The sequence below is a fragment of the Thalassophryne amazonica genome, chromosome 1 (genome assembly GCF_902500255.1).
Source record: "Thalassophryne amazonica chromosome 1, fThaAma1.1, whole genome shotgun sequence".
In the NCBI taxonomy this organism is placed as follows: domain Eukaryota; kingdom Metazoa; phylum Chordata; class Actinopteri; order Batrachoidiformes; family Batrachoididae; genus Thalassophryne; species Thalassophryne amazonica.
The window spans coordinates 144,634,620-144,706,708 of record NC_047103.1 but is presented as its reverse complement, the minus strand read 5'-3'; the positions used below and the strand labels follow the sequence as shown (position 1 = coordinate 144,706,708).

The 72,089-nt window shown below is 43.3% G+C and overlaps 1 long non-coding RNA gene across 1 annotated transcript; it reads left to right on the top strand.

Annotated features, from left to right (window-relative positions):
* Positions 1-24,769: 24,769 nt before the first annotated feature.
* LOC117520537 lies at positions 24,770-38,904 on the top strand. Its single transcript, XR_004563677.1, has 3 exons — positions 24,770-24,780; positions 30,951-30,955; positions 38,820-38,904. It is a non-coding gene; the product is annotated as an uncharacterized LOC117520537 (long non-coding RNA).
* The last annotated feature ends 33,185 nt before the right edge of the window (positions 38,905-72,089 follow it).

Genomic DNA, 72,089 nt, shown 5'->3' with positions numbered 1-72,089 from the left:
AAAAGCAGTCTTCATAATCATCTCTCTGGGTGCTCAGCCTGTGAGATTAAGAGTTGGGTGGGAAGAGATTACGGAGTCATGGGGTCTCTCAACAGAGACGTTTCATAGTGCTGATATCTTTTGCTGGAGAATGAAGGGCCAAGTCTTTTAGGGGCCTGAAAATTCTTGTCTTGCTGTATCGCTCTGAGGCTTGGAAGCTAACCAGTGGTGATCATGTAAATGTTGTTGGAAATAGGTGGCTTCAGAGAATACTTGTGTACCACTGGAATGAATGTCTATTAAATGAATGATTACTTGGCAAAAGTGAGATGAAGAGAATTCCTTACATGGTGAAGCAGAGTCAGATGCAGCAGCAAGGACATGCCCATTCTTCAACTGGCTGTGGCAGATGGATATGTTTGACAGATTTGGATTGGCTGGTTGTGTGCCTGGGTAGCTGCTATCCGCATGGTGGTGTTCTGCTGGATGCACCACAGACCCAGCTCATGCTCACAGGCCTTACTTTATAACTGTATACCCAAAACAAAAGTTTCTTTGCCACTAAAAGGAGGGATTTGATCATTTAAACTTGCAAAGGAATTTCATATAGTGCTTTTAGGGTGATATTAGAGATGTCTGTGACAAATACACTATATCATTTTAAATCGGCATCACCCAAGGTTGCAGATGATTTGCTGAAAATTTTATTTCCTTGGTACTACAGAGATAACAAACCATTTCTGCAAAATTGGGAGAAAATAAGTTCCTTCCTGGTATGAGGATGACAATAATCCTTTAAGGGTAATTGAAGCACTTTTCTGTTTTCCTGTAGCTGGCGAGTAACCACGAACAGGTGGAAACAAAAATAATTAATCTGCTTTTTGAAACTGAGCAACAGCTCAGGTAAAATTCCTTCCTGATGCATGTTCAGTGACAAGCAATTTATAATCAGGCAACTGTATCTTTAATTGCCTGTCATGAAGATGAGAGGGAAAATGTCTAATTTGTCATGTAAAATTGCTCCCTTTCTCTGATGGGCTATGCAGAGATGACTTATGGCTAAAGCTTCCACACTATTTGTTTTCTGGCAGACATGGTGAGAAAAAAAATAAAAATAAGAACTCAGCTGCTGCCTGTCAACTGTTTGAGAGCCACATTAATTTTTGCTCATAACATACTGGCAGGGTGGTCAGTAATTACACTTTTTACAGTAGAGTCCATGCATCCATAATTTGTATAATTACATCCTGATTCCCGGGTACATAGCACCTGCCAATGACAGTTTTGCTGCATTACGTTGGTTCTGACACCTTGGTTGAATGAGTACAAGTCAGTGGAAATGAAATGCAAATGTTGAATAATTTAGGAACATACAGGATAACTCAAGTCTTGTGGAATTGTAGGAGCAACAACAAAGGTATCTCAAAACATTCTGTATAAAAGACTGGATGACAATTTGATAATTCTTGTTTTGTCTCAGTTCTTGGCATGGATTCACTGAATGTTGCCAGTCACTTCACGATGATAGAAGTAATTTGGCATGCACTGGGACCAACTTCAGCTGTTGACATATTACAGTAAAACAGCAGTTCCAGCAGCTTCAATCCTTTTCTGATAAAGCCGGTACCGTATTTCCATCAGACAGAGGCAAAGCAAGGACTTGCCATTAATTTTCAGTAATGAAAATCTTCCGCGGATCGACGGATTTCTGACTTTTTCTGGATTCCTGGGCTATTTCTCAGATCACTGTAAATCCCTTGAGAAAAATTTGGTGTAGGTGTGGAGGTGCAGCGGAGCCAGCTGTGCTTGTTAAACCTTTCCTTGCATGCACGGAACCGCATTGCAGAAACTACAAGCTAAAACGCTAAATGTCATTGGTTAATTTTTCTACAACAGCAAACTTTCAGCCAGTCAGAATCTCTGTAAATCTAAAGTCACTAAAAGTACCCGGGTGTGGACATTTTGATTTTCTACAAGTTTTGGTCTGTCGAGTTGCATCTATAACATGGCCAAATTACAGAGAGAGAGGACGAAGACCGCGATAAAGACATCGATAGTCATGTAAAGAATATTCTTAAGTGGACATGTTTGGACAAAAGCAAGACTCTGTGAATTCATCCGCAAGGTTGAACTCCATGGTAAGGCTCTCTGCATGTTATGTTCGGATTTCATTAAAAAAAACCATGGAAGAATACTACAAGATGAAGAAATGTCATCAAATTACACAGACTAATCTGCCCGGGTCCTGAAGAGCACAGAAGAAGCCCAGCAAGCCCCAAAGCCAACAGCACTCCTGCCAAGTGCTGAGCTCCTGACACCGGTCAGCGACCAAACATCCAGTGCTCAGGTCCAATAATTCTGCTCATGCAATTAAAATGTATTTACAATCACTGAAATCTTTAAGTGTGGTGCAGTTATTTATACTGTGCCTTTGCACACTGAAGTGAAATTTAGCGCTGCTAAACCTCTGTTTGTATTCAGACTTTCGTCAAAATTTGTTTGCACGTTCCATTTATTTTGTCAAATAAAGCCGCTAACTTAAAAAAAATTAAATAAATATATATATATATATATATATATATATATATATATATATATATATATATATATATATATATATATATATATAGTTTTGACGCTTTATTTTGACACAAAATGCACTTTTTTTGAAACTGTAAATCTGTGGTGTGGAGAACAATAAAAGAAACAAACTCTTCTTCTTTTGTGGCCTTTTATTTTGCATACGGCATGATTACTGTTGCATTGCTGCCAGCTGCTGAACCAGTCCATTGTAGCAGGACTAAATCCTCTCGATGAGTCCAGTGTCTTTCAAGTATTTAAAAAGTTAACACTCCCCCCTCTCACTTGACCTTATGGCTAAATAGTTACAGAAACTTCTTTCAGGTCTTACAATTGATTTCCATCAGTTTTTACTCTTTAATAGATAATCATTCAAAAATTACTTTTTTGCCTTAATGCTGAATTCGGCCTGCATCAATTGTAGTTTCACTTTACATTTTGGTGAATTTCATAGACTGTGGTACAGTTGGTGGCACAGGATGTGTGCTTTTAAAATGTTACGATTGCAGCATGTGCCTGTGGGGTTTTCCTGCTGACTGGCATAAGTAGTAGGGGTGCAAACTCACATGGTGTGATTTAGGAATTTATTATGTCTCACAATAAACAGCAATCATGTTGAAACCATTAGCTTCCATGTGTTTGATCAAATGACTCACTCTGTGATCTTAGGGCATCCCTGGCTGCAACAACACAGCCCCAATTTTGATTGGTCTAAGGGCATGATTAAGGAATGGGATTCCTCCTGTTCTGAGAAAGGTTAATTAAATGTGAATCTCAGTGACAACCTGTTTTTTCAGACCTCCAGGAGGTTCCTATCTGCTATCATGATCTAGCACCCGTGTTTAGCAAAGCGAGAGCTAAATCTCTCCCGCCTCACTGTCCTTATGATTGTGCTATAGACTTATTGCCCGGAACCAGTCCACCTCGTGGTAAATTGTATTCACTGTCCGTCCCAGAATGCACCGCCATGCGGGAGTATATCCAGGAATCACTCAACGCCGGCCTGATACGACCGTCTTCCTCACCAGCTGGGGCAGGATTCTTCTTTGTTGAAAAGAAGGACAAGACCCTACTTCCGTGTATCGATTATCGGGGTTTGAATGAAATAACAGTTAAGAACCGCTACCCACTGCCACTGATGTCATCTGCCTGTGAATCGTTAGAGGGGTCCAAAATTTTTACCAAGATAGATTTATGAAACACCTACCATTTACTCAGGATTAAACAAGGGGATGAGTGGAAGACTGCCTTCAATACCCCCACTGGCCACTATGAGTATCTCGTGATGCCTTTTGGGCTTACAAATGCGCCAGCAGTGTTCCAGACCCTTGTTAATGATGTATTGCGCAAATACCTTAACAGGTTTGTTTTTGTTTATTTGGACGATATTCTGATTTTCTCGCCAGACCTTGAAACCCACACTTGACACGTGCGAACCGTATTACAGACCCTCCTACAAAATGATCTTTATGTCAAGGCGGAGAAATGCAAATTTCATAAATCAACAATTTCCTTCCTTGGCTTTGTTATTTCCGAGGGAAGGATCCAGATGAACCCCGACAAGGTGGCAGCAGTGCAGGATTGGGAGGTGCCCAGCAGCCGGAAAGAGGTTCAGAGGTTTTTAGGATTTGCGGACTTCTGCTGTAAATTCATTCGTAACTTTAGCTCGGTTGCCGCACCCCTTTACAATGTGACCTCCTCTCTCTGGGCATTTAAATGGACCCCGGAGTGCGATGAGGCCTTCAGGGTTCTAAGGCAGCGGTTCACAGCCGCCCCATATTACTCCTTCCTGACCCCGCGCGGCAGTTTGTGGTGGAGGTCGATGCTTCTGATATTGGTGTGGGTGCCATCTTGTCACAAATGAGTGCCACAGACAGTCAGCTGCATCTGTGCGCCTATCTGTCCCGTAAGTTGTCTCCGGCAGAGTGTCGGCGGCGACAGTGGCTCGAGGGGGCACAAGTACCATTTCTCTTGTATACCGACCACAAGAACCTGGCCTATTTACACACGGCAAAACGCCTGAATGCTCGTCAAGCTCGGTGGGCAATTTTCTTTAGTAGGTTCAATTGCGTCCTTACTTATCGACCTGGGACTAAGAATGGCAAACCGGATGCATTATTCAGACAATTTGATTGCCCTGACCTTCCTGCAGAACCTGGTTGTATCCTCCCGGCTTCTTGTTTTGTTTCAGCCCTCACATGGGACATCGAGTCACGGGTTAGAAACGCTCATGGTAATGATGTTACTCCAGCGGGTTGTCCAGCAGGGAAGCTTTTCGTTCCGGTCGCAGTAAGAGGGGAAGTTATTGAATGGGGTCACAGTAGCCGGTTTTCCTGCCACCCTGGTATAAAGAAGACCTTGTATGTAGTGCAGCAGCGATTTTGGTGGCCACGGATGGTTGCAGACATTATCGAGTTTGTTAACGCCTGTCACATATGTGCCATGTATAAGACCTCCACTCATCCTCCCGCTGGTTCATTATATCCAGTGTCTATTCCTCGGCAACCCTGGACTCATATCTCACTTGATTTTGTCACCAGTCTTCCGCCCTCAAAGGGTCATACTGTGATTTTAACTGTTGTAGACCGCCTCTTGAAGATGTGTCATTTTGTGCCTTTGTTGAAACTGCCCACAGCTAAAGAACTTGCCGAAATAATGCTTACACATGTCTTTCGTCTCCATGGCTTTCCGCAGGATATTGTCTCTGACCGGGGTCCGCAGTTTATTTCTGGATTTTGGAGGGAGTTCTGCCATCTCCTCTGGGCCGCCTCCAGCCTTACGTCCGGGTACCATCCCCAGGCAAACAGTCAGTCTGAACGGTTTTAATCAAGAGTTGGAAAAGGGTCTCAGAATTCTATGTTCTCAGCATCCGTCTACCTGGTCCTCACAGATATCTTGGATAGAACTAGCCCACAACAGTTTACCGTCGGCATCTTCAGGGTTTTCTCCTTTTCATGTGGTTTACGGTCATCAACCTTCTCTCTTCTCTTCCTCTATCCTTCGTTCCTCTGTTCCGTCTGCCCTTAGTCTAATTGTCAGGTACCGACAGACCTGGGAGCGGGCTCGTTGGGCCCTGGGTCGCTCTTCGGCCCTTTACAAGGTGGCTGCTGACCGTAAACGGTCGGTTGCCCCGACTTACTCGGTGGGACAGAAGGTTTGGTTGTCCACACATCACTTGCCACTCCGTGGGGTCACGCGCAAGCTGGCTCCCAGGTTCGTTGGTCCCTTTCCCATTTCGAAGATCATAAATCCTGTTTCTGTCCATCTTTGGTTGCCTCCGTCTATGCGTGTTCATCCCACATTTCATGTTAGTCACGTCAAGCCGGTGAAGTCTAGTCCTCGGTCTCTCCGGCCATTCCGCCCGGTTTGTGGATGAGGGGCCGGTGTTTTCTGTGCGGCGGCTTCTGGCTTCGCGTCGTCGGGGTCGGGGTTTTCAGTATCTGGTTGATTGGTAGGGGTATGGTCCTGGGCAGTGGTCGTGGATCCCTTCCCGTTTTAATCCTGGACCCCCGGTCTCATCCGGATTTTCACGTTGCCCATCCTGCTGCTCCAGGGCCGTCTGGGGCCGGCCTTTGTTGGGGGGGTACTGTCAGGATGTGAGGTTCTGTCTGGTTGTGTTTCATGCTTTTGCTATGTTTGCTTCGCTGTAGTCCTTATTCTGTTGTCTGGGTTTTTCCTTGCTTGGGTTTTACTGTCCCTGTCTCTCTTGTGACGTCGGTTGGCCCCTAGCGGTCAAACCCCCAATGAGACAGAAGCAGAGACAGAGGCCGAGGCAACTTGATGTGGTCCACAACTTTAATTTTCTTACTTTATCACTACCCTTCCAAAAAGAACAAAGAAAATCGTGCATAAAGTACAAATACCCAGAGAGGTGGTGGGAATAGTCTCTCCCCAACTGCCACTCCAGAATGATCTCTCAGGCGCCTTTTATCTGATTTGACTAATCGGGTTAAACCATTAAAATCTAAAAAGGTAAGAGCTAACCAACTAGCTCCTAACACCTATCAAAACCCTCCATACCTTTAACCAACCCAAAACCCATTTAAAATCCCACCATCTCTAAACCTAAACCCCCCAAAACCACCTATTTACTAAAATTCATACACCAATAAACCCCCTTAAACACATCTCCCCCCATGACTCCCCTGCCTTGGTCTATCCCAGAACCTTTATCATAGCAACAGTTTCCAGTGGGACCTCTTTGCCGCCTGGACACAAGACATGAGGTAAGGAAGACAAATTACAACTACACACCTCAATACTCAATCCTACATACATCAAGGTGCTTCCTAACTAACTAACTGTACAGCTATAAAATCACTAAGTAACAAATTAGCTATTTGTTACACTTCCCCCCTCCTCTCAAAGGCCATTATCACTCTTCTACCAGTCTTGAAAGGCAATCCGCCACAATGTTAGTCTTCCCTGGTTTGTATTGAACCGTAAAGTCATAAGGTTGCAAGGCAAGATACCACCCGGCAATACGAGCATTTGCCTCCCTCATCCTATGCAGCCATTGCAGCGCCCGATGATCCGTCTCCAAGACAAAGTGATGCCCCAACAGATAACGCAAAGAATCAATGGCCCACTTCATTGCCAAACACTCTTTCTCCACCGCCGAGTACCTCGTTTCCCGGTCCAACAACCGCCGACTCAGGAACACGACCGGTCGTCTTTCAACCATCCTTTGCCTGCAGGAGCACTGCCCCCAATCCCACCCCTGACGCATCAGTCTGGAGGATAAAGGGCCGGCCAAAATCTGGGGTTTGAAGCACAGGTCGAGTACCTATGGCCTCCTTCAAAGCCTTAAACGCTTGATCACAGTCCTCTGTCCAACAAACTTTATTTGGGGCAGAGTTCTTAGTCAAATCATTGAGGACCTTCGTTCGCTCAGCAAACTGGGGGATAAACTGTCTGTACCATCCCACAGTCCGATAAACCCCCTCACTTTCTTCTTTGTAGTAGCCACCGGAAAGGAGTAAATAGCCTCCATCTTCTGGACCTGTGGTCTAATTTCCCAAAGCCAATAGTGTACCCCAGGTACTCCACTTCCTTATGTGCCAACCGCACACTTACAGGGTTAATAGTCAATCCGGCAGCCCGAATTCTCTGACACAACCGTCCCAGGAGATGTTGAAGATGTTCCTCCCAAGACTGACTATACACTACAACATCATCCAGGTACGCTGCCGCAAAATCAGTCACATCCCGAAGTACATGATCCATGAGCCTCTGAAACGTGGCTGGCGCCCCTTGTAAACCCAAAGGGCATCACCCGAAACTGATACAAGCCAACAGGTTGTTTTAAAAGCTGTTAATTCTCGCGCTTCAGGCGCCAACACAAGCTGCCAGTAGCCCTTTGACAAATCCAAAGTTGTAATAAAGGATGCACTCCCCACTCGTTCCAGCAGATCATCAATGCGTGGGCATTGGGTAAGGGTCAAAGTTCGAAATTGAATTCAAATATCTGAAATCAATACAAAATCGAAGAGAACCATCCTTCTTTGGCACAAGCACCACAGGACTACACCATTCACTGTTAGAAACCTCAATAATTCCAAGCTCCAACATCAATTGAATTTTCTTTTTAATTCCATAACCAACCGCTCAGGAATTCGATAGCTCCTCTGTCTCACTGGAGCATCCTTCTTGAGCCGGATATGATGTTGCACTAGAGAGGTAAAACCAGGAGTCTCCTTAAAGAGCTCTGGATCCAGAAGAGAGCACATATCACCCTGCTGAGAGGGAGAAAGATGCGCCAAGTCAATGGAAACCGGCTCAGTGGCTGGAACTGGAAAAAACTTCTCCGTCACCTCATCATCCTTCACCCCACGAACCAACAGCTGCTGGGAAGGTTCCTGACGCACCATGAACTGTTTCAGTAGATTAACATGAAAAAGTTGATACTTTTTAAGTCTCTCTGGCATATAAAGTTCATAAGTCACCTCCCCAACATGCCGTATAACCTCATACGGCCCCTGCCACTTTGCCAATAATTTATTGTCACTAGTCGGTAAAAGCAACAGTACCTTTTGGCCTGGTGTAAAGGTCCGATCCCTCGCCTTCTTATCATACCAGGTCTTCTGTGCCCTTTGTGCCTCCTTAAGATTCTCCTGTGCCAAAGTTGCCATTGCCTCGATCCTCTTCCTCATCTTCAACACATACGCCACAATGTTCTCTCCATCTGCTTCCTTCCGCTCCCAGTGCTCCTTCAACAGATCTAAAGGTCCTCTCACCTGGCGTCCATACAGCAATTCAAACGGTGAGAAACCAGTAGATGCCTGGGGGACCTCCCGGTAAGCAAAGAGCAGATATGGCAACCACTGGTCCCAATCCTTGCCTGTAGAGGAGACAAACCTGCGCAACATATTTTTAAGCGTCTGGTTATACCGCTCCACTAAACCGTCCGTTTGAGGGTGATATGGAGTGGTCCTAATACCCCTGACCCCTAACAATTGATATACATGTCGAAGAAGTTTCGACAAAAAATTAGTGCCACAGTCAGTAAGTATCTCCTTAACCACCCCCACCCTAGAAAACAGCTGCACCAAACAATTGGCAACCTGTTTAGCCTTAATAGATCTAAGAGGAAAGGCCTCTGGGTAGCGTGTAGCATAATCCGACATGACCAAAATGTACCGGTTGCCCGCTGCACTCCTCTCCAACGGGCCTACAATGTCCATGCCAATTCTCTCAAAAGGCGTACCTATAATCGGTAAAGGGTGCAGAGGGGCCTGAGCTACCCTCTTTCCTGCTGTTAACTGGCACACCTCACAGGAACTACAAAATTTGGAGACCTGTGAGTACATTCCTGGCCAAGCGAACCGACTCCCAATCCGCCGAAGTGTTTTCTGAAATGCCATATGGCCTGCCCAAGGAATTGAGTGCCCGAGCTCCATAACTCGTTCTCTAAACTCTTGTGGCAAAGCTAAGACATCCACTTTACCTCTCACTTGATAGAGAAGACCGTTTTTAATTACATAACGTTCCTCATCTAAACAAATACTTTTTCCCACTTCAGCACCTTCCTGCTCTTTAACTTTATCAAACCAGGGCTTAAGGGTAAGGTCCTGTTTCTGCAAAGTCCCTATGTCTAAAGGGATATCCCATTCCCCTAGACTAAGGGGTTTAACCAGTGCCTCCCTCTGAGACCCAGCAAACTTCTCCCTCCTCCTTTGAGACTTAGACTTCCTTGTCTTTCCTGGTTGAACCTCCAATTCCTCATCACAAAACGGTAACTCCTCAAATCTCCCCTTACTAACTGAGCTCTGGTAAAAACATTACACCGCTCAGCTGATTCAAAGGTACCCTGTCCCCCCAGCTCCAAAACAAGTTCTTCCCCCGCTTCCGGCTTACCCTGATTAGCCTGAACTAGCAAATCAGGAAGAGTTGGAATATCATTGCCCAGAATGACAGGAAAAGGTAGGTTTTTTGCTAAAGCAACAGAAACCAAATAAGTCTGTCCCCCTACGGTTAAATAAACCTCTGACATAGGGTACCTATGCTCATCTCCATGTATACAAACTAAAGGGGCTTCCTCGGTACACTGACCTTCAAACGGAACCAAACCAGCCAAAACCACAGTCTGAAAACACCCGGAGTCTAACAATGCACATGCTGGCCATTTACCAACACTGGCGTCGTATGCCCCTTCCTACACTCAGTCTGGACCGATGCCGGCCTCGGCACAGAACAAAGCAAAGAATACTTAGATTTCAAAGTTGGGCAATAGCGCTGTATATGACCAAGCTTATCACAATTATAACATCTGACCTCCTGCGGTGCCATTCTAGAAGATTTTTTACCAGAATGAGACTGTGGGTTTACCTGGAAAGGCTTATTACCCTGACCTAAACCAAAACCCCTATCACCCCAAAGGACTTACTTGGCAAGGTCCGGCCAAAGAAGGTAGCTCTGGGCTCTTTACGAGCAGCTGTAAAGACCTCTGCTAGCCGCGCCGCTTCTTCAGCAGTGGTAGGGTCATGCTCCCGAATCCACACCTCCAACTCCGGATTGACCATACGAAGGAACTGTTCCATGATGAGGGTTTCGGATATGGCATAAACAGTAGATTTTTCTGGCTGAATCCATCTGTAAACAGTTCCTTAAGCCTCACATACAGTTCTCGCGGCGTCTCCTCTGTCTCCATCTTCAAGGAACGGAAGCGACGTCGGTACGTCTCTGCTGTAATCTCATATTTTGCTAAGATAGCTTTCTTCACCTTATCATAGTCTTCCGTATCTGCAAAATCCATTAACACAGGCATTACAGGCTTTGCCTGTAAGGAGCGGAACCAATCGAAAAGCCCACTCCTTCACTGGCCACCTGCACACCTGAGCCATTCTCTCAAAAGTAGTGAGAAAATGCTCCACATTGTCTTCAGGGGCTAACGGTAACAACTTCGGTTCCTGCTGCGGCCTGTGGTAGCTACCATTATCTACCCCATCAACCCCTACAGCCCCTGCTGGCACTCCCACTAATTCCTCTTCTTGATATGCAGATTGCTCTGACTGCATTGTTAACAGCTGCTGCTGAACTTGTTGGACCTGCTGCTGCATGGACGACCAACGCTGCTCCTGCAAAGACCAGTCTTTGTCCCTCTCCCGGTCTCTTGCTGTCTGGGACTCGGCCAGTATCTTAACCAGGTCCATCAGTTCCTCCAGTCTATCTCGACCCCTCGACGTTGCCCCCTCATTATAGGCTTCGGCCGATTCACTGTCATCTTCTGAGCCTCGCTTTCCCCCTTTTCTCCTTCCCATCCTGTCTCACCAAGGCACAAATCACTTCTGACACCAAATGTGACGTCGGTTGGCCCCTAGCGGTCAAACCCCCAATGAGACAGAAGCAGAGACAGAGGCCGAGGCAACTTGATGTGGTCCACAACTTTAATTTTCTTACTTTATCACTACCCTTCCAAAAAGAACAAAGAAAATCATGCATAAAGTACAAATACCCAGAGAGGTGGTGGGAATAGTCTCTCCCCAACTACCACTCCAGAATGATCTCTCAGGCGCCTTTTATCTGATTTGACTAATCGGGTTAACCATTAAAATCTAAAAAGGTAAGAGCTAACCAACTAGCTCCTAACACCTATCAAAACCCTCCATACCTTTAACCAACCCAAAACCCATTTAAAATCCCACCATCTCTAAACCTAAACTTAAACCCCCCAAAACCACCTATTTACTAAAATTCATACACCAATAAACCCCCTTAAACACATCTCCCCCCATGACCCCCCTGCCTTGGTCTATATCCCAGAACCTTTATCATAGCAACAGTTTCCAGTGGGACCTCTTTGCCGCCTGGACACAAGACATGAGGTAAGGAAGACAATTACAACTACACACCTCAATACTCAATCCTACATACATCAAGGTGCTTCCTAACTAAAGTAACTGTACAGCTATAAATCACTAAGTAACAATTAGCTATTTGTTACACTCCTGTCTCTTGTTGGTGGGTGTTTCCCTCTCCCTGGCAACACCCTCATTCTGGTGAGTTCCATGCACACTTGCTCCCAATCTACACTTCATCACTTGGTGTATTTAAGATCCTCTTTTTGTTCTGTTACCCCTCGCCAGACTGATGCGCTCTATGCCTTCTCTCCAGCCTTCTTTGTCTTGTTCTCGACCTGCTTGCTTCCCGTGTGCTTTGACCTCTCGCTTGTATTTTCGACCACGCACCTGCCTGATGTTTTTGCTCTTGTTCGCTTTGTTGGATTGCCTACCCGTGTACCAGACCCTTCTTTTGCCCAAGTAAACTGTTTTTGTCTACCAAGCCTTGAGGTTCGAGTCCAGAAGTTGCATACTGTCACATCCGTTTCCAGTCTTGATACAGTGTATTTCAGAGCTCATTGCAGATTAAGGAAAGACACTTGAAGAATGTCTTTAGTGAGTTCAGTGAGATCTGTCCAATGCTATGGCATTTATATTAAGTACATGTGCTATAGCACTCCGCAGGTATCACTGAAAGAAGGTCTACATAGACAGATGCTTTTATTACAGTAAGGCTTCCACCTTCCCCAACATACAAAAATATGAAATGGAAATTTTAGGCCTCTCCAGTGGCCCAGAAATGCCGAAAGCCTGTGTGCCCCTGGACCCTGCTGGGGGCCTACAGCGGCCCCCAGGGCCCCCACCTATTTTCAGAGTTTTTTTCTTGCCCATTCTCATCCCTGCATTTTCAATCAGAGTGGGGTATTTTCAATGACAAGAGACAATGGTCAACAAAATAGATGACAAATTTGTTTTATGCAAATTCTGAGTGACATGACACTGCACCTACCAATCAGAGTAAATTGGCAGTGTGATGTCAGCAGGTTGCTCATACAAACAACATGAGACAAGATGACAGAAAAGACTCCAAAACAGCTAATTTCTGTATAAATCTACATGTTTGGCATTTCTTCATATATTCTGTAAAAGGCTTGGGAGAAACACTTACAAAACCCAACAACTCTATTTTGTTATACAATAATACCTCTAAAGTGATTACAAAACATCTTCGGGACATATATATATAGTATAGTATTAGCTTCCTAACTAGCGATTCAGGCACATCACAGTGAAAGATGGACCATTAAACATTGTGGACATTCCCACCATGAAACCACAAGTTGGCCATGCACCGGGAATGCCTATTAAGCAAAAAACTCCAACTGCTTGTCATCCTCATTTGTAGCTAATGTGACCACAGGGTCACATATATGTTATTAGTCAAGAGACATAAACACTTCAAAGCTGCCCACATGATGTCCCATGATTGTTTGTGAGCCATCCAAGAGATGACAACGATAGAGTTGAAAAAGAAATAGAATGTCTCATGAAATTTGTTCCTTCAGATTGACAACTTTGGAAATACTTGAATAATTTTGGCAGTTTCATATGACCATTGGAAAATATGCCATGTTGGCTTTCATAGTGGAGAAGCTTGAATCTTCGACTGGACTGGGTTGCTTGATGCAAGGACGTTTCGCTTTTTCAAATCGCAGAAGCTTCCTCAGCTAAAATTCTTGCTCTGGTAGTCCTGACTTCTGTCTTGACTCTTGTAGAGAGGAATAAACAGAAGTTTTAAACCTAACCAGACCCCTCCTACCGAGAGGCAGACTGCTATAGGCTAGTGACTAAACAATAGCTCTAATTAGCACCTATTGTGCACTAGTTAGCACCCTCCTAATGACAGGGTAGCTGTCCCTCCTAATGATGGGATGGCCGCCTCCCCTGACGCTCCCCTGAGCCCTCCCCTGAGCATCTCCTGATGACGTGATGAGACATTACCATGAACAAAAGACTGAAACTGCTTTGGACCTGAGTACCCCATTGTAAACAGGTGACAAACCGTGTCTCAGACCCCCTCCCCAGTTAAGGCTGGGTTTCAACTGTTTCACATAAAATGCCTCCTTCACTCCTCTCTCAAACCATTTCCTTTCTCTGGCTAAGATTTTAACTTCCTTGTCCTCAAACGTGTGTCTTTAAGGTGGAGATGAACTGCAGACTGAGGTCCACCGGCACCCTCTCTGTGGTGCTGATATAGCCTTTTGTGTAACGGCTGCTTAGTCTCACCTATGTAGTGTTCGTTACAGTTTTCCTGACATCTGATGGAATACACTAACATTGCTCTGTTAAAATCTTAGCCTTCACAGAAACATGTTGGCTTTCATGCATATTTGTCTCTGAGCAAGCAAACATTATTCTGTCATCTAAATATGTATTTAGTGCTTGTTATTATTTACATGAACACCTGATAATAATGTCTGTTAGATAAATGAAACTGGATAAATGAAACTGGAGAATGTAAGGTGGTTGCAGGGGAGAGTGTAGTTACACAGCATTGGCATCAGTTTTTTGCTCCAAAATCATTCCAACAGTTACCAACAAACTCCTCTCTGTGGCATCACTGTGGTTTGCTTCTTAAAACCGCTCACTGTATCTACAGCTTTAGCAGGGCAAATTTTGAACATGTTCAAAATATGCTGTATGACTGAATTTTAGAGGTAACCATTTTTTTTTTTTCTGGAACAAGTGTTCCAGAAAGAAAAAGAAAAGAAAAAAATGTTACTTGCAATGCCCTGATGAAGGTTGTGACCGAAAGCTTGGTTAAGGACAAAATAAAAAAAAATGCATTGATGTAAGTCTGCCTAAAATCCTTTAAACTTGGCTTGAACACATGATGTGGTAGTAATAACCACTGGAACCTTTGAACTTGGCTGCTGTATATTTTATAGCCATACGTCAAATCAATTTATGTTAATGTCACTCACATGATAATTTATTCCAGCCAGATACAATCTGAATAGCCTGTGACAAGAAAAAACAAAACCTATTACACAAATAAAAGTCACTTTCCACGAAGATGGTAGTCATAATTTAAGTAAAAGATCCCTGTGTCAAGTCTCGAGTTATATGCATTTATTAATTTTTAATACCCACTTACAGCAATCAAGGGCCATTGGTGGGCTATCGCAGCAGTCAGGTTAAGGGGCAATGACTGGAGTTATGGTTAGGGGAGGGTAGACACTAATGCTATGGTTATGATTAGAGTTAGGAGAAGGGTAAGATTATAATAGCAAAATGAAAAACACATTTCATGAAATCGGATTCTTTTTGTAGCGGGGGCATGAAAAAAAACGTGAGACTGGGCTATGTCTTACAGAGTACTGGTGCCTTGCTATTGTCAGGCAACAGAAAGCGATTGTGCCATGGACCACCAAAAGCATAAATTCAGATATTCAGATATACCTAACATAGCATGTCCACTTTGATTATACACACAAATGTGTATTGGCATTCACCAAACAATGAAAACTAATATTTACAACCCAAACTCAAAAAATGCTAAATCCTAATTATCTCTTGTTGCTCGACTCCGCAATGCATGCACAATGAAGACAGAGAGGGTGACAGATGAGTAGTGGGATTTGGCCAAAATAGAACAGCATACATTTCCATAAACCTACATTTAGACATTTTGACTTCAGGTGTCCCCAATTCAGATTACCTGTTGGTGTCCTTGGACCACCCAGTTCATTTATTTTGACCGTCCCATTCTGTCCATTTACATTTGGGGAGCCGTATTGGCTGGGAAGTCACTTCTGACAGATAGGACTACATCAGTGTGAGTCAAGGACTCATATGCTTCACCCCATGGTCTCCAGGGATGTCATTCCGTGGCAGGTCAGCTTGTGCAAAGTCGGACCGAGACTAATGCGTAGTTTCCAACCCTTCATACATGTTTTGGACACGCATGATTCACAGGGTTTGGTAGCTCCCAGCCATGCCGCAGGATTCTGGTACAGGCTGCACACCTGACATTCACGAGGTGTGATGCTTCTCAGCTTCTATCATCTGCCTATAGATGTTCAACACCCTCAGTCATTGTGGCGTTATGGGGTCAGCCATCATTTCCCCTTTTACAATGCTACACATTACACAGTCTCCCCAGTATATATACTCAAAGTCTTGCCACTTGTGTCACATGCGGGTTATATCTGCTGCATGCACACCACACATAGGGGTAGAAAGTGATATGTACTTCTGTCTTGCAGACCACACAAATAGCAATTGTGGAGTACTTTGTAGTACCTCTGAGGCACGTCCCCTGTGCAATGACCAAGCAACTTACTGTTATCACAAAGCACCTAGAAGCTGTGCTCCTGATGTGGTTCAGGCATACAAATTGAGTTTGGGTACCGTATGTACTGTATACATTCTTAATTTTTCATGACTCATATAATTTGCATGTGCATGGCCAAAAGTCTCCAAAGCCAGTCTTCTATGGCACTGAAAACATGCAAGTAATGGGCAAGTCTCAAGCACAACTTTGTCAAAATTTTCCATATACACGGCCCATAGTAGCACGTACGGTGGGTTGTACGTTACGCTTAACATCACCTCAAAACTTCTTTTAATCACTTAATTCCTGATAAAGTATATGACAACAGATAAACGCCATTAACAAGTATTTCTCTCCTTAGTGCATGTTAACAAGATTTATTTATTTATTTATTATTTTTTAATATGGGATACTATGTCCAATAATTGAGCAACGTGTTTGCGTGGGTTCCCTCCGGGTGCTCCATCATCCTCCCACGTCCAAAGACATACAGGTTAGGTGAACTGGTAACTTTAAATTGTCCATAGGTGTGCATGCAGGTATTAATGTGTTTGTCAATATCTGGCTCTGCAGCAGACTGGCATCCTGCCCAGGGTGTACCCCCCTCATGCCCTATGACTACTGGGATAGGCTCCAGCTCCCCCTGTGACCCTTAATTGGAGTAGGCGGCTAAAATGATGAGTGAGTGAGTGATGTCCGATTCTTTTTCAAATTCTGATGCAAACTTGGTCAAGCTCAAGTCCCATTTTTCTGTCATGTCTTATGACATAGAAGGATCATCTCAAAGTAGAGCAAATACACTTTTAAAAAGGCACTATTGAACTATGGCTCAGGCAGCTAAGTCCAACCAAGTACAGCTGGCTTTTCTTTCCTTCCATATGTTAAGCCCCTTTTCTTTAATAGAAGGTCTTTAATCCGCGGGCATGTTGTGCAAAGCTGTATGAAAAATCATGTTTAGGAGATTAGCACTGGAATCCTCGGTCTTCTCGCCTCAGCTTATCTCTTGAGGGGGCTTCTTTTTTAATGCAGACTGTGGGCAGCGCTGACTCAAATGTTTGTGTGAATGAATCCGAGTGTCTGCAGGGACCCACAAGTGGTGCAATACTCAGCAGTTTGGTTGAGGCCGTTTTCCTAAAGATGAGCAAGTTCATAGACACATCCTTTGAATTTTCTCCCTTGACACACCATCACAATTTCCCCTTAAGCACAAAATGTTACTTCTTGAAGTAAACCTTCAGCATTTTCTTCAAGTTGAGAGCCTGAATCTCACTGTGAGATGACTGTTAAATGAATGAATTTGAGTTTGACCATAGCCAAAAAAAAGAGGGATAAAGCAGAGTGAGTAGCTAATTGAGATTCATATGAATTACATATGTAGACCTGAGAAGGATTCCTTTTGCCATTCTTCTTCTGTGTCTTTGGGCAAGGCATTTCATCTGCATTATTCCTGTCCATTCAGCTGCAAATGGGTACCAACGTTTTTGTAGAAAGTAACTTGTGATGGTGTCACATCTTGTGATGGTGGGTAGAGGTGGGCGAATCAATCCTAATATCAATAATATTGATACCAACGCTGGTATTGATATTGAACGATCCTCGTGTAAAAAGATCGATACTCAAGCTTTTTTCTCTCCTGCATGCACTGACTGCTGTGGGAGAGTAGAGAGTAGACTTTGAGGTGTGCGCAGATTCATCAAAGTCTACTCTCTGTCTGTAAGAGCAGCGCTGCACTGTGTCACACAACATGGAGCAGTGCACCCTTGTATTGTGGTTTGTCAGCCCTCTACCTCAGGAGATTTTGTTTTAAGTTGTGTTGAGTGATTTTTTTTTTTAAACAAAAATGTTGATTGTGATAAAATATTTTGTTGTCACGTACAATGTTTGGCGAAATTCTTTTTGGATCCTTTGGATCTATGAAGCTTAAATATATAAAAAATATTGTATCGGTATCGATATCGGCGATACTGGGCCTGTATTTACTTGGTATTGGATCAATACCAAAATTCCTGGTATCGCCCACCTCTAGTGGTGGGTGTTGGGGGGGGGGGGGGGGGGCATAGATTGTCCACTTGACACTCCTATATCTGAAAAATACACCAGTCAGGTTCAGGGCTAATTTTGGGAGGTTGACTATGAAGGTGTTTTATGCAAGTTGAGTGAAACATAAGGGCCCTGTCCCACTGGGGAGAGGATTAATTGTGCATGAATTGAGTATACAAAGTACGGGCATTCGTTGTCATCCGCAACAAAAATGGCCAAAAATGACAAATGTCCCAGTATGAATTACGGATATATTAATATATAGATAATATATGATGAACAATCACGGTTGTATAACGCAAGTAATGAGGAAATGGATCATGGCAGTATTACGGGTGTATTATGATGCAACGCGCACGTGTTGCGCATGCATGGCATCTGCATTGTGGTCATAAATGAAGCACACTCGGGCCTTCGGCATCACTATTCACACCAACAATACAGGTTCTGGAGCATTTGCTGGACTTGGACACGTTGATTGGAGTAAAGAAGCAGTGAACAGGGTGAGTGGTGATGTCAGCGTATCGCATCAGAGCACAGCTCGACTGAACGATTATAACAAGAAGTTAAATCTGTTATAAACATAGGAATGAATAGTGTAACAGCTGCAGACAAGAAGGAAAAAACATGCAACTATTTTATCAAGCCTTGACAATGTATACAAGTCAAATAATTACCTTTTTAGACGGCTCAAAATGCTTTCTGCAGCTGGGCCGCGAACGGCTCTGGCTTCCTCTGTGATTTAGGAGGTGATTAGAGCCGTTTTCAACAGGCAATTTGATGAATAAAATGATTAATCCACCACGAAATAATTATTTTATATACACAGCGTCCAGTGCAGAGCGCATGGCAGCCAGTAGAACAAAGAACGGCATCCAGCTGTGAACACAGTGCATCTGATTTGCATCTGCCGCAAATCAGATGTAAAGCAGACGTAATAAGAACGCTTTATTCGTGGCCAATCTGTGTGCAGTCGCTACAACTTATTTTGGTTCGTGATGTGGACATGATGGGCACGCAAAATATCCATTTTACACACTGTCCCAGTCCGCTGCCAAGCCACAAATCCCTGTCATTTGTGGATATCAGCTGATGACAGCGAATATACAGTGCATAGATTATGTATTGTGTATGTATTGAGTATGTATGGAGTGTGTAAGGCGGATGTCATCTACAGCCAAAATTTTGTGCAGCTCAAAAATCCTGGTAATGGAAAAACGTGCCTCTGCGGGTGTCGGCCGACTCATACGAGCATGTTTCACGCATATTGCGGATGTTATGCGAATATGAGCCAATTTTGTGCGCAATCCATACACAAATCCTCCTAAACGCCAGTGGGACAGGGCCCTAACTAGCATTTAAAGAAGACAATGGCTGTTGAAGAGAACAGTTTATATATAAAAATATATATATAAAAAATATTGCCACCATGGGGCATCATTGGAAGACACTGCAGAAATGTTACTTTTTTTTTCTGCTCACTCAAACACTAACAGTGATGCTTACCCTCAGACAATACACCCCAGCTGTCAAAACTCCGACAACATGAGTGTTTCCTACACAATGGAGGGATTAAATGGTAAATAGATTGCTTTTATATAGTGCTTTTCCATCTGCATCAGATGCTCAAAGACCTTTACAGGAATGCCTCACATTCACCCCGATGACAGGGTGCTGCCACACAAGGAGCTCACTGCACACCAGGAGGAACTAGGGGATTAAGGACCTCGCCCAAGGGCCCATAGTGATTTTCCTGTTAGGCTGGGATTTGAACCAAGGATCCACTGGTCTCAAGCCCAACGCTTAACCACTAGACTTTCACCTCCCCCCACCATCAAGAAACAAAACCAATGTTAGTAATAATAACAAAAAAAAAAACATATTTGAATATGCACATGCCCAAATGTGCCTGCACTGTTTTCATTCCAGAATTACACAAATAACTACTCATCAAGCTGCCACCCATCACGCACCCTGCCAGATGCATTTGCACATCACATATGATTTGAACATTCATAGAATGAAAATGTTTCCTATTAACAAAAACAAAGTCATCATATGATGGCACTTTTATAGCAATATATGTGCAGTCAATAACTCATTTTACATTAGGGGAACTGACTGTCGCTGCAAATTGCACTTTGATGCTGGAATGTGATGTACCTGGATGACATTCATGATTGTGTTCCACACAGCTGGCATGGCTCAGCTCAAGGTTCACTGGCACATGCCTGACCAATCAGCCAGCTCCCAGTGGAATGCTCCTGTTGCTAGGAACCTCACCTGTGTGGGCACAGACAACCCCTGGCTCCTCGCCGTTGCGCTCTAGGGCTGGCCACAGTTCTCTGCACAACTCCAGTAACACTGGCCTTGGTAATCGAAATTGGCTTATGAGTCAGTATCGTCATTTGCAAGTAAATCCTGCATTCCCTGAATAGATGTTTCATGCCGATTGCACCATGTGGAAGATCCTCGAATAATGCAAACACAGCCGTTAACTCACTCGCTGCCAAAGACGTATATATACGTCAATTGGCCACCAACCGCTCACTGCCAAAGACGTATATACGTCAATTACATGTTTTCGTGGTAACTGCCGGCAAACATCCTGGCGCAGCTTGTCTGTGGAGATCAAGCTTATGTGTTGCAATTGTGAAGTTAATCCAGTATGAGGCGGTAGTGTGCTCTGAAGGATCGTCAGTGAGAGAGAAGAGGAGGGCCAGGAGGCTGAGTAGAGGCAAGATGGCGAAAATGAATGGCTAAGGAAAGCTAATGCAGCTCACGCTGAGCAAGCTCTTTCCCGGAGTACGGAGCGAGAGAGAGTTGGGATCGCCGGTGGTTTGGGCAGGGATCTCGGAGAGGAGTGGAGGAGGTGTCCCAAGAAATGAACGAAGTTCAACCTGGGCCAAGCGGCATGCGGCGCACGCAAACGGTGGCCAGCTCAGAGGATGAATCATGTTATGTTCGGATTCATTAAAAAAAACCATGGAAGAATACTACAAGATGAAGAAATGTCATCAAATTACACAGACTCTGCCCGGGTCCTGAAGAGCACAGAAGAAGCCCAGCAAGCCCCAACCAACAGCACTCCTGCCAAGTGCTGAGCTCCTGACACCGTCAGCGACCAAACATCCAGTGCTCAGGTCCAATAATTCTGCTCATGCAATTAAAATGTATTTACAATCACTGAAATCTTTAAGTGTGGTGCAGTTATTTATACTGTGCCTTTGCACACTGAAGTGAAATTTAGCGCTGCTAAACCTCTGTTTGTATTCAGACTTTCGTCAAAATTTGTTTGCACGTTCCATTTATTTTGTCAAATAAAGCCGCTAACTTAAAAAATTAAATAATATATATATATATATATATATATATTATATATATATATATATATATATATATATATATAGTTTTGACGCTTTATTTGACACAAAATGCACTTTTTTTGAAACTGTAAATCTGTGGTGTGGAGAACAATAAAAGAAACAAACTCTTCTTCTTTTGTGGCCTTTTATTTTGCATACGGCATGATTACTGTTGCATTGCTGCCAGCTGCTGAACCAGTCCATTGTAGCAGGACTAAATCCTCTCGATGAGTCCAGTGTCTTTCAAGTATTTAAAAAGTTAACACTCCCCCCTCTCACTTGACCTTATGGCTAAAATAGTTACAGAAACTTCTTTCAGGTCTTACAATTGATTTCCATCAGTTTTTACTCTTTAATAGATAATCATTCAAAATTACTTTTTTGCCTTAATGCTGAATTCGGCCTGCATCAATTGTAGTTTCACTTTACATTTTGGTGAATTTCATAGACTGTGGTACAGTTGGTGCACAGGATGTGTGCTTTTAAATGTTACGATGCTGCATGTGCCTGTGGGGTTTTCCTGCTGACTGGCATAAGTAGTAGGGGTGCAAACTCACATGGTGTGATTTAGGAATTTATTATGTCTCACAATAAACAGCAATCATGTTGAAACCATTAGCTTCCATGTGTTTGATCAAATGACTCACTCTGTGATCTTAGGGCATCCCTGGCTGCAACAACACAGCCCCAATTTTGATTGGTCTAAGGGCATGATTAAGGAATGGGATTCCTCCTGTTCTGAGAAAGGTTTAATTAAATGTGAATCTCAGTGACAACCTGTTTTTTCAGACCTCCAGGAGGTTCCTATCTGCTATCATGATCTAGCACCCGTGTTTAGCAAAGCGAGAGCTAAATCTCTCCCGCCTCACTGTCCTTATGATTGTGCTATAGACTTATTGCCCGGAACCAGTCCACCTCATGGTAAATTGTATTCACTGTCCGTCCCAGAATGCACCGCCATGCGGGAGTATATCCAGGAATCACTCAACGCCGGCCTGATACGACCGTCTTCCTCACCAGCTGGGGCAGGATTCTTCTTTGTTGAAAAGAAGGACAAGACCCTACTTCCGTGTATCGATTATCGGGGTTTGAATGAAATAACAGTTAAGAACCGCTACCCACTGCCACTGATGTCATCTGCCTGTGAATCGTTAGAGGGGTCCAAAATTTTTACCAAGATAGATTTATGAAACACCTACCATTTACTCAGGATTAAACAAGGGGATGAGTGGAAGACTGCCTTCAATACCCCCACTGGCCACTATGAGTATCTCGTGATGCCTTTTGGGCTTACAAATGCGCCAGCAGTGTTCCAGACCCTTGTTAATGATGTATTGCGCAAATACCTTAACAGGTTTGTTTTTGTTTATTTGGACGATATTCTGATTTTCTCGCCAGACCTTGAAACCCACACTTGACACGTGCGAACCGTATTACAGACCCTCCTACAAAATGATCTTTGTCAAGGCGGAGAAATGCAAATTTCATAAATCAACAATTTCCTTCCTTGGCTTTGTTATTTCCGAGGGAAGGATCCAGATGAACCCCGACAAGGTGGCAGCAGTGCAGGATTGGGAGGTGCCCAGCAGCCGGAAAGAGGTTCAGAGGTTTTTAGGATTTGCGGACTTCTGCTGTAAATTCATTCGTAACTTTAGCTCGGTTGCCGCACCCCTTTACAATGTGACCTCCTCTCTCTGGGCATTTAAATGGACCCCGGAGTGCGATGAGGCCTTCAGGGTTCTAAGGCAGCGGTTCACAGCCGCCCCCATATTACTCCTTCCTGACCCCGCGCGGCAGTTTGTGGTGGAGGTCGATGCTTCTGATATTGGTGTGGGTGCCATCTTGTCACAAATGAGTGCCACAGACAGTCAGCTGCATCTGTGCGCCTATCTGTCCCGTAAGTTGTCTCCGGCAGAGTGTCGGCGGCGACAGTGGCTCGAGGGGGCACAAGTACCATTTCTCTTGTATACCGACCACAAGAACCTGGCCTATTTACACACGGCAAAACGCCTGAATGCTCGTCAAGCTCGGTGGGCAATTTTCTTTAGTAGGTTCAATTGCGTCCTTACTTATCGACCTGGGACTAAGAATGGCAAACCGGATGCATTATTCAGACAATTTGATTGCCCTGACCTTCCTGCAGAACCTGGTTGTATCCTCCCGGCTTCTTGTTTTGTTTCAGCCCTCACATGGGACATCGAGTCACGGGTTAGAAACGCTCATGGTAATGATGTTACTCCAGCGGGTTTGTCCAGCAGGGAAGCTTTTCGTTCCGGTCGCAGTAAAAGGGGAAGTTATTGAATGGTGTCACAGTAGCCGTTTTCCTGCCACCCTGTATAAAGAAGACCTTGGATGTAGTGCAGCAGCGATTTTGGTGGCCACGGATGGTTGCAGACATTATCGAGTTTGTTACGCCTGTCACATATGTGCCATGTAATAGACCTCCACTCACCTCCCGCTGGTTCATTATATCCAGTGTCTATTCCTCGGCAACCCTGGACTCATATGCTCACTTGATTGTTGTCACCAGTCTTCCGCCCTCAAAGGGTCATACTGTGATTTTAACTGTTGTAGACCGCCTCTTGAAGATGTGTCATTTTGTGCCTTTGTTGAAACTGGCCCACAGCTAAAGAACTTGCCGAAATATGCTTACACATGTCTTTCGTCTCCATGGCTTCCGCAGGATATTGTCTCTGACCGGGGTCCGCAGTTTATTTCTGGATTTTGGAGGGAGTTCTGCCATCTCCTCTGGGCCGCCTCCAGCCTTACGTCCGGGTACCATCCCCAGGCAAACAGTCAGTCTGAAACGGTTTAATCAGAGTTGGAAAAGGGTCTCAGAATTCTATGTTCTCAGCATCCGTCTACCTGGTCCTCAACAGATATCTGGATAGAACTAGCCCACAACAGTTTACCGTACGGCATCTTCAGGGTTTTCCTCCTTTTCATGTGGTTTACGGTCATCAACCTTCTCTCTTCTCTCCTCTATCCTTCGTTCCTCTGTTCCGTCTGCCCTTAGTCTAATTGTCAGGTACCGACAGACCTGGGAGCGGGCTCGTTGGGCCCTGGGTCGCTCTTCGGCCCTTTACAAGGTGGCTGCTGACCGTAAACGGTCGGTTGCCCCGACTTACTCGGTGGGACAGAAGGTTTGGTTGTCCACACATCACTTGCCACTCCGTGGGGTCACGCGCAAGCTGGCTCCCAGGTTCGTTGGTCCCTTTCCCATTTCGAAGATCATAAATCCTGTTTCTGTCCATCTTTGGTTGCCTCCGTCTATGCGTGTTCATCCCACATTTCATGTTAGTCACGTCAAGCCGGTGAAGTCTAGTCCTCGGTCTCTCCGGCCATTCCGCCCGGTTTGTGGATGAGGGGCCGGTGTTTTCTGTGCGGCGGCTTCTGGCTTCGCGTCGTCGGGGTCGGGGTTTTCAGTATCTGGTTGATTGGTAGGGGTATGGTCCTGGGCAGTGGTCGTGGATCCCTTCCCGTTTTATCCTGGACCCCGGTCTCATCCGGGATTTTCACGTTGCCCATCCTGCTGCTCCAGGGCCGTCTGGGGCCGGCCTTTGTGGGGGGGGTACTGTCAGGATGTGAGGTTCTGTCTGGTTGTGTTTTCATGCTTTTGCTATGTTTGCTTCGCTGTAGTCTTATTCTGTTGTCTGGGTTTTTCCTTGCTTGGGTTTTACTGTCCCTGTCTCTCTTGTGACGTCGGTTGGCCCCTAGCGGTCAAACCCCCAATGAGACAGAAGCAGAGACAGAGGCCGAGGCAACTTGATGTGGTCCACAACTTTAATTTTCTTACTTTATCACTACCCTTCCAAAAAGAACAAAGAAAATCGTGCATAAAGTACAAATACCCAGAGAGGTTGGTGGGAATAGTCTCTCCCCACTGCCACTCCAGAATGATCTCTCAGGCGCCTTTTATCTGATTTGACTAATCGGGTTAAACCATTAAAATCTAAAAAGGTAAGAGCTAACCAACTAGCTCCTAACACCTATCAAAACCCTCCATACCTTTAACCAACCCAAAACCCATTTAAATCCCACCATCTCTAAACCTAAACCCCCCAAAACCACCTATTTACTAAAATTCATACACCAATAAACCCCTTAAACACATCTCCCCCATGACTCTCCCCTGCCTTGGTCTATCCCAGAACCTTTATCATAGCAACAGTTTCCAGTGGACCTCTTTGCCGCCTGGACACAAGACATGAGGTAAGGAAGACAAATTACAACTACACACCTCAATACTCAATCCTACATACATCAAGGTGCTTCCTAACTAACTAACTGTACAGCTATAAAATCACTAAGTAACAAATTAGCTATTTGTTACACTTCCCCCCTCCTCTCAAAGGCCATTATCACTCTTCTACCAGTCTTGAAAGGCAATCCGCCACAATGTTAGTCTTCCCTGGTTTGTATTGAACCGTAAAGTCATAAGGTTGCAAGGCAAGATACCACCCGGCAATACGAGCATTTGCCTCCCTCATCCTATGCAGCCATTGCAGCGCCCGATGATCCGTCTCCAAGACAAAGTGATGCCCCAACAGATAACGCAAAGAATCAATGGCCCACTTCATTGCCAAACACTCTTTCTCCACCGCCGAGTACCTCGTTTCCCGGTCCAACAACCGCCGACTCAGGAACACGACCGGTCGTCTTTCACCATCCTTTTCCTGCAGGAGCACTGCCCCCAATCCCACCCCTGACGCATCAGTCTGGAGGATAAAGGGCCGGCCAAAATCTGGGGTTTGAAGCACAGGTCGAGTACCTATGGCCTCCTTCAAAGCCTTAAACGCTTGATCACAGTCCTCTGTCCAACAAACTTTATTTGGGGCAGAGTTCTTAGTCAAATCATTGAGGACCTTCGTTCGCTCAGCAAACTGGGGGATAAACTTTCTGTACCATCCCACCAGTCCGATAAACCCCCTCACTTTCTTCTTTGTAGTAGCCACCGGAAAGGAGTAAATAGCCTCCATCTTCTGGACCTGTGGTCTAATTTTCCCAAAGCCAATAGTGTACCCCAGGTACTCCACTTCCTTATGTGCCACCGCACACTTACGAGGGTTAATAGTCAATCCGGCAGCCCGAATTCTCTGACACACCGCCCGGAGATGTTGAAGATGTTCCTCCCAAGACTGACTATACACTACAACATCATCCAGGTACGCTGCCGCAAAATCAGTCACATCCCGAAGTACATGATCCATGAGCCTCTGAAACGTGGCTGGCGCCCCTTGTAACCCAAAGGGCATCACCCGAAACTGATACAAGCCAACAGGTGTTTTAAAAGCTGTTAATTCTCGCGCTTCAGGCGCCAACACAAGCTGCCAGTAGCCCTTTGACAAATCCAAAGTTGTAATAAAGGAGGCACTCCCCACTCGTTCCAGCAGATCATCAATGCGTGGCATTGGGTAAGGGTCAAAGTTCGAAATTGAATTCAAATATCTGAAATCAATACAAAATCGAAGAGAACCATCCTTCTTTGGCACAAGCACCACAGGACTACACCATTCACTGTTAGAAACCTCAATAATTCCAAGCTCCAACATCAATTGAATTTTCTTTTTTAATTCCATAACCAACCGCTCAGGAATTCGATAGCTCCTCTGTCTCACTGGAGCATCCTTCTTGAGCCGGATATGATGTTGCACTAGAGAGGTAAAACCAGGAGTCTCCTTAAAGAGCTCTGGATCCAGAAGAGAGCACATATCACCCTGCTGAGAGGGAGAAAGATGCGCCAAGTCAATGGAAACCGGCTCAGTGGCTGGAACTGGAAAAAACTTCTCCGTCACCTCATCATCCTTCACCCCACGAACCAACAGCTGCTGGGAAGGTTCCTGACGCACCATGAACTGTTTCAGTAGATTAACATGAAAAAGTTGATACTTTTAAGTCTCTCTGGCATATAAAGTTCATAAGTCACCTCCCCAACCTGCCGTATAACCTCATACGGCCCCTGCCACTTTGCCAATAATTTATTGTCACTAGTCGGTAAAAGCAACAGTACCTTTTGGCCTGGTGTAAAGGTCCGATCCCTCGCCTTCTTATCATACCAGGTCTTCTGTGCCCTTTGTGCCTCCTTAAGATTCTCCTGTGCCAAAGTTGCCATTGCCTCGATCCTCTTCCTCATCTTCAACACATACGCCACAATGTTCTCTCCATCTGCTTCCTTCCGCTCCCAGTGCTCCTTCAACAGATCTAAAGGTCCTCTCACCTGGCGTCCATACAGCAATTCAACGGTGAGAAACCAGTAGATGCCTGGGGGACCTCCCGGTAAGCAAAGAGCAGATATGGCAACCACTGGTCCCAATCCTTGCCTGTAGAGGAGACAAACCTGCGCAACATATTTTTAAGCGTCTGGTTATACCGCTCCACTAAAACCGTCCGTTTGAGGGTGATATGGAGTGGTCCTAATACCCCTGACCCCTAACAATTGATATACATGTCGAAGAAGTTTCGACAAAAATTAGTGCCACAGTCAGTAAGTATCTCCTTAACCACCCCCACCCTAGAAAACAGCTGCACCAAACAATTGGCAACCTGTTTAGCCTTATAGATCTAAGAGGAAAGGCCTCTGGGTAGCGTGTAGCATAATCCGACATGACCAAAATGTACCGGTTGCCCGCTGCACTCCTCTCCAACGGGCCTACAATGTCCATGCCAATTCTCTCAAAAGGCGTACCTATAATCGGTAAAGGGTGCAGAGGGGCCTGAGCTACCCTCTTTCCTGCTGTTAACTGGCACACCTCACAGGAACTACAAAATTTGGAGACCTGTGAGTACATTCCTGGCCAAGCGAACCGACTCCCAATCCGCCGAAGTGTTTTCTGAAATGCCATATGGCCTGCCCAAGGAATTGAGTGCCCGAGCTCCATAACTCGTTCTCTAAACTCTTGTGGCAAAGCTAAGACATCCACTTTACCTCTCACTTGATAGAGAAGACCGTTTTTAATTACATAACGTTCCTCATCTAAACAAATACTTTTTCCCACTTCAGCACCTTCCTGCTCTTTAACTTTATCAAACCAGGGCTTAAGGGTAAGGTCCTGTTTCTGCAAAGTCCCTATGTCTAAGGGATATCCCATTCCCCTAGACTAAGGGGTTTAACCAGTGCCTCCCTCTGAGACCCAGCAAACTTCTCCCTCCTCCTTTGAGACTTAGACTTCCTTGTCTTTCCTGGTTGAACCTCCAATTCCTCATCACAAAACGGTAACTCCTCAAAATCTCCCCTTACTAACTGAGCTCTGGTAAAAACATTACACCGCTCAGCTGATTCAAAGGTACCCTGTCCCCCCAGCTCCAAACAAGTTCTTCCCCCCGCTTCCGGCTTACCCTGATTAGCCTGAACTAGCAAATCAGGAAGAGGTTGGAATATCATTGCCCAGAATGACAGGAAAAGGTAGGTTTTTTGCTAAAGCACAGAACCAAATAAGTCTGTCCCCCTACGGTTAAATAAACCTCTGACATAGGGTACCTATGCTCATCTCCATGTATACAAACTAAAGGGCTTCCTCGGTACACTGACCTTCAAACGGAACCAAACCAGCCAAAACCACAGTCTGAAAACACCCGGAGTCTAACAATGCACATGCTGGCCATTTACCAACACTGGCGTCGTATGCCCCTTCCTACACTCAGTCTGGACCGATGCCGGCCTCGGCACAGAACAAAGCAAAGAATACTTAGATTTCAAAGTTGGGCAATAGCGCTGTATATGACCAAGCTTATCACAATTATAACATCTGACCTCCTGCGGTGCCATTCTAGAAGATTTTTTACCAGAATGAGACTGTGGGTTTACCTGGAAAGGCTTATTACCCTGACCTAAACCAAAACCCCTATCACCCCCAAAGGACTTACTTGGCAAGGTCCGGCCAAAGAAGGTAGCTCTGGGCTCTTTACGAGCAGCTGTAAAGACCTCTGCTAGCCGCGCCGCTTCTTCAGCAGTGGTAGGGTCATGCTCCCGAATCCACACCTCCAACTCCGGATTGACCATACGAAGGAACTGTTCCATGATGAGGGTTTCGGATATGGCATAAACAGTAGATTTTTCTGGCTGAATCCATCTGTAAAACAGTTCCTTAAGCCTCACATACAGTTCTCGCGGCGTCTCCTCTGTCTCCATCTTCAAGGAACGGAAGCGACGTCGGTACGTCTCTGCTGTAATCTCATATTTTGCTAAGATAGCTTTCTTCACCTTATCATAGTCTTCCGTATCTGCAAAATCCATTAACACAGGCATTACAGGCTTTGCCTGTAAGGAGCGGAACCAATCGAAAAGCCCACTCCTTCACTGGCCACCTGCACACCTGAGCCATTCTCTCAAAAGTAGTGAGAAAATGCTCCACATTGTCTTCAGGGGCTAACGGTAACAACTTCGGTTCCTGCTGCGGCCTGTGGTAGCTACCATTATCTACCCCATCAACCCCTACAGCCCCTGCTGGCACTCCCACTAATTCCTCTTCTTGATATGCAGATTGCTCTGACTGCATTGTTAACAGCTGCTGCTGAACTTGTGGGACCTGCTGCTGCATGGACGACCAACGCTGCTCCTGCAAAGACCAGTCTTTGTCCCTCTCCCGGTCTCTTGCTGTCTGGGACTCGGCCAGTATCTTAACCAGGTCCATCAGTTCCTCCAGTCTATCTCGACCCCTCGACGTTGCCCCCTCATTATAGGCTTCGGCCGATTCACTGTCATCTTCTGAGCCTCGCTTTCCCCCTTTTCTCCTTCCCATCCTGTCTCACCAAGGCACAAATCACTTCTGACACCAATGTGACGTCGGTTGGCCCCTAGCGGTCAAACCCCCATGAGACAGAAGCAGAGACAGAGGCCGAGGCAACTTGATGTGGTCCACAACTTTAATTTTCTTACTTTATCACTACCCTTCCAAAAAGAACAAAGAAAATCATGCATAAAGTACAAATACCCAGAGAGGTGGTGGGAATAGTCTCTCCCCAACTACCACTCCAGAATGATCTCTCAGGCGCCTTTTATCTGATTTGACTAATCGGGTTAAACCATTAAAATCTAAAAAGGTAAGAGCTAACCAACTAGCTCCTAACACCTATCAAAACCCTCCATACCTTTAACCAACCCAAAACCCATTTAAAATCCCACCATCTCTAAACCTAAACTTAAACCCCCCAAAACCACCTATTTACTAAAATTCATACACCAATAAACCCCCTTAAACACATCTCCCCCCATGACTCCCCTGCCTTGGTCTATCCCAGAACCTTTATCATAGCAACAGTTTCCAGTGGGACCTCTTTGCCGCCTGGACACAAGACATGAGGTAAGGAAGACAAATTACAACTACACACCTCAATACTCAATCCTACATACATCAAGGTGCTTCCTAACTAAAGTAACTGTACAGCTATAAAATCACTAAGTAACAAATTAGCTATTTGTTACACTCCTGTCTCTTGTTGGTGGGTGTTTCCCTCTCCCTGGCAACACCCTCATTCTGGTGAGTTCCATGCACACTTGCTCCCAATCTACACTTCATCACTTGGGTGTATTTAAGATCCTCTTTTTGTTCTGTTACCTCGCCAGACTGATGCGCTCTATGCCTTCTCTCCAGCCTTCTTTGTCTTGTTCTCGACCTGCTTGCTTCCCGTGTGCTTTGACCTCTCGCTTGTATTTTCGACCACGCACCTGCCTGATGTTTTTGCTCTTGTTCGCTTTGTTGGATTGCCTACCCGTGTACCAGACCCTTCTTTTTGCCCAAGTAAACTGTTTTTGTCTACCAAGCCTTGAGTTCGAGTCCAGAAGTTGCATACTGTCACATCCGTTTTCCAGTCTTGATACAGTGTATTTCAGAGCTCATTGCAGATTAAGGAAAGACACTTGAAGAATGTCTTTAGTGAGTTCAGTGATATCTGTCCAATGCTATGGCATTTATATTAAGTACATGTGCTATAGCACTCCGCAGGTATCACTGAAAGAAGGTCTACATAGACAGATGCTTTTATTACAGTAAGGCTTCCACCTTCCCCAACATACAAAAATATGAAATGGAAATTTTAGGCCTCTCCAGTGGCCCAGAAATGCCGAAAGCCTGTGTGCCCCTGGACCCTGCTGGGGGCCTACAGCGGCCCCCAGGCCCCCACCTATTTTCAGAGTTTTTTTTCTTGCCCATTCTCATCCCTGCATTTTCAATCAGAGTGGGTATTTTTCAATGACAAGAGACAATGGTCAACAAAATAGATGACAAATTTGTTTTATGCAAATTCTGAGTGACATGACACTGCACCTACCAATCAGAGTAAATTGGCAGTGTGATGTCAGCAGGTTGCTCATACAAACAACATGAGACAAGATGACAGAAAAGACTCCAAAACAGCTAATTTCTGTATAAATCTAACATGTTTGGCATTTCTTCATATATTCTGTAAAGGCTTGGGAGAAACACTTACAAAACCCAACAACTCTATTTTTGTTATACAATAATACCTCTAAAGTGATTTACAAAACATCTTCGGGACATATATATATAGTATAGTATTAGCTTCCTAACTAGCGATTCAGGCACATCACAGTGAAAGATGGACCATTAAACATTGTGGACATTCCCACCATGAAACCACAAGTTGGCCATGCACCGGGAATGCCTATTAAGCAAAAAACTCCAACTGCTTGTCATCCTCATTTGTAGCTAATGTGACCACAGGGTCACATATATGTTATTAGTCAAGAGACATAAACACTTCAAAGCTGCCCACATGATGTCCCATGATTGTTTGTGAGCCATCCAAGAGATGACAACGATAGAGTTGAAAAAGAAATAGAATGTCTCATGAAATTTGTTCCTTCAGATTGACAACTTTGTAAATACTTGAATAATTTTGGCAGTTCATATGACCATTGGAAAATATGCCATGTTGGCTTTCATAGTGGAGAAGCTTGAATCTTCGACTGGACTGGGTTGCTTGATGCAAGGACGTTTCGCTTTTTCAAATCGCAGAAGCTTCCTCAGCTAAAATTCTTGCTCTGGTAGTCTGACTTCTGTCTTGACTCTTGTAGAGAGGAATAAACAGAAGTTTTAAACCTAACCAGACCCCTCCTACCGAGAGGCAGACTGCTATAGGCTAGTGACTAAACAATAGCTCTAATTAGCACCTATTGTGCACTAGTTAGCACCCTCCTAATGACAGGGTAGCTGTCCCTCCTAATGATGGGATGGCCGCCTCCCCTGACGCCTCCCCTGACGCCTCCCCTGACGACTCTCCTGATGACGTGAATGAGACATTACCATGAACAAAAGACTGAAACTGCTTTGACCTGAGTACCCCATTGTAAACAGGTGACAAACCGTGTCTCAGACCCCCTCCCCAGTTAAGGCTGGGTTTCAACTGTTTCACATAAAATGCCTCCTTCACTCCTCTCTCAAACCATTTCCTTTCTCTGGCTAAGATTTTAACTTCCTTGTCCTCAAACGTGTGTCTTTAAGGTGGAGATGAACTGCAGACTGAGGTCCACCGGCACCCTCTCTGTGGTGCTGATATAGCCTTTTGTGTAACGGCTGCTTAGTCTCACCTATGTAGTGTTCGTTACAGTTTTCCTGACATCTGATGGAATACACTAACATTGCTCTGTTAAAATCTTAGCCTTCACAGAAACATGTTGGCTTTCATGCATATTTGTCTCTGAGCAAGCAAACATTATTCTGTCATCTAAATATGTATTTAGTGCTTGTTATTATTTACATGAACACCTGATAATAATGTCTGTTAGATAAATGAAACTGGATAAATGAAACTGGAGAATGTAAGGTGGTTGCAGGGGAGAGTGTAGTTACACAGCATTGGCATCAGTTTTTTTGCTCCAAAATCATTCCAACAGTTACCAACAAACTCCTCTCTGTGGCATCACTGTGGTTTGCTTCTTAAAACCACTCACTGTATCTACAGCTTTAGCAGGGCAAATTTTGAACATGTTCAAAATATGCTGTATGACTGAATTTTAGAGGTAACCATTTTTTTTTTTCTGGAACAAGTGTTCCAGAAAGAAAAAGAAAAGAAAAAAATGTTACTTGCAATGCCCTGATGAAGGTTGTGACCGAAAGCTTGGTTAAGGACAAAATAAAAAAAAATGCATTGATGTAAGTCTGCCTAAAATCCTTTAAACTTGGCTTGAACACATGATGTGGTAGTAATAACCACTGGAACCTTTGAACTTGGCTGCTGTATATTTTATAGCCATACGTCAAATCAATTTATGTTAATGTCACTCACATGATAATTTATTCCAGCCAGATACAATCTGAATAGCCTGTGACAAGAAAAAACAAAACCTATTACACAAATAAAAGTCACTTTCCACGAAGATGGTAGTCATAATTTAAGTAAAAATGATCCCTGTGTCAAGTCTCGAGTTATATGCATTTATTAATTTTTAATACCCACTTACAGCAATCAAGGGCCATTGGTGGGCTATCGCAGCAGTCAGGTTAAGGGGCAATGACTGGAGTTATGGTTAGGGGAGGGTAGACACTAATGCTATGGTTATGATTAGAGTTAGGAGAAGGGTAAGATTATAAATAGCAAAATGAAAAACACATTTCATGAAATCGGATTCTTTTTGTAGCGGGGGCATGAAAAAAAAACGTGAGACTGGGCTATGTCTTACAGAGTACTGGTGCCTTGCTATTGTCAGGCAACAGAAAGCGATTGTGCCATGGACCACCAAAAGCATAAACATTCAGATATTCAGATATACCTAACATAGCATGTCCACTTTGATTATACACACAAATGTGTATTGGCATTCACCAAACTACAATGAAAATGAAAACTAATATTTACAACCCAAACTCAAAAAAATGCTAAATCCTAATTATCTCTTGTTGCTCGACTCCGCAATGCATGCACAATGAAGACAGAGAGGGTGACAGATGAGTAGTGGGATTTGGCCAAAATAGAACAGCATACATTTCCATAAAACCTACATTTAGACATTTTTGACTTCAGGTGTCCCCAATTCAGATTACCTGTTGGTGTCCTTGGACCACCCAGTTCATTTATTTTGACCGTCCCATTCTGTCCATTTACATTTGGGGAGCCGTATTGGCTGGGAAGTCACTTCTGACAGATAGGACTACATCAGTGTGAGTCAAGGACTCATATGCTTCACCCCATGGTCTCCAGGGATGTCATTCCGTGGCAGGTCAGCTTGTGCAAAGTCGGACCGAGACTAATGCGTAGTTTCCAACCCTTCATACATGTTTTGGACACGCATGATTCACAGGGTTTGGTAGCTCCCAGCCATGCCGCAGGATTCTGGTACAGGCTGCACACCTGACATTCACGAGGTGTGATGCTTCTCAGCTTCTATCATCTGCCTATAGATGTTCAACACCCTCAGTCATTGTGGCGTTATGGGGTCAGCCATCATTTCCCCTTTTACAATGCTACACATTACACAGTCTCCCCAGTATATATACTCAAAGTCTTGCCACTTGTGTCACATGCGGGTTATATCTGCTGCATGCACACCACACATAGGGGTAGAAAGTGATATGTACTTCTGTCTTGCAGACCACACAAATAGCAATTGTGGAGTACTTTGTAGTACCTCTGAGGCACGTCCCCTGTGCAATGACCAAGCAACTTACTGTTATCACAAAGCACCTAGAAGCTGTGCTCCTGATGTGGTTCAGGCATACAAATTGAGTTTGGGTACCGTATGTACTGTATACATTCTTAATTTTTCATGACTCATATAATTTGCATGTGCATGGCCAAAAGTCTCCAAAGCCAGTCTTCTATGGCACTGAAAACATGCAAGTAATGGGCAAGTCTCAAGCACAACTTTGTCAAAATTTTCCATATACACGGCCCATAGTAGCACGTACGGTGGGTTGTACGTTACGCTTAACATCACCTCAAAACTTCTTTTAATCACTTAATTCCTGATAAAGTATATGACAACAGATAAACGCCATTAACAAGTATTTCTCTCCTTAGTGCATGTTAACAAGATTTATTTATTTATTTATTTATTTATTTTAATATGGGATACTATGTCCAATAATTGAGCAACGTGTTTGCGTGGGTTCCCTCCGGGTGCTCCATCATCCTCCCACGTCCAAAGACATACAGGTTAGGTGAACTGGTAACTTTAAATTGTCCATAGGTGTGCATGCAGGTATTAATGTGTTTGTCAATATCTGGCTCTGCAGCAGACTGGCATCCTGCCCAGGGTGTACCCCGCCTCATGCCCTATGACTACTGGGATAGGCTCCAGCTCCCCCTGTGACCCTTAATTGGAGTAGGCGGCTAAAAATGAGTGAGTGAGTGATGTCCGATTCTTTTTCAAATTCTGATGCAAAACTTGGTCAAGCTCAAGTCCCATTTTTCTGTCATGTCTTATGACATAGAAGGATCATCTCAAAGTAGAGCAAATACACTTTTAAAAAGGCACTATTGAACTATGGCTCAGGCAGCTAAGTCCAACCAAGTACAGCTGGCTTTTCTTTCCTTCCATATGTTAAGCCCCTTTTCTTTAATAGAAGGTCTTTAATCCGCGGGCATGTTGTGCAAAGCTGTATGAAAAATCATGTTTAGGAGATTAGCACTGGAATCCTCGGTCTTCTCGCCTCAGCTTATCTCTTGAGGGGGCTTCTTTTTTTAATGCAGACTGTGGGCAGCGCTGACTCAAATGTTTGTGTGAATGAATCCGAGTGTCTGCAGGGACCCACAAGTGGTGCAATACTCAGCAGTTTGGTTGAGGCCGTTTTCCTAAAGATGAGCAAGTTCATAGACACATCCTTTGAATTTTCTCCCTTGACACACCATCACAATTTCCCCTTAAGCACAAAATGTTACTTCTTGAAGTAAACCTTCAGCATTTTCTTCAAGTTTGAGAGCCTGAATCTCACTGTGAGATGACTGTTAAATGAATGAATTTGAGTTTGACCATAGCCAAAAAAAAAGAGGGATAAATGCAGAGTGAGTAGCTAATTGAGATTCATATGAATTACCAATATGTAGACCTGAGAAGGATTCCTTTTGCCATTCTTCTTCTGTGTCTTTGGGCAAGGCATTTCATCTGCATTATTCCTGTCCATTCAGCTGCAAATGGGTACCAACGTTTTTGTAGAAAGTAACTTGTGATGGTGTCACATCTTGTGATGGTGGGTAGAGGTGGGCGAATCAATCCTAATATCAATAATATTGATACCAACGCTGGTATTGATATTGAACGATCCTCGTGTAAAAAGATCGATACTCAAGCTTTTTTCTCTCCTGCATGCACTGACTGCTGTGGGAGAGTAGAGAGTAGACTTTGAGGTGTGCGCAGATTCATCAAAGTCTACTCTCTGTCTGTAAGAGCAGCGCTGCACTGTCACACAACATGGAGCAGTGCACCCTTGTATTGTGGTTTGTCAGCCCTCTACCTCAGGAGATTTTGTTTTAAGTTGTGTTGAGTGATTTTTTTTTTTTAAACAAAAATGTTGATTGTGATAATAAAGTATTTTGTTGTCACGTACAATGTTTGGCGAAATTCTTTTTGGATCCTTTGGATCTATGAAGCTTAAATATATAAAAAAGTATTGTATCGGTATCGATATCGGCGATACTGGGCCTGTATTTACTTGGTATTGGATCAATACCAAAATTCCTGGTATCGCCCACCTCTAGTGGTGGGTGTTGGGGGGGGGGGGGGGGGGCATAGATTGTCCACTTGACACTCCTATATCTGAAAAATACACCAGTCAGGTTCAGGGCTAATTTTGGGAGGTTGACTATGAAGGTGTTTTATGCAAGTTGAGTGAAACATAAGGGCCCTGTCCCACTGGGGAGAGGATTAATTGTGCATGAATTGAGTATACAAAGTACGGGCATTCGTTGTCATCCGCAACAAAAATGGCCAAAAATGACAAATGTCCCAGTATGAATTACGGATATATTAATAATATATAGATAATATATGATGAACAATCACGGTTGTATAACGCAAGTAATGAGGAAATGGATCATGGCAGTATTACGGGTGTATTATGATGCAACGCGCACGTGTTGCGCATGCATGGCATCTGCATTGTGGTCATAAATGAAGCACACTCGGGCCTTCGGCATCACTATTCACACCAACAATACAGGTTCTGGAGCATTTGCTGGACTTGGACACGTTGATTGGAGTAAAGAAGCAGTGAACAGGGTGAGTGGTGATGTCAGCGTATCGCATCAGAGCACAGCTCGACTGAACGATTATAACAAGAAGTTAAATCTGTTATAAACATAGGAATGAATAGTGTAACAGCTGCAGACAAGAAGGAAAAAACATGCAACTATTTTATCAAGCCTTGACAATGTATACAAGTCAAATAATTACCTTTTTAGACGGCTCAAAATGCTTTCTGCAGCTGGGCCGCGAACGGCTCTGGCTTCCTCTGTGATTTAGGAGGTGATTAGAGCCGTTTTCAACAGGCAATTTGATGAATAAAATGATTAATCCACCACGAAATAATTATTTTATATACACAGCGTCCAGTGCAGAGCGCATGGCAGCCAGTAGAACAAAGAACGGCATCCAGCTGTGAACACAGTGCATCTGATTTGCATCTGCCGCAAATCAGATGTAAAGCAGACGTAATAAGAACGCTTTATTCGTGGCCAATCTGTGTGCAGTCGCTACAACTTATTTTGGTTCGTGATGTGGACATGATGGGCACGCAAAATATCCATTTTACACACTGTCCCAGTCCGCTGCCAAGCCACAAATCCCTGTCATTTGTGGATATCAGCAGATGACAGCGAATATACAGTGCATAGATTATGTATTGTGTATGTATTGAGTATGTATGGAGTGTGTAAGGCGGATGTCATCTACAGCCAAAATTTTGTGCAGCTCAAAAATCCTGGTAATGGAAAAACGTGCCTCTGCGGGTGTCGGCCGACTCATACGAGCATGTTTCACGCATATTGCGGATGTTATGCGAATATGAGCCAATTTTGTGCGCAATCCATACACAAATCCTCCTAAACGCCAGTGGGACAGGGCCCTAACTAGCATTTAAAGAAGACAATGGCTGTTGAAGAGAACAGTTATATATATAAAAAATATATATATATAAAAAATATTGCCACCATGGGGCATCATTGGAAGACACTGCAGAAATGTTACTTTTTTTTTCTGCTCACTCAAACACTAACAGTGATGCTTACCCTCAGACAATACACCCCAGCTGTCAAAACTCCGACAACATGAGTGTTTCCTACACAATGGAGGGATTAAATGGTAAATAGATTGCTTTTATATAGTGCTTTTCCATCTGCATCAGATGCTCAAAGACCTTTACAGGAATGCCTCACATTCACCCCGATGACAGGGTGCTGCCACACAAGGAGCTCACTGCACACCAGGAGGAACTAGGGGATTAAGGACCTCGCCCAAGGGCCCATAGTGATTTTCCTGTTAGGCTGGGATTTGAACCAAGGATCCACTGGTCTCAAGCCCAACGCTTAACCACTAGACTTTCACCTCCCCCCACCATCAAGAAACAAAACCAATGTTAGTAATAATAACAAAAAAAAAAACATATTTGAATATGCACATGCCCAAATGTGCCTGCACTGTTTTCATTCCAGAATTACACAAATAAACTACTCATCAAGCTGCCACCCATCACGCACCCTGCCAGATGCATTTGCACATCACATATGATTTGAACATTCATAGAATGAAAATGTTTCCTATTAACAAAAACAAAGTCATCATATGATGGCACTTTTATAGCAATATATGTGCAGTCAATAACTCATTTTACATTAGGGGAACTGACTGTCGCTGCAAATTGCACTTTGATGCTGGAATGTGATGTACCTGGATGACATTCAGATGATTGTGTTCCACACAGCTGGCATGGCTCAGCTCAAGGTTCACTGGCACATGCCTGACCAATCAGCCAGCTCCCAGTGGAATGCTCCTGTTGCTAGGAACCTCACCTGTGTGGGCACAGACAACCCCTGGCTCCTCGCCGTTGCGCTCTAGGGCTGGCCACAGTTCTCTGCACAACTCCAGTAACACTGGCCTTGGTAATCGAAATTGGCTTATGAGTCAGGTATCGTCATTTGCAAGTAAATCCTCGCATTCCCTGAATAGATGTTCATGCCGGATTGCACCATGTGGAAGATCCTCGAATAATGCAAACACAGCCGTTAACTCACTCGCTGCCAAAGACGTATATATACGTCAATTGGCCACCAACCGCTCACTGCCAAAGACGTATATATACGTCAATTACATGTTTTCGTGGTAACTGCCGGCAAACATCCTGGCGCAGCTTGTCTGTGGAGATCAAGCTTATATGTGTTGCAATTGTGAAGTTAATCCAGTATGAGGCGGTAGTGTGCTCTGAAGGATCGTCAGTGAGAGAAGAAGAGGAGGGCCAGGAGGCTGAGTAGAGGCAAGATGGCGAAAATGAATGGCTAAGGAAAGCTAATGCAGCTCACGCTTGAGCAAGCTCTTTCCCGGAGTACGGAGCGAGAGAGAGTTGGGATCGCCGGTGGTTTGGGCAGGGATCTCGGAGAGGAGGTGGAGGAGGTGTCCCAAGAAATGAACGAAGTTCAACCTGGGCCAAGCGGCATGCGGCGCACGCAAACGGTGGCCAGCTCAGAGGATGAATCAGATGGTTTTAGCGAACGTGACCCGGATTCTTCAGACAAGTGGTTACCATGTGGATCAGAGTGGAGCAGCAGAGACTCGTCCCCAGACGGTCCGGTCACACACAAAGGAGGTACAGTACATACATACTTATATACAGCATATATAGCTAACTAACTTTTACTGATCAGATAAAATGAGAGGATTTTCTCACATAGCAGCAATTGTACATAAATAGATAGCTAAGCTTTTACTGATCAAAGGAAAGTAGGATTTTTCTCACATAGCAGGATTTTTTTAATGGTATTTTCTATCTATTTCCATAATTTACAGGTAGTGCAACCAGCACAGCTGCCAGTGCCAATGATGGCAGTGAAAAGAAGAGAGGTAAGAGTACATATCCAAAATCTGCACATCACATAGCGGCCATAAAAAAAAAGAAAAGGTATTTGTATCTATTTCCATAATTTACAGGTAGTGCAACCAGCACAGCTGCCAGTGCTAATGATGGCAATGAAAAGAAGAGAGGTAAGAGTATACATCCAAAATCTGCACATCACATAGTAGCAATAAAAATTGTTTATTGTTTATTTTATAGTAATGGTATGTATTTCCATAATTTACAGGTCGTATATCGAGCAGCAGTCGTGGAGCAGATTCTGGGTGGCATACAGGTGACTGGACACCAAACCTGTTCCCCTTCACAGCGACCCCTGGACCCCAAAGAGCTGCTGCAGAGATGGATTCCGACAAACCAGCTGACTTCCTGGAGCTCTTCCTGACTGACGAACTACTTCAACATATTGTTGACCAGACCAACCTTTACGCCACACAGTACCTCAGTGCACACCCAGAGAGCAGGCTGGATGGTAAAATGGCCAACCATCACCTGGAACCGCTGATGCCCACCAGCAAAAAGGCGAGACCAGCACGAAGGTGTAGGGTCTGTGTACGTAGGGGCCTGCGCAGTGAGACCAGACTCTTTTGTAAGTCCTGTGGTGTCCCCTTGCATGCCGGCGAGTGTTTCACTGCATTCCATACAAAAAGACATTATGCTGATGGGTGAACAAATGCACACACACACACACACGTGCACACATGCACAACAGCTGCAACACACCAAAAAAGTTATTTTGTAAATAGTTGTAATAGTAGGGAAATTAGGGATAGTAGCAGGAAAATTGTAAATAGTTGTATACAGTGTCATTTGTTTTAGTTGATATAATTGTAAATAAATGATTATTTTTTGCCATCAAAAGCCATTTTTCCAGTGTTTTTGTTGTTTTTATAGAAGCAAACAATGTTCACATGTTTGAGGTGTAACTAAAGTAAAAAATATTCACATCAAAGTCACTGTTCTGGTTGACATGCATCATTTAACAAAAGCTGTTTTTCTCAGCTTTTTAGTTGGAAACTGGTGTTTTTGCTGAAACCACCCTATGTTCTCCTGCCAATTACTCAAGAATGGAAAAAGTTAGAGACAAACTTTTTTTTTTTTTTTGATGAAAGATAAGACTCTAATGTTTCTGATGGTGGTTTTGGTTTTTTCATAGTCATAGCAGACGATATTCTGTGGGTCTTGAAACATAGGTCAAAATTCCCCAAAACGGCTGGCAGCGAGGGGTCAGCTGCTCAGAAAATGGCTGGCAGCCAATGAGTTAATGCCATTTTCCTCATCACTTTGCACATGGTTTTACATCCACCCACATAACAGCAAACAATTAATTGTTCATAAGTGTGTCTCTGTTATGCACGTCACTCTGACTTCTTGTTTTCACACTATTAACAGTTTCTCAGGATCACCTTTACGTGTCACCAATGGACTAATAGCTGTAGAAATGTGTACATGCCAGCCATGAACATGGCATGGTGCTCTGCTCATTTCTACAGTCATTTCACTTTTGTTACATCTGAACATTAGCATGGATAAGGACGTACCCCACATTTTTGTGCATATGCAGCCTTTGTCCATGAGGCCCCTGGACTCTGGCTGGGCAATTCAAGGACATTCACAGAGTTGTACCACTCCTTTGATATATTGGCTGTGTGCTTAGGGTTATTTCTCTGCTGAAAGAAGAACAACCATCTGAGTCTGAGGTCAAGAGTACTTTGGAGCAGATTTTCATCCAGGATGTCTCTGTACATTGCTGTATTCATCTTTCCCTCAAATCTGACTAGTCTCCCAGTTCCTGCTGTTGAAAAACATCCCCACAGCATGATGCCACCACCACCATGCTTCACTGTTGAGATACTATTGGCTAGGTGATGAGCGGTGCCTGGTTTCCTCCAAACATGATACCTGACTTTCATGACAGAGTTCAATCGTTGTCTCATCAGACCAGAGAATTTTGTCTTTCATGGTCGGAGAGTCCTTCAGGTGCCTTTTGGCAAAATCTAGGCAGGTTGTCATGTGCCTTGTTTTTTATAAAGGAGTGTCTTCCATCATACAGCCCTGATTGGTGGAGTGACCATGAGGTTCTATGTCACCTCCCTGGCTAAGACCCTTTCCCCTGATCACTCAGTTTAGACTGACAGCAAGCTTTAGAAAGAGTCCTAGTGGATCTGAACATCTTCCATTTATGGACGATGAAGGCCGCTATTCTCATTGGGACATTCAAAGCAGCAGGATTTTTTTTTTTCTGAATCCTCCACTTGGCTTTTCTGTGTACCAAACCCTGCTTGTACCAGTAAAATTCTTTGACCAAATCCCGTCTGAGTCTGAGCTTAGCATTTGTGTCCAGTCTTTTTGTACCACTGGTTCTGATAAATCAGGCATTTTCATCTGGAGATGCAACTGGCTACAGCATTGCCAGATCTGAGATGAAGAAGGGAATTAAAAAGGCCAAGGACATTGATACGCAATGTGTAGAGGACTAGCTTTCAACCATGAACACCAGGAGTATGTGAAGGAACATAAAAACTCTTCACTAACCAATGACAGTTTGATCCCCCCACGGTGATGTCACTATGTCCATTGTCCTCAATAAATTCTTTGTTCACTTTAAAACTAGCACGAACAACACACATCAAAAAGTAACAGCCACAGAGGTGGACAGAGCCCCACCATCAGGCTGAGCACATGAGGTACAGCTGTCACTACAGCGAGGTAACCCTTGGAAAGCACCAGGTCCCGAAGGAGTTCCCGGACATGCGCTCAGGTCATGTGCAAACCAGCTGGCTGAGGTATTTTGAAAAATCTTCAACCTATCCCTAGAGCTGGAAACAGTACCCCGGTGCCATAAGTCAGCCGTCATTGTCCAGGTGCTGAAGAAAATACACATCAGTAACATGAATGACTACTGGCCAATTGCCCTCACACCCATCATAAATAAGTGTTTTGAAAGACTGGTTTTACACCAGATAAAGGCCAACATCCCAGCAACTCTGGACTCACACCAATTTGCATGCAGAGCAAATAGATCTACTGATGGTCTTCACACTGTCCAGACATGCATGTGCAGGGAATGTCTGTGAGGATGTAGACTACAGCTCAACTTTCAGTCCTGTTACCCACTCCCAGCTCTTCCACAAACTGGATCGGTTGGGCCTCAGCTCACCACTGTGCAAGTGGATCGCCATCTTCCTGTCAGGATGGCTACTAGCGTAGCGCTTAGGTCCACACACCTATTCTTTCATATCCCTGAACATCAGCAATGCACAAGGCTGTGGACTTTCTCCAGTCCTCTACTTTTTAACTCATGACTGTGTCTCTGCACATAACTCAAATGCAATGATAAAATTTCACCATGACACGACTGTGATTGGGCTGATCTCTCATGGTGATTATTCAGTCTACAGAGCAAAGGTGCAAAATCTGATGAGGTGAAGGTCAACAACCAACCTATCCCTCAATTCTGGAAAACCAAGGAGCTGACCATTGACTTCCAGACATTTCAGGATAAGGAACACACACCCATCTTCATCAAAGGGGACAGTAGGAAACAAGTCAGCTTGGGACTCCGGCGAGGGCGGATGCATCTCCTCCTCTCTCCCTTATCTCTGCTCCAACCTTCAAAGTCTCTACTTCACCAGACTGTGAATTCGACAAACTATATTGGATTAAACATGGAATTGATCAGCTGGTCTCTGAACGCTATTGACACCACTTTTTCTACAAGAAGATCAGGGCTGGGGGACCCTGTGTGCCCAGATGGAACCAACCCTGCGGGCTATGTTCTCGACGCCTGGGAGATGTGGGGAGTCACATGCTTTGTGCCATTCTCTGTGGAGGACGTCGAGGATTTAGCTATATTTGGTTTCATAGTAGGAGGGCTGGTACTTATTGTCTTATGTCCTGCCCTGTCCTCCCGGAAAATTGGCAAGATGGCTGCCACCAGAACCATGACCCCTCACCTGCCCGTCATGATTAATGAGTTTGGCAAGGCGATGCATTCTCAGACTGTGTTAACCCTTGAACTCAGACGCAAATTGGATGGCATCTTGGAGCAAATGTGTACCTTGCAGAGGAAGATTTCAGAGACCGGAGAATATTCATAATTTGGGATCTGGTTTGTTCATGTGAGACTGTAAAAGTGTTTTTCACTGCTCAACTACAAACACGGCAGGGTTATCAGCCTCTGAAGGACAAAATGCCCTGTTGTTTTCCTCCAGAAGAATGTCTACAGCCTTGGTGAACATTTGGCTGCCCCTTATCTTCTCTAACTCCCACACGAACAGAAAAAGAACTGACTCACACAAAGACAGGGACTGTAAGCATGCTCCACCCCACCCCCCGCCCCCACCACACATCCCATCCTGGCCCCCACTCACGCCACTCCCCCCAAGCTGCTGGCGGCGTGACTCATGTTGCAGCGGCCCTCACTCACTTGCCTCAATTCGGATGACAGACTGCTTCAAGTTTAGAGCACATAAACAATGTCAAATGTATATGTGTTGTCTTTAATTTTGATGTGTGCCATTATTACATAAACAAGTAATTGTGAATTAATTGCTGTATTTTGTCTGAGGTAATTGGAGTGTAAACATAATTTCGTTGTTGCATTTGTGATGACAATGAAAATAAATCTCATTCAATTCAATTCTCATTCAATTCAATTCATTCAAGTCTCATCCTTCAAGTACTTGGGAAACCACATCTCAGACAAATGCTTGTGGATATCCAACATCACCACTTTGCTGAAGAAGGCCCAACAGCTTTTTTTTTTTCTGCAAATGTTGAGAAAATCTGGGCTTTCTCAGCGTGTCCTGCTCTCCCATTACCACTGCACCAGAGACAACGGCCTAACACGTTGCATCTGTGTGTGGTTCTGCAGCTGCACTGCAGCAGACTGGTGACTACAGACTACAGCGGGTGGTGTCCAGAGCTGAGAGAACCATCGGGGTGTTGCACCCAAAACTGGAATCCATCTGCTGCTGTCTCGTAAACACTACAAAGCGTTTTGGGCTCGAACCATGAGACCCAAGGATAGTTTCATCCCAAGTGCAGTACACACCTGAAACTTCACAATGCAAAATCACCTGCACAATTTGAATTTACTGCCAGTGTATGCTATACTTGCAGCATGTCAGATTTACACTACATATACAGTATTTGTATGTGACTATATATTTGCATATTACTTTTGAATTTTTCTGTTAGTTTTGCATATAATTTTATCTTTTTTTTTAACTTATCAGTAGAGTTGAATTCAATTTAATCAGCTTATAAAGCGCCAAATCACAACAATAGCCACCTCAAGGCGCCTCACACAGAACAGCTCAATATAAAATTTAAAACAAATAAGTAAAAATTAAAAAAAATTCAAATACAGAAGTAAATAATAAAATCAATTTAAAAAAATAAATAAAAGCTATTGATAAGAAAGAGAATAAAAAGAGGTTTTAAGTCTTGACGTAAAAATGTCCACGGACTCCAACTGCCTCGCGGTTGCAGGAAGACCGTTCCACAGAGTGGCTGCATGATAAGAAAAAGCTCTTTGATGAGTTGCATCCCAATTTCATTGTGCTCCACTGTACACTGTCAAAAGTAGGAATATTAATTCTCAACCATTGCCACTATGCAATTGTAAGAATGGCAAACAGCAAGGTACCAATTTTTCACTCAAGTGGTGCTGTAAAGAAATACCACAAACACTGCAAAAACAAGAAAGAACACTGAAGAAAAAGTGTCCAAAAAATTAAGTGCATCAATAATAATCCCCCCAACTTCTACAATCACGGCATGAAAGTCAGCCAGAAAAATACAAAATAAAAACACCATATAAAAGTGAAGAAGACATTTGAGTAAGGTAATCAGACTAAAAGGAAAGGAGTACAAAGATATCATTCTGCAGGCATAAAGCAATGAAATGTGCACATGCCCTTTTCTGTTGTTCATTATTACTACCTTTTTTACGTCTACTGCAATAATGAGCTCATCATTTATATGATCTCATTTTTGGATTCTGTGCAGAGGGCTACCGATATAAAATGTATTTTATATATATATATATATATATATATTTATCCACGCGGGGTGATTAAGACGTTTTGAGCCTGACGGAGAAAAAAAAAAAATTATATGTATATCTCGGGGACATCACAGCAGATGAGGAAGTTGCACAAGTTTTATGCTGGACGCTTGAGGTGGGTGATACTGGGAATTTTGGTATTGATCCGATACCAAGTAAATACAGGTCCAGTCTCGCTGATATCGATACAGATACCAATACTTTTTCATATTTAAGCTTCATAGATCCAAAGGATCCAAAAGACCTAGGATAGAATTTCACCAAACATTGTATGTGACAACAAAATACTTTATTATCACAATCAACATTTTTGTTGCCACCACCACCCCTGCCCATGGGGGTAAACACACTACATTGCAAAATGTTGTCACTGATGACAAACCATGTGAATCTCCCAAAAATATCTTCTCATATGGCATAAAGTAATTCTAGTGGAATCCAAGGATCCTCCAAAGAGACCTTGCACCAAAGACATTCAGTTGACACCTTACATCACTGCTTAGCTTCCACATCTGACAACCATACAGTAAGAAAGGTAGCATCAGGTCCCTTAAAAACGGGTATCTCCATCGCCAAATAGCTTTGTTGAGTGGTTTCATGACTCCATAAGGTATATATTGATTTAAAAAGCAAAGGACACTGAGACCTGTCAAAATAAAATAATGTTTCTGCAAATTCAACACTTTCATCACATACAGATGTGTCTCTGATGGCCGTGTCAACAAGATCACTGACAGCCTGGATCTAAGTCTTGATCCAGTACAGTTACAAACCCAGACACTGTTCAAAAGTGTTGCTATGAAGGAATTCATTGATTATACAAATGTCATAGCAGGGGCCATTAAGTCAAAGTCAGTAAACCTTTGTTTGGCAACAACAGGACCAAAGCCACTGGTTTCTACAGCCATACACATTTTGACCTACAATCAACATTTTTAAAAAATATTAGTCTTGTCAAAGTCATTCAACAAGACTCTGTTGCTGTGTCTGTTGGTTTGTTTGTTTAAATGTTTGTCTGCCTGTTTGTTTTCCCATTTCAGCAAAACTGGGAACAGCTGCAATAATCTTTTCTACCACACTTCATTCGGTGATGATTTGTGTCGAAGTGCAACATGGTATGGTCAAAGTCAAGGTCACGTGACACCGGTCAAAAATAGCAATATCATGAAAAACCTTAGATTTGGAGTACTTTTCATCTGAATGACTTGAAATTTGGTGAAACCATGCAGATTGGTGGGGCCTATAGGTCTCTGATTTTTGGAGTGATTCAATAATATTTACCATTGATAGGAATGGGTCAAATTTCACAAATTTTTTGAAAAATCAATTATCTCAGAAATGGTGCATCATAAAGCAAAAAGGACCTCAATTTCAGACTGACCCCTAATTTATATAATTATATAGGTAATGGGCTGAAAATGTTCCCTGAGCCCCGGAACTGGATGGTGGCTAAATTCTGAACTACGTGTTTTGGCACCCATGTGATTCATATGCAATAAGACATATTATGGGATGTTTTGAAACATGTCTTCTTTCTATATGTGATTTCAACCAGAAATATTGTTTTAAGGTCAAAGTTCAAGGTCAAGGTTAAGAAATTTAAAATTTTCACAAAATACTTGGATTTACAGTAAATGTAGTAAACTCACGTTAGTGTTGCACAGAATACAAATTTGCATCCTTGTCCTTTAGGAAGTGATCGGATGATACTGACATCAATTAATCACGTGTCAAAAATGTCAGAAATCTCATATTGATTATATCGGAAATGGTTCATCACAGAACGATGCGGAGCTTAATTTGGGACCCAACTCTAATTAGTATAGTCAATAAAGTAATGCATGGATAATGTCCTATATATATATATATATATATATATATATATATATATATATATATATATACTGTTAGAGACAGGCAGCTGGAAACCATTAGAAAAATTGATCTGGCTTTCGGTGAAAATTTTACGGGCTTCACAGAGAATAAGGAGTGTTACTACAGCTTTAAGGATGGCCCACAATGGCGCACGGCGCGCCGCGCTCCGAGCCACCATCGAGAGGCAGAAACCACCACATCATTTCTAAATGGATGGCTGTGTGGATGGCTGTGTGCAATTTCTCTGGTTATCACAAGAGCTGGACATCAGCCATTTTCCGGCAGATTTCACTTTTAACAAGAGATTTTGTCATGGAAAGCCGCGCGGAGACTTCGCGCGTCACGACCAATTCGCTGATGAAGCGAGACAAAGGAACACCTCCGTTTCGGAGTGTTAAAGGACAAGTTGGGACAAGCCCAGCTCTCCACAATTTCTCTTATACTCACTCGACTGGTAAGCACTGAAAGCTGAGATAGCCGAGATAGGCATGTACCTATAAGGCTCCGAAGCTCCCATGTTGTGTATCTATTGTGCATGTGTGTGTGTGTGTGTGTGGAGGGACAGCTGAGAAGTTTTGAGCCTGACCCAGAAAAGGTAGGTTGTAGTTCTCCATCTTTTTCCATTCTAAGAAAACAGTTATCGATGTTGTGGCATTCTTGTCTGGAGAGAAGGTGGATAATGCAACATGTTTACAAGCAAACTGTGTGCATCCCTGTTCAGACAGTGATGTAAACATTGCAGGAGACTCCTCCTGGGATACACATCATAGTCCACAGCTTCAGGAAACAAAGGAGTAGTTAGGCAAGTATATACACACCCACCCACGAGTACAGATACACAATGCCACATACACAACTGTTTTGGCAGGAATGACTTTTATTCATGGGACAATGTGTGTGCAATGTACAAACAAATCTTCCTGCAGTCCTCCAACAGAAAAAAAAGAAAAAAGCATGATGTGGTGGTTGGCAAACTGTGCAAAGAAAAAATGTTGTTACAAATGCAACAGCTGGTACCCCACATAAATGCAGGTGGACAATCTCACACACCTCACATCTCCTCGAGTCATATTGCAGGAGGTTGAATTGCAGGCTGAGAATCCCCAAAAGCATACATTACTGTTATGTGCAGTATGTGTGTACTTATTATATTTAATAAAAAACTAAATAAATAAATAAAAACTAGGCCACAGTCCTGTCGCTAGCAAGTCTACCATTACGCTGTTCAAGGTTCTTGAGCTCTCTGTCCTCATCAGACTGCACTACCGCCTCTGGGACCCTCTCTTAACAATAACGGCAAGTGTATCATATTTGATACAGGATTTTCTGAGATGCCTGCTTCATCAGTGTGATATTTTCTCCACAAAAAAAACATCGTATACAATGAGATACTTGTAGTGCACAGACAAACCACCAGATGTCAGTATCTTATGCATCAGAGGGCCTTCAGATGAGACATTCATAATGGCTGTCTGAAACACGTGATCCACAGTAATTTCCCTAAGAAAATGCATCATTTTATAGGTTTGAAATGTTATGTTTGCTCTGGATTTAAAATGGATGTTTTTATGCTAGAACGCCCAATGTAGCAAATATGATACAAATAAAAACATATATGCAAAAAGGTTTTTGTTTTTTGTTTTTGTTTGTTTGTTTGGGTTTTTTTTTGGTGGTTTTGTTAAAAGGTCCAATAAAGACTCTTGTTTCAAAAAATTAGAATTTTCTGACAATTATTTCACAGGGTGGGCTTTATAGGGTTAATTGATCACTACTATGTAGTGTTGGACAATACACATAACCATATTGTCACAAATCCTGTAGCATGCAACTCCTAGTCTTTCCAGGTGAAGAAATGTAATCTTTAGGTGCCCCAACATTCTTTCAGTGCCTGCCTTTGGCCTAGCCAGAGCTGCATTAAATTGGGTTTCAGTGCCAGGGTATGGATTCATCCAGAACTGATACAGACATAGACCCTACCCTCCTCCAGAAAGGCACATTTAGCAACAGTTCTTATATACATGACTGCCATTTGCATTTTATAGTTCCACCTCATGCTGGGGGTGAAACCTTTGAAATATCTTGGAGGTCTTGATCCAACCCTGTTTACAGTGCATTGCATCAATGTTGCTGATGATGCATAATGGAATTGCAGAAATTAAATGTTTGATTGTAAAAATAAACATCCGTCTCCTAGCATAATGGCTGTTACTTGCTTTTACAGACACAGTTTAATGCAGTGGTCGTCTTTTTTCTTCATATAGGCCTTTTAACTGTGAGCTGAGTTGGCCTTGACATGCACCTTGGTCCATTCCAGTATATTCATTACATTTGTGATGCCTGGTATTATGGAATCATTGTTATGTGTCGGACGCAGCCCGGAGAACTGACCAGCGTTTGAAGGACCCAGTATAAAATAAGCAGAGCACGGTACAAAGGATAACAGAGTTTAATGAACATAACAGTGTTGTGAAAAAATATAAAAGTGCGCGGTCTGGCGTGGTGGTTTTGCGGTGTGCTCCCAGCAGCACCAACGGTCCGGAGCCAGAACCAACCCGGACCCAAGGACCCCGCCGACACCCCCCAGGTGGCCGCGACAAACCGAGTCTGTGAAAGAAGGAATCATTATGTGAGTCCACACTCAACACACAGAGAGAACGCTCAAAGGTGCACAAACAGCAAACACTTCCTGGCTTAATTACTAATCAGCTTCCCACCCTGCAGGCATGGAACATCCAGTTCACAAAACTCCACTGCAGAGGAAGCTGATTACACGACCAACATACAGCTCAATATAATAAGGTGTGAGGGACACCACATTTACTGACTGTATAAATGTTAGTCACAAAATCTAACGTACCTCAGGAAGTGTGCTGACGAGCATGAGACCTCACCCACTCCTCTTTCACAGACCATGCATCAAACCTGGACGTTCTCTGCATCCACTGATGATGAGATGGCTCCCGACGATCTCACCCGTCTGGTCACAAGGTCGAGTCTCTGGCAAATACACACTGTGTACTCCAGTCTTAAATGCCACCATGTTCCAATCCATGTAGATGCACCACAGCTGTGAGTCCTGACGAGCCGCAGGTGATCAGCCTCAGGTGATCAGGGTGAGGTCCTGATAAACTCAGCTACACAGCCACTCAGTCCCAAATGCGCACCACCTGGGAGGAAAACCAAAAGACAGAAACAAAAGACACACAAAAGCCAGCCAGGCACGCCAGCCACAACAATCATGCTCATTTGCATACTGTACTGCTTTGAACACACTGTGTTACAACGACTGCAATCACATAAAATCCTTTCTTCAGTGTTTCTTCAATGTCATGAATACACAGAGAAACTTCTTCAGGGCCAGTAAAATGTAATGCTCTTGACAACAGGTTGTGTACCTAGTGTGGGCTCATTTGTCATCTGATTCTCATCTGATTGTGTTAGAATATGATGTAGGCATAAAAAAAAAAAACATAGGGTGCCAGTTTTGTTTACAATAAAATGCAAATTAATTATTTAAAAATCATACAATGTCATTTTCTGATTTTTTTTTTTCTTTTCTGTCTCTCTGATTTGACTTGTACAGGTACAATTCAAATCAGAATTGGTAGGAAAAACATAGGTGGGAAAACTTGCAAAATCGACAGTGGATCAAATACTTCACTGCTTCACTGTATATTAACCAACATGGCAGTCTTTATCTATCATGAAGTCAAAAACTGAGTTTGCTTTGTCAGATGAGTAGCAAACAAACAGATGATAGAAACTACCAGTGTTTTGCCTCTGGGGATCCACGGGCTCTAGATTGGGTAGTGTTTATAAAATAGGTAGCTGTCATTTTTCAAGGGCGGAAATAAATTATTGGAGTTGGAATGGTGTGTGAGTGCAGAATGTTTTTAGAACCTTACACCTCAACAGGTGTTAGAAGCACTTTTATAGCCTTTTATATCCTGTTATTTACATAATGTAATTACATAATTTGATGATTCCATTGGTTTCCTTGTGTCAGAAAACCTATATTTAGATTTTTTTGTAATTATATCTTGTGTATTAGCAAAGATTTTATTATTGGTAAACAAAAGTCATTGTGAATGCTATCTTGGATTTTGGACCTTTAGAATGTGAAGAAAAAATAGCACCGTAATGTTTTTAAGCTTATGATATCTTCTTTCAAAATCAAGTGAGTATTTGCTTTTATCAAAAAACAAACAAACAAAAAACCCTACTAAATTACCAATGATCCTACACTAACCACCCACAGTGTATAGAAATGTGCTGCTGGTGAAGAATCTCGGGGCTATACAGGCATTCTGTGCAGTCGTGAAGGCATCACTTTGACAAGTCATGTGTGGCTCCAATAACTCTAGATGAAGTACTAGCTGTCATATAGTAATCTGTGAATGTGTGGTAATGGATCTTGACATATGTAACATTCTCTGCACTTGTTAGACTCATCTTACTACTTCAATGATCATAAGCGATGCCTTCAACAAGAACGGCACAGCCATGGTTGAGAGAACTTCATGAAGTAGTCTTTTACATCTGTCATCTAATCTGACTCACATCCGAAGGGCTTCAATTGTCATTGCAAATGCATGGATATCACATTTGTTCCAGTAACACTGCTCCAGTATGTTTATCAGAGAACCACAAATTCTGGGATCATTCCAGAACATCAACAACTTCTCACACCTAAATCCACATCTGAAAAGTAGGGCCTTGCTCATTTCCTCCTGACAAATGTCCAATGATAGCTGTATTATCACATAACTTTTGGAGGTGACAGATGTCCATGTTGTGTCAGAAGTCTGATATGTACATGGGAGTACCCTGTGTTTTTGAGTATAAGTCACATCTATCAAAAACTGCTTCCTGGGGAAGAAAAAACACACACACACACACACACACACACACACACACACACACACACACACACACACACACACACACACACACACACACACACACACCAGAGTGTTTAACAGAACATTTCCCTGAAGGTGACTTTAACACTGGACAAGAACTCAATTGGGCATGTGCACACTACAGCATGTGCTGCTACTTACATGTAACACTTTTAAATTCCAAAAGTAGGCAAGATGGACCAAAACAAAAACAACACCAAAACTTAGAGCACTGTGCTCATAGAGCACAAACCTCTGCCAACACTAGTTTCCAATTCCATACATTTTTACCTTGGAAAATCTTTTCAAGGTCAAATCCTGTTAGAAGTGGTTTTTCATAAGCTAAATTATATGTGATCAAATGTCAGGAGTATGTAGTTAGTTCATGCCCTTGAATCAAAGTTTTTTGTGGTATTGTCAGGTTTTATTTAACTTTTTTTTTTTTTTAGTTTCTGAACATTCCTTTTCAGATCATTTGTACAGAACATTGGTTATCTCTGTTGCAGACAGCCTGCTGTGTGTAAGCCTGACCCTGTCAGATCTCAGAAGCTAAGCAATGTGAAGCCTGGTTAGTACTCTTCAGAACACCAGGGGCTGTGTGTGTTTCTCCAGATAAAACTGGAATTGCATCAGTAAGGGCATTCAGTGTAAAACTTGTGCCAAATACCAATGCGGATCTGGCTGAATCTTCTGTGACGACCCCGAACACACAGGAGCAGCTGAATGGACAACAACATTGGCTATCTCTGCTATGCACAATTTCTCATTGCTTTTTGGCACTAGGTTTATGACTGATAACTGGAAGATAGACAAACAGGCAAAAACCTGGAGCCACAAAACCCACAATCCGGATCAGGTGGTGAACATGGTCCACTCGGACTCCATGTCTCCAACCTCCCCCAGGATCTGTGAGAAGCTCTCCCGGAGGTGGGAGTTGAAGACCTTGATGACACAGGGTTCTGCCAGTCATTCCCAGCAGAACCTCATGATACGTTTGGGCCTACCAAGTCTGACCGGCTTCTTCACCTCCCAGTGGATCCAACTCACAAACAGGTGGTGATCGGTCAGCAGCTGAGCCCCTCTCTTCACCTGAGTGTCTGAGACGTGTGGCCGAAGGCTGATCATCGACCTCCGGCTCAGGGTATCCTGGTGCCACGTGCACTTATGGACATGCTTGTGCTCGAACATGGTGTTTGTGATGGACAAACTGTGATTAGCACAGAAGTCCAACAACTGAACACCACTCGGGTTCAGATCAGGGAGGCTGTGCTTCCCGATCACCCCCCTCCAGGTCTCACTGTCGCCGCCCACGTAGACAATGAAATCCCCCAGGAGAACAATGGAGTCCCCAGTTGGAGCACTATCTAGTACCCCTCCCAGGGACTCCAAGAAGGTCAGGTACTCTGCACTGCCGCTCGGCCTGTAGGCCGAGACAACACTGAGAGACCTGTTCCCAGACTGAAGGCATAGGGACGTGACCCTCTTGTTCACCAGAGTGAACTCCAACACATGGCGACTGAACTGGGGAGCAATAAGCAATGCTACCCCAGCTATCCGCCTCTCCCCGTGGGCAGTGCCAGAAAAGTGGAGTGTCCAGCCCCTCTCCAGGAGTTGGGTACCAGAGCCCAAGCTGTGCGTGGAGGTGAGCCCGACTATCTCTAGTCAGTATCTCTCAACCTCCCACACAAGCTCAGGCTCCCCCCCCAGTGAGATGACATTCCACGTCCCAACAGCCAGGAGCTGTGAGCGTGGACTGGGCTGCCGGGTCACCCACCCTTGACTGCCACCCACTCCTGTCTGCACTTGACCCCCATGGCCCCCTCTGAGGGGGTGAACCCACAGGAGGGCTTGTCCACATCGCTCTTTCAGGCTGAGCCTGGCCGGACCCCGTGGGCTAAGACCCAACTACCAGGTATTCGCATGTGAGCACCAACCCCAGACCTGGCTCCAGGGTGGGGCCCCGGCTCCACCATAAACTGAACTGCCCTTTTTGGATCCACAACCTAAGACCTGTTTGCTTTTGGAGACCCTACCAGGGGCAAAAAGTCCCCGACAACATAGCTCCTAGGATCATCCGGGTACGCAAACTCCCCCACCACAATAAGGTGGCAGTTCAAGGGGAGGCGGGTCTGGAAAAGCTCTGAAATTGTGTTTATTATACAACCCCTGGCAAAAATTATGGAATCACCGGCCTCGGAGGATGTTCATTCAGTTGTTTAATTTTGTAGAAAAAAAGCAGATCACAGACATGACACAAAACTAAAGTCATTTCAAATGGCAACTTTCTGGCTTTAAGAAACACTATAAGATATCAGGAAAAAAAACTGTGGCAGTCAGTAGCGGTTACTTTTTTAGACCAAGCAAAGGGAAAAAATATGGAATCACTCAATTCTGAGGAAAAAATTATGGAATCACCCTGTAAATTTTCATCCCCAAAACTAACACCTGCATCAAATCAGATCTGCTTGTTAGTCTGCATCTAAAAAGGAGTGATCACACCTTGGAGAGCTGTTGCACCAAGTGGACTGACATAAATCATGGCTCCAACATGAGAGATGTCCATTGAAACAAAGGAGAGGATTATCAAACTCTTAAAAGAGGGTAAATCATCACGCAATGTTGCAAAAGATGTTGGTTGTTCACAGTCAGCTGTGTCTAAACTCTGGACCAAATCCAAACAACATGGGAAGGTTATTCAAGGCAAACATACTGGTAGACCAAGGAAGACATCAAAGCATCAAGACAGAAAACTTAAAGCAATATGTCTCAAAAATCAAAAATGCACAACAAAACAAATGAGGAACGAATGGGAGGAAACTGGAGTCGACGTCTGTGACTGAACTGTAAGAAACCGCCTAAAGGAAATGGGATTTACATACAGAAAAGCTAAACGAAAGCCATCATTAACACCTAAACAGAAAAAAACAAGGTTACAATGGGCTAAGGAAAAGCAATCGTGGACTGTGGATGACTGGATGAAAGTCATATTCAGTGATGAATCTCGAATCTGCATTGGGCAAGGTGATGATGCTGGAACTTTTGTTTGGTGCCTTTCCAATGAGATTTATAAAGATGACTGCCTGAAGAGAACATGTAAATTTCCACAGTCATTGATGATATGGGGCTGCATGTCAGGTAAAGGCACTGGGGAGATGGCTGTCATTACATCATCAATAAATGCACAAGTTTATGTTGATATTTTGGACACTTTCCTTATCCCATCAACTGAAAGGATGTTTGGGGATGATGAAATCATTTTTCAAGATGGAGCCAGATTGATGAAGAGTACTGTTTGTCACTCATTAAGTCCATGCCTCAGAGACTGCAAGCTGTTATAAAAGCCAGAGGTGGTGCAACAAAATACTAGTGATGTGTTGGAGCGTTCTTTTGTTTTTCATGATTCCATAATTTTTTCCTCAGAATTGAGTGATTCCATATTTTTTTCCCTCTGCTTGGTCTAAAAAAGTAACCGTTACTGACTGCCACAATTATTTTTCCTGATTTCTTATAGTGTTTCTTAAAGCCAGAAAGTTGCCATTTGAAATGACTTTAGTTTTGTGTCATGTCTGTGATCTGCTTTTTTTTCTACAAAATTAAACAACTGAATGAACATCCTCCGAGGCCGGTGATTCCATAATTTTTGCCAGGGGTTGTAGGTCTCATAACTTCTCATTCAGATGTGCTGCGCTGTGGCAATGAGTCACATTGACTCTCATTGACAGTGTTTTCGATTAGCTTGCACAATCTTCACACCAATTTCACAAAATTAATGCATGCCAAAGTTTTGCACATTACAAAAAAAATTTTAGACACTTGCACATAGCCATGCACACCTCAGGCACAGTTTAAAATCAGTTTAACCCTCTGGGGTCCGAGGGCATTTTTTGGACAGTTCACTCGCCTGGCATAAATGTTTTATTATTGATGTTAACAGCTCTCCCTGCATCCCACAATCAAGTTTTATGTCTCTTTTTTTTTTTTCAGGACAACCTGTGCTTTCAGAATATATATGTTTTTGTTGTGTTTTATAAGTGTAATAAAGGTTTACAATCAAAAATAGGCAAGGAAAAAATAACGTTTATTCAAAACACACAGCAAACTATAATAAACAACTGTTTTGACACTTTATAAAGGTAATTTGAGGTCTTGTGTGAAAGACTGTACAACTAAAATGTTCAAACAGTAAACACAAATGCACATTTTGAACAATATATACAAAATGGTCTATGTGTTTTGTTGTCCACTGATATAGTAAACAGTGCTTTACGCAAAGAAAGCAACAGAGTTATCCAGTAACATTCACATGCAAACTAGTGGAGCAATCCTGATAGTTACACACTCTTTGTTTGAGCACGTGAAATTGTCATCAGAGGCTCTCCATCTGCTTTCAGTGATCGCTGTGCATAATGGCGCAGGGTGCATTTGGAGCCCAATAGTATGTACTCATTGGAGCACCCAGGGGGCTTTTCAAACGGGCCAACTAGTAACATATCACTACTGAAAACGATCTTTGGCTTTTCACATGAGTTAAATCTTCCCTACGATTGGATTTGGGAAAACCATGTGACGGTGAACCAATTCTGATTGAACACTCACATTGCACACGTCATGATACAGCTTCTATGAGGAGTACAATGATGGCTGGCTCGAAAGTCCACGCAGTTAACTTTTCAGCAAAAAAAAAAAGCAAGTTTCTATCTCATATCATTAAAACGTTATTTATAATTTAGTAAAGCTTGGTCTTAGCCGTCATATACGATGGCGTCGGCCCCAGAGGGTTAATCACTGGCAGGCCAAATTGCGTGCCAGTGTGGGAATCTAATTTGTACAACTGTAAAAGTCACCTTTACCCCATTTAAGGGTAACGGGGAGCTGGAGCCTATCCCAGCAGTCATAGGGCGTGAGGCAGGGTACACCCTGGAAGGGATGTACCTGTTGCAGGGCCTCACTGACATACATGAAGTAGTTAATTTTGGATGAGTTGCAGTTATAAAAATCTGTATCATATGGTATCATGCATCAAATGCAACAATAAAGGCTTGTCCAATAATATAAGCTGTCCTTTAAGATGTTGGACCAGAATTATTTTCCTTTATGCATAACTCCACATAGTATGCAACTATTGTTTGAATTTTGTTCCAAAGCTGTGCTTATAAGACTCATGGACATGCAGCCAGGATGACTCCTCTCTGACCCCTCTTTTTTTTTTTTTTTTCTTTGCAGTGGTATATTTCACACATTTTTACATCCTTAGAAGCTTGATTCATAGCAAAGTATTGTTATGACTGAGTGTTATACTACACTCACGTTTGAGCGTCCTATATTGTGACAGAAGATTAACTATCCAGTCACATCCATGCAAGCCTATAACTCATTCAGAGTTCCCTCACACATTTATTCCTTATGTGATCACAGTTTTTGAGACCTGCCTAGTCCCGACAGATAAACAATAGCACAACATACATAATTGTGACATTTAGATTGTCAGAAAAGGAATTTCAAACAAGAAAATAGATCAACGCTCAGTTCTACCATTAGGACTCAGGAAATAAGACACTTGAAGGTGACAAGAGTAGGAGGCAGAGGCAAGGCCAACAAAAGACGGGGACCAATGAGAGGCAGTGGAACATGGAGGCATGCATAGGGGTGGTGATGGTCTTGTGGTTAAGCGTTGGGCTTGAGACCAGTGGATCCGCGGTTCTAATCTAAGCCTGACCAGAAACTCACTAAGGGCCCTTGAGCAAGGTCCTTAATCCCCTAGATAGATACTCAGGGTGTGTAGTGGTCGCCTTGCATGGCAGCAGCCTGACATTGGGGTGAATGTGAGGCATTGATGTGTAAAGCACTCTGAGCATCTGATGCAGATGGAAAAATGCTATATAAATGCAGTCCATTTACCATTTTATTTATGACAGGAACCAAGAAGGAGGCAGCGGGATGGAGGAAGCAAAGCCTCAGACAGCATCTGCAAAGAGTTGAGAGGTGAGTCAGGATGGATTGCCATCTTTAACTGTTAAAGGCAAGCCGACAAAACCAAAAAGGACCTAAGAATGCTGGGAACTGTGATGAAAAGCAGGGTAACAATTTATTGTACAGTAGGAATAACAGTGTACAATGAGACACTGGAGGCAGGAGAGACCAACTGACTAGAATGAATGTGGCAGGGAACTGGGACCAGGTGGCACACATGGAGATGACTGGAGGCAGGAATGCTGAAGAATACAAATACAGAGAAGTCAGAAACTGAGTAAACGGAGTCAAGAGCGGCATGTAAAAAGCTATCACAACAGATAGAGAAGCCAGGTACCATGGAAATAACACTGAGTTTCTGGCAGAAGTGGAGTGACTGAACCAAGTCTTATAAGCAGGTGAGTTGATTGATTACAGGTGTGCAAACTAGCTCTTGATGCAGCGCATGGAGAAAACAGAAAGGGATGGGAAGGAGAGTAGAACAAAAAACCAAAAGAAAGCAAGAGGTGTGTTGGTGTGTTATTAGGAGGAAGATGGCGCCTGTGTGTTTGGCATGCCGTCAGCCCTGTCGCTCGTCGAGTTTTTTGCTATTTGTTGCTGTGTTTTTGCTCTGTGTGTTCTGCCGGGACACTTCAGCCTTGCTTGTGTATGGTCGCCAGTCTCTCTTGGACATTAATGCTCTTTATGAGCCGCTGCTGTCGTCTGGGTCCGGGCTTGGAGGGCCCCGCCCTGCTCTGCCACCTGTGCTCGCGGACGTCCCGCTCCACCTGCTCCGTTTTCCTTGGGTTCCTCTCCGGAGGAGGCGCTTTAGAAGACGCAGAAAGCGGAGCGGTCTGTTGGTGAAAGTTAAGTTTTACCTGGCAGCCTTCACTAGAGGGTCTGATCCTCGCCGCCTCTGTGATGGACGATATTTTTGGGCGTGGGACTGCGCGCTGCGCACGAGAGGCTGCTGGATTCGTCCTGTTCCTGAACTGATGACCGCACCAGCTCCGCTAAAGCTGTGCCCGTTTGTGCCGCAGCTTCCCGCTGCTGCCTCTCGCTGGGCTGCGAAGTTTTTACGCCGGTGCTGTCGTCTGCAGGCTCTCAGACGCGACGTTTCACCTGAGCTCCTCCGGCCGTTGAAACACTCTGCGTCACTGGCTGCTGAGGAGCAGAACTTCCGCATGACCTCATTAAAACCTGCTGCTCCCACCGAGATCCTTAGTTTGGGTCTCATTAACATCAGATCATTGTCTCTGAAGTCATTGCTGGTGAATGACTTAATTGTGGATCATCGTCTGGATATGCTTGGATTATGTGAAACCTGGATTAAATCCACAGCTGTCCTTCCTCTGAATGAGGCCTGCCCACCGGAGTTCACTTTTAGTCACGTTTCACGTGATGTGAAGAAAGGCGGGGGTGTTGCTTTTATTTATAAATCCAGGTTTACTTTAGTAACTGTTGGGGGTCAGAAATATAATTCATTTGAGTATCTGATTCTCTGTTATGCCCATGATGCTAAGTACTGTCAGGGTCATAAAACTGGAAATCAGCTATGTTATATTGTCACTATCTACAGGCCTCCTGGCCCATATTCTGATTTTTTAGATGAATTTGGCACATTCATCTCTAGTCTTTCAACTAGTGTAGACAACATTTTGATTATTGGTGACTTTAACATTCATATAAATAAGCTCTCTGATCCCGTCGGTAAATCATTTATGGAAATCATGGATGCATTAGGATTTCAGCAGTTCGTTCATAGTTCAACGCATATCAGTGGTAATACTCTGGATTTGGTTCTTGCACGTGGCCTTGCTGTCACAAATATCGACATCCTGCCTCTTGCATCAGTGGTCTCTGACCACTCGCTTATTAGGTTTACAATTACGCTGCCGCGTTTAGTGGAGCAACAACCTTGCCTATCATTGCGGCAACAAATTAAACCTTCAACTTTGACTGAACTCGAAGCAAGACTACCTGAAATCCTAACTTCAAGCTTGATGAAATTTCAGTCAGTAGACAGTCTTTCAGATAGCCTGAATTTAGTGCTAAAAACCACACTTGATAAGATTGCGCCTCCTCTATTAAAGCCACGCCTTCCCAAAGCACAGACACCCTGGTTCAATAGTTATTTGCGTGACCTTAGGAAGAAGGCTAGAGGGTTGGAACGGAAATGGCGTAGTTCCAAACTAGAGGTGTTTCACCTTGCGTGGCGTGTAGCTATTTTAGATTATAAGCATGCTTTATTGGCTACGAAGCAGGCGTATTATTCTGTATTGATCAACAAAAACAAGCATAACTCAAAGTTCTTGTTTGATACGGTGGCATTTCTTATTCATGGACAGCCACCTGTTGGTCGTTCTCCTTTTTCAGCACAGGACTTTCTGGACTATTTCAAAAAGAAAATAGAAGATATTAGGTTGCGCACATCTCAGCATACTTTGGTTGAATCATTGTATCCAGCTACTGAGCTGGGGACTACTACTGAGGTGCTACCTAGATTCACGGAATTTAACAGTATCTCACAAGGTGTGCTGACGAAACTCGTGATGTCTACTAGAAGCACAACTTGTTTATTTGATCCTATACCAACAAAATTGTTTAAGGATCTTTGGCCCATTCTTGGGCTGACTGTGCTGGAAATTGTTAACCTTTCTTTAAACTCTGGATCTGTTCCAAATTGTTTTAAATCTGCAGTGGTTAAACCACTACTCAAGAAATCTAATCTTGATCCTGGTGAATTGAAAAATGATAGGCCGATATCAAATCTATCATTCTGCTCTAAAATTCTGGAAAAGGTGGTTTCACGGCAGCTTGTGGACTATCTTACTGAGAATGACCTTTTTGAGCCACTGCAGTCTGCTTTTAGAAGACATCACTCCACAGAAACAGCACTTATTAAAGTAGTTAATGATCTTCTGCGAGCAATGGACTCGGCTACTACTACAGCATTGGTGTTGTTGGATCTCAGTGCTGCATTTGACACAGTTGATCATCATATTCTACTTGATAGACTAGAAAACTGTTTCGGGATTACTGGAACTGCTCTTGTGTGGCTGACGTCTTATCTGTCTGGTCGTTCCCATTGTGTTTTGTGCAGTGACACTACCTCTGACTTTAAGGGCATGAAGTTTGGGGTTCCGCAGGGATCCGTTCTGGGTCCCTTGCTTTTTTCCCTGTATATGGCACCCCTTGGGAACATTTTGCGGCGTTTCGGGGTTGCTTTTCATTGTTATGCTGATGATACTCAGTTGTATATGCCGATAGCTGCTGGAAATCCTGTCCACATAAAATCTTTACAGGACTGTCTTGCAGCAGTGAGAAGTTGGATGTCTAGCAACTTTCTACTTTTGAACTCTGATAAGACTGAAATGATGGTTCTTGGCCCAGCAAGACATTGGCACCAATTTGATCAGCTGGCGCTTAGCCTAGGTTCATGTGTTATACATCATACTGACAAAGTGAGGAACCTTGGGGTAATCTTTGATCCTACGTTGTCCTTTGACCTCCACATTAGGGACATTACGAGGACTGCTTTCTTCACTTAGCCTGGAAAAAGAGTCTGTTGCTCTATAAAAAAGCCCTCTGTAAAGCTAGGACATCTTTCTACTCATCACTAATTGAAGAAAATAAGAACAACCCCAGGTTTCTTTTCAGCACTGTAGCCAGGCTGACAAAGAGTCAGAGCTCTATTGAGCTGAGTATTCCATTAACTTTAACTAGTAATGACTTCATGACTTTCTTTGCTAACAAAATTTTAACTATTAGAGAAAAAATTACTCATAACCATCCCAAAGACGTATCGTTATCTTTGGCTGCCTTCAGTGATGCCGGTATTTGGTTAGACTCTTTCTCTCCGATTGTTCTGTCTGAGTTATTTTCATTAGTTACTTCATCCAAACCATCAACATGTTTATTAGACCCCATTCCTACCAGGCTGCTCAAGGAAGCCCTACCATTATTTAATGCTTCGATCTTAAATATGATCAATCTATCTTTGTTAGTTGGCTATGTACCACAGGCTTTTAAGGTGGCAGTAATTAAACCATTACTTAAAAAGCCATCACTTGACCCAGCTATCTTAGCTAATTATAGGCCAATCTCCAACCTTCCTTTTCTCTCAAAAATTCTTGAAAGGGTAGTTGTAAAACAGCTAACTGATCATCTGCAGAGGAATGGTCTATTTGAAGAGTTTCAGTCAGGTTTTAGAATTCATCATAGTACAGAACAGCATTAGTGAAGGTTACAAATGATCTTCTTATGGCCTCGGACAGTGGACTCATCTCTGTGCTTGTTCTGTTAGACCTCAGTGCTGCTTTTGATACTGTTGACCATAAAATTTTATTACAGAGATTAGAGCATGCCATAGGTATTAAAGGCACTGCGCTGCGGTGGTTTGAATCATATTTGTCTAATAGATTACAATTTGTTCATGTAAAAGGGAATCTTCTTCACAGACTAAAGTTAATTATGGAGTTCCACAAGGTTCTGTGCTAGGACCAATTTTATTCACTTTATATATGCTTCCCTTAGGCAGTATTATTAGACGGTATTGCTTAAATTTTCATTGTTACGCAGATGATACCCAGCTTTATCTATCCATGAAGCCAGAGGACACACACCAATTAGCTAAACTGCAGGATTGTCTTACAGACATAAAGACATGGATGACCTCTAATTTCCTGCTTTTAAACTCAGATAAAACTGAAGTTATTGTACTTGGCCCCACAAATCTTAGAAACATGGTGTCTAACCAGATCCTTACTCTGGATGGCATTACCCTGACCTCTAGTAATACTGTGAGAAATCTTGGAGTCATTTTTGATCAGGATATGTCATTCAAAGCGCATATTAAACAAATATGTAGGACTGCTTTTTTGCATTTACGCAATATCTCTAAAATCAGAAAGGTCTTGTCTCAGAGTGATGCTGAAAAACTAATTCATGCATTTATTTCCTCTAGGCTGGACTATTGTAATTCATTATTATCAGGTTGTCCTAAAAGTTCCCTAAAAAGCCTTCAGTTAATTCAAAATGCTGCAGCTAGAGTACTGACGGGGACTAGAAGGAGAGAGCATATCTCACCCATATTGGCCTCTCTTCATTGGCTTCCTGTTAATTCTAGAATAGAATTTAAAATTCTTCTTCTTACTTATAAGGTTTTGAATAATCAGGTCCCATCTTATCTTAGGGACCTCGTAGTACCATATCACCCCAATAGAGCGCTTCGCTCTCAGACTGCAGGCTTACTTGTAGTTCCTAGGGTTTGTAAGAGTAGAATGGGAGGCAGAGCCTTCAGCTTTCAGGCTCCTCTCCTGTGGAACCAGCTCCCAATTCAGATCAGGGAGACAGACACCCTCTCTACGTTTAAGATTAGGCTTAAAACTTTCCTTTTTGCTAAAGTTTATAGTTAGGGCTGGATCAGGTGACCCTGAGCCATCCCTTAGTTATGCTGCTATAGACGTAGACTGCTGGGGGGTTCCCATGATGCACTGTTTCTTTCTCTTTTTGCTCTGTATGCACCACTCTGCATTTAATCATTAGTGATCGATCTCTGCTCCCCTCCACAGCATGTCTTTTTCCTGGTTCTCTCCCTCAGCCCCAACCAGTCCCAGCAGAAGACTGCCCCTCCCTGAGCCTGGTTCTGCTGGAGGTTTCTTCCTGTTAAAAGGGAGTTTTTCCTTCCCACTGTAGCCAAGTGCTTGCTCACAGGGGGTCGTTTTGACCGTTGGGGTTTACATAATTATTGTATGGCCTTGCCTTACAATATAAAGCGCCTTGGGGCAACTGTTTGTTGTGATTTGGCGCTATATATAAAAAAAAATTGATTGATTGATTGATTGATTTCATGTGAGAAATATAGCAAAGATTCGCCCCATCCTGTCTGTGGCTGATGCTGAGACTCTGATTCACGCATTTGTCTCTTCTAGATTGGATTATTGTAATGCTTTATTTACTGGTCTGCCGCAGTCTAGCATTCGAGGACTTCAGTTGGTGCAGAATGCTGCTGCCAGAATTTTGACACAAAGTAGAAGGTTTGACCACATTACTCCCATTCTGGCATCCCTTCATTGGCTACCGGTTTCTGCCAGATTGGATTTTAAAGTTTTATTGTTGGTTTATAAAATTGTTCATGGACTGGCGCCTTCCTACTTGGCGGACTTGGTTAAGCCCTACGTACCTGCGAGGCCTTTGCGTTCGCAGGGCGCAGGGCTTCTGTGTGTTCCGAGGATGAGCAAAAAGTCTGTGGGGTATAGAGCTTTTTCCTACCGTGGTCCGGCTCTTTGGAATGATCTACCTGCTGTTATTCGGCAGTCTGACACGGTGGAGATTTTTAAATCAAGACTGAAGACCCACTTTTTTAGACTGTCTTATCATTAATTTTTTAATCTGTTTGTGTTTGCTTTGTAATTTCTTTTTATTCTACTGTGTTTTATCTTTTAACTGTGCTTTTCTTGCTTTTAATTTTGAATTTAGATTAATTTGTGTTGTGAATTATGTGAAGCGCCTTGGTGCGACTTTGTCGTGATTTGGCGCTATATAAATTAATAAATTAAAATTAAATTAAATTAAATTAAGAGGGAGACAGAGACCATCCGGTTTAACATTTTTGGAGGCTAGACGGTAAGAGATGGTCAAGTTGAATCTTCCAAAGATTAGCGACCACCTGGCCTGTCTGGAATTCAGTCTTTTGGATGACAAGATGTAAGCTAATTTCTTGTGATCAGTCCAAACAATGAACGGAACGGCAGTACCTTCCAGCCAGTGCCTCCATTCCTCCAATCCCTCCTCGAACACCAGGAGTTCCTGGTTACCCACATTGTAGTTATGCTCAGCGGGAGACAGTTACTGGGAGAAGAAAGCACAAGGATGATGATCCCAGTGAGCTGAGGGTTGTCACCCTCAGCTCACTGGGACAGGATGGCCCCATCCTGATGTCGGAGGCATTGGCCTCCATGATGAATGTGGAATACGTGTCCAAAACCAGTGAGTTGAGGCTTTAAAGGGCCAGTACCCAATCTAACGCATACTCCCGGTGCACACTGATGATGTAGGCTATTTTATTCTGATCAGTGTTCTAATGGGATGGACATTGTGATAAAAAAAAAAAAAACTATGGAGCCTTGAAGCATGATCATGACCATGATTAAGAGGTATAGAAGAGGATTTTCTTTCACCCAAACATAAAATCTGAAAGCACATCTCAGATGTACTTTCAGATTTTAAGAAGCCTATAACTTCTTCTGGGTTGTCTCGGTGTCTTGGTGGCTTTCCTAATATCCTGTCACATATAGGTAGAATCACACTGAGTGGCGTTGGACTTATGAATTGGTGCACATCTGAAAGTTGTCAGATTTCAGTTCCAAAACTTTCTGACAGCCATCTGCAGAAGTCGACACAGTTGGTTAAAATCAGCCGGCGGCCCCGAGTGTGATGCACAGGTTTGAAACTCTCTGGGCACAGTCGAGATGGGACACCTATCCAGTGGTGGTCCATGTGTTATGTGAGGACCATCTAACCACAATTTACATATTCTGATGGTGGCAAAATGGGATCTAAAATGATATGAGCCAACTTGGTCTCACAGCAAGTCATGATTCAGCAGCATGAAATATACATTAACAAGCCCGGCGCCAGAAAAAAAATATTAAGGGGGCGATGAGTTTATCACAGAGGGTGGGGTGCCCCCCCCCAAAAAAAGTGCACCCCCCCGAGCGCTAAGGAACTGTTGTAATGTGTGTGGAACATTTCTTCACGATAATAATTGTGAATTATTATCATGTACAGTGAATGTGACCAGCGACTATCAAACTGAAAGCTCTGTGCACTGCTGCAAATCTGAACAGGGTGTTAAAGGTATTTGTCCAATCCTCCGTGATGTGGAGTAATGCGTCGTTGCATGCGACAGGCTCAGAGCTGGACACATGTCACACTGTAATAAATGTTCACCTTCTAACTCTGGAGCGGATATAACATGGAACTTGAGCCAGGCCGTTACACCATTAATAAACATGCATCTTACCTCCAACAGTGGTCCAGAACTGTTTCACAGCGTGAACGTGGATATGAAGCCAGGATGCAGCCTGTGATTAGAATCCTCTCACTCAAAAGAAAAAAATAAGTACATGTGATAATCCAACCATCGTGATGTCCAGAGTTGCATTGTGCTCCTGAAGTGGGCAAACAAGAAAAAAGAAAGTTCCTTGGAATAGCACCCCGTCTGAGGGATTGTATGGCCAAAAGCCAGCAAACTTTGGAGCAAAGCTGTTCAGTGGCAGGTGCGTGCGTGGGGCGCACATGTGTGCCCCGTGCTTAGTGGCCCATGCAGCATTATGCATACACACACACACGCGGCTGAGTGATAATTACAGCCCCACATGTGTGCGTGGACCGCACGTGCATGTGAGGAAAACAGCACTCCGGTCTGTCATCAAGACATTTGGAGATCAGGCAGTCTGCAGCACCTTTATGGCCATCTGACAGTAGTCTGTGTCATCGACATATTGGATTCGATCTGACAGGTGTAGATGAGGCAGTCTGTCTGCACCCCGACACTGTTGACCACGTCTCTTTTCCTCCCAACTGCGTTGGATTATGGCAATATTTGCCATATCGGGCATGCTTCTGGCACATTCTTGCTATGCATGACGGGGGCTTTACTCTTTTCGTTCTTGCACAGTAACTCGGTTTTTGAGAACTATCTACTCCACACAGATTTAACATAGAGTGCCATACTGTTTGTATTTCTTCATAACTCATGTAAATAAAGTCCAAGGCATGTTCAGTGACTTGGAAATGTTCATGTATCCATCTCCTGACTTGTCTGAAAAAAAAAAAAAAAAACTGGCAGCAAAAATGATTATAGGTCTTATGCCAAAGGGGCCCATTTCTTTATAAGCCCACCAACTTCACTTTTATATTTTTTTAATTAATTTCTATCAAGTTGTAGAGATTTGCTTTGAGTTTGAGATTAAGAAAGATAATTTTAGAAATTTGTGTACTGAGAAGACTGATTTACTTTTTGCATGAGAAATGCCATAAATAAATTAAAATATCTGAAATACCAAGGTTATGAATGCTTTGGAAAGGCACTGTGCCACCTTTGGGGGATAGTCTAACCTCTAAAATTACTCCAAGTGGGATGAAACACAAAGAAAGTGGATTTTTTTTTTTTTTTTTTTTAAACTGCAGAGCACATCATTTTTGATTTCACCCCCTGGCATTTGAATGACTGATTTATATTCTAAAGCTTAATTATTAAATGATGAAAACCAGCAGGCAGAAAAACAGTGAGGCCCCTCTCTCTAAAAACTTCCATTAAATGATAATTGCATGTTTTTTTTCCTCCCTTTTTTTTTTCTTCTGCTGTATGACAATTATTGTCAGATAATATTAATATTGATTGTTGTGGAATGAAAACTTCATTTTGTCTATTTCATATAAAAAAAACTTTTCTGATAAAACATTAATTTATATTGACTTAACTAAAACACAAAAATATATTCAGGATCACAAATCTCAACTGAAGTCTTTTTTTTTTTAATCAAATGCTCCAGTTATTGGTGCTTGTTGTGCTTGGTGTGCTGTGGTGCATTTTTTTTCTGACAACTAGGGATGTGGGAGCAAATAATCTTATTTCATTATTTCCACAATGTAAGGTTTTCATCAATGTTTTTCATTGAAAAACTGACTCAGAATAGAATTCACCTACAGTAGTGTTCAGAATAATAGTAGTGCTATGTGACTAAAAAGATTAATCCAGGTTTTGAGTATATTTCTTATTGTTACATGGGAAACAAGGTACCAGTAGATTCAGTAGATTCTCACAAATCCAACAAGACCAAGCATTCATGATATGCACACTCTTAAGGCTATGAAATTGGGCTATTAGTAAAAAAAAGTAGAAAAGGGGGTGTTCACAATAAAGTAGCATCTGCTGTTGACACTACAAACTCAGAACTGTTATGTTCAAACTGCTTTTTTAGCAATCCTGTGAATCACTAAACTAGTATTTAGTTGTATAACCACAGTTTTTCATGATTTCTTAACATCTGCAAGGCATTAATTTTGTTGGTTTGGAACCAAGATTTTGCTCATTTACTAGTGTGCTTGGGGTCATTGTCTTGTTGAAACACCGATTTCAAGGGCATGTCCTCTTTAGCATAAGGCAACATGACCTCTTCAAGTATTTTGACATATCCAAACTGATCCATGATACCTGGTATGTGATATATAGGCCCAACACCATAGTAGGAGAAACATGCCCATATCATGATGCTTGCACCACCATGCTTCACTGTCTTCACTGTGAACTGTGGCTTGAATTCAGAGTTTGCGGGTTGTCTCACAAACTGTCTATGGCCCTTGGACCCAAAAGAACAGATTTACTCTCATCAGTCCACAAAATATTCCTCCATTTCTCTTTAGGCCAGTTGATGTGTTCTTTGGCAAATTGTAACCTCTTCTGCACATGTTTTTTTTTTATTTAACAGAGGGACTTTGCGGGGGATTCTTGCAAATAAATTAGCTTCACACAGGTGTCTTCTAACTGTCACAGCACTTACAGGTAACTCCAGACTGTCTTTGATCATCCTGGAGCTGATCAATGGGTGAGCCTTTACCCATTCTGGTTATTCTTCTATCCATTTTGATGGTTGTTTTCCATTTTCTTCCACGCATCTCTGTTTTTTTTCTCCATTTTAAAGCATTGGAGATCATTGTAGATGAACAGCCTATAATTTTTTGCACCTGCGTATAGGTTTTCCCCTCTCCAATCAACTTTTTAATCAAACTACGCTGTTCTTCTGAACAATGTCTTGAACGTCCCATTTTCCTCAGGCTTGCAAAGAGAAAAGCATGTTCAACAGGTGCTGGCTTCATCCTTAAATAGGGGACACCTGATTCACACCTGTTTGTTCCACAAAATTGACAAACTCACTGACCGAATGCCACACTACTATTATTGTGAACACCCCCTTTTTTACTTTTTTTTACTAATAGCCCAATTTCATAGCCTAAAGAGTGTGCATATCATGAATGCTTGGTCTTGTTGGTTTTGTGAGAATCTACTGGTACCTTGTTTCCCATGTAACAATAAGAAATATACTCAAACCTGGATTAATCTTTTTAGTCACATAGCACTACTATTATTCTGAACACTACTGTATTTCCATGAGTGGGACACATGGAGGAAATTTTAATTGTTTTCAAGGTAATCTCAACAATGCAGTTTTTTCATCCTTCATATATCCCCCAAGGGGTGGTGATAATTAGTCTTTGGCTTTTGACACACAGCTGCATCAAGCACCTTGCCAACTCTACTACTGCCCTTTGATGTAAATGGAGGTACATTTCTGTTACTTCTGGACCCGACTTCATAAAGTGGTATCATCTTTTAGTGTACTAAATTCACTTAGTCAACTAAAGTTAGTCCCCCAACATTAGCCATCTTATATCTGTTTTACATTGATGGTTAAACCGGTAGATTAGCCCTCTAACTTTTGTCGATGATTTTCACGGGCATAAGCAGCCTCTCCAGTGCTATTGCACTGTAGTCCCCATATCAAGAAACTAAGAACTGGGACAACCTGAAAGTTATGAATTGGAGGGGTGGGAACATGTAACTGTTTTGTAATTGCCGAAGGGGCCCAAAATAGGGGGTGCTGAAACTTTGGTCATAAGAGGTCAACCATGGAACGGTTTAAGTTTTGAAGTTTGGGTACCATACCCATCTCGCAAAAAAATTTCAGAGCAAACCAGTGGGGTCAACAATTCGGGCTGTCTGAACTTTAGGAAAATCAATACTTAAAAAGATAAAGAACACAAGTTAAAAATGAGCAGTTTCTAAAATAAAAATAAGTATGCCAGTAAGCAGAGAGCGGACAGTCTGGGCAAAACAAAGTGTCCAGTGCCGGGTCGGTTCGTGGGAGAACTGCCGCATGGCCGGCAGGAATATCACGCAGGGTCTTCAAGATGTTGGTTTACGTGGGGAGGGTTCTCTGGACATCGAGCGCATGTCACAATCTTCCCCTGGGGAATATAAAAACAAGATCAGCACAATGTCGTCAACATTGGGCACACTATAATCACCAAAGGCTGTCTGTTACACTGCCCCAAGCACGGCTACAAATAGTCACAGGCAGGGCAGGGTCCCTGCTATGCTGCTGCATGTGATCAGCTTTGCAGTGCTTGTCTCCCCTCTTGTACTCCTCTCCAAGCATCTGCTCCTGCACACCTAACAGACACACACAGGACCAGCGAATGCACAGCGACATGTCCCTGGAGCCAGAGGCTCTTGCTTTATGAGCACCACTACAAACGCATGAAATGTACTCATGGAGACGGCAGGGTTCCCCCTGCCGCTGTGTGTTAACCATGTTGTGGTGCTCCTTCTGGACAGTAATCCAGCTGGGCCCTGTGGTTCCTGATCCTCTGGCGGCCTCTCCTCATGTACTCTGCTCTCCACGCCACACAGCTTAGAATACCGCCCGCTTTTGCCAAACTCCACTGTCTTTTATTGGCCACATTACGCGCCATGCCCCAGGTGCATTGATTGCAGGTGGTGTCAGATTAAGGAAGAGTCAGGTGCTTTTGGGGTTACCATGGCAACCACTGGGGAGGCATATATATATGTGTGTGTGTGTGTGCGCACACTTTTAATATATAGATGTTATACTGCCCCTTGCTGGATTGTCTT